The sequence below is a fragment of the Solanum lycopersicum genome, chromosome 10 (genome assembly GCF_036512215.1).
Source record: "Solanum lycopersicum chromosome 10, SLM_r2.1".
Lineage (NCBI taxonomy): Eukaryota > Viridiplantae > Streptophyta > Magnoliopsida > Solanales > Solanaceae > Solanum > Solanum lycopersicum.
This window is the reverse complement of record NC_090809.1, coordinates 61,009,858-61,071,083: the sequence shown is the minus strand read 5'-3', so window position 1 is coordinate 61,071,083 and position 61,226 is coordinate 61,009,858. Positions and strand designations below refer to the sequence as shown.

Genomic DNA, 61,226 nt, shown 5'->3' with positions numbered 1-61,226 from the left:
ACGCTTAAATAATCCATAAATAAATCGTGTTATGCACGAATCTAGATTTAATAAGACCTCAACTACTTTGAGCCCTAAAAAGAAAAACTCTCAATGAGAGTGTTGCCTTTAAAAAGGAATCGTGTTATACACAAATCTTGATTTGATAAAACCTTAATCGCTTTGAGGCTCTGAAAATGAAAAAATCCTACCTTGTCCTTAAAAATGAGTCGTGATATGCATTTAAATTTAATAAGACCTCAATCACGTCAAGTCCTCAAGAATGGAAAAATCACGTCGAAAGCGTTGCCCCCATCAATGAGTTACGCTACACGCTTATCTTTAATTAAATAAGACCTTAATCTCTTCGACCCAATCGAAAACAATCCCGTCGAGACTGCTGCCCCTAGAAATAAGTCATACAATGTTATAAATCCACATTTAGTAAGACCTCAATCACTTCAAGCCATCGAGAATTTTAAAAAATCCCATTGAGAAAGCATTGCCTCTAGAAAATGAACCCTACGATACACGAACTCAATTTAATCAAACGCTCGTGTAAATATCAAACATCGAATTATATAAAAGGAGATACAAAGACATTGAGACTAGTGTTGTGCAACAAGTAAATTAGACCTCAATCACTCTGAGCCACTAAGAATGGACCCTAATTGGAGCGTTACCTCTCAAAAAATGAACCCTACAACACATGAAGTCAATTTAATCGAACCTTAATATGAAAGGTCGGAACTCGGACATTAGGTTTAGAGTAAAGCCATGATAAGAGAAGGACAAACTAACATTAGATTACACAGTAATCAAGATTATCAGCACAGGTACCAAAGTGGTAATACAAAGAGGATACAATACATACAGCACAGCATACACAGAGTCCCCCACTCATTATTACTTATATTTTCCATTTCATTTCCATTCATTCAATCCAATTTTCCCAAAAATCCATTTTTTTTTTGCCTCACCGAATGTAACGTTACTTCATCCTTCATTCAAGCTCATGCCCTTATCGCCATATAAGCTATACACCAAACCAGTTTCTTCTTTTGCCGATAAGATTTCCCCTTTTTTCTTCTAACTATCCATGTGGGTATTTTTTTTTGATTTTTCTTTGAAAGATCTGAGATTGATCGCCGATTCTGTGAAAACCCATCTTTTTACTTAGATTTTGTTGATTTTTTTGGTTCCATTTCTCACCGATCCTTGTGGGGTTTGCTGTTTTTGAGGTAAGATTTGATTTTTGTACCATTTTGTATATGGGGTTCGTTTTATTCGGTTCTTGGGTTCTGTGAAATGTGTCAAAAATGATAATTTTTCGTTGGTTGTTTGATGATCGGTTGAGTTATATGGGATGGGATGAAGACGATCCATCTAGGGATTGTTTGTTTGATTGGCTTAGTTTATTCGACTGACGATTCTTGCTGTTGTAGCTTTTTATTGATTGCAAAAAGGTTATAGCTTTCATTTCTGTTGGAATCGAGCCCCTAAGATTGTTTACATACTTTTAGTGTTACTTGTTGTCTGGAAATAAAAGGGAAGTTTTTGAAAACTTCACACTTGTTTGTGGTCGTTTTTGATTGTTTTGATTGTAAAGATTTCCTTATCTGTATATCTGGTGCCTTTTTAGTATGTATGAAGTATGAACCTTCTTATGTTCGGCTTTTATGGGTAAAAAGTTTCGAACTTTACTTCGGAACTTTGGGAATTTATAATGTAAGATCATGTTTGATACATGGAAACTATGATTTTTCTTAGATGCTGTTGCCTTTCCTGGAATAAGTGCTTTGTATTTTGTTTATTGGTTTCTATTTGAAGTCTACATTGTTGATAATAGAGGATTCTTGCATTCATAGTTACACTGTTTCCGCCTTTCTTGGGGTCTTATGTTGTTTTGACTCCAGATTTTCAAGGCAAGGTGGGAGAACGGAGTTGAGTGTGATTTGCATGGGTGACGATGCCAGAGTTGCGTAGTGGAGCAAGGAGATCAAAACGGCTTGGTGATCTCCAGCCTGCCCCTCAACCTGTTGGCCAAGAGGAAAACTTGGTCTTGCCTACTCAGAACAGAACTAGAAGAAGAGGTGGTGGAGGAGGAAGAGGAAGGGGTAATGCAACAGCTATAGGAAAAGGGCCTTCAGGGACACGTGGAAGACCGAGTGGTGCTGGTAGGGGTAGGGGGATTAGATTGATAGATTTGGACCCAGAGCCGCCGTGTGAGGGTCTACCTCAAGTTGCTCCTGTTGGGGTTGCCGAACCAGCTTTTAATAGAGTTGACGGTGCTGCAGATAAAAGGATTGCTATGGATGGTGGTGGAAGTCCAGACAAAGTAATGGGAGTTGAAGAAGAAGCAGGCACAACTCCTGTTCCAGATAGGGTATCTTCTTGTTTGCTCTCAAGTCTTTTTCCATTTAGGTTCTTAACTGTTTACAGGACATGAATTGACAAACAACTTAAAGTTAACTCTTGCCTTGAAAGTGAAATACCTTCACATTTTTAATGATAACATGTAGGCTAAATTTGTATTGCAAGTAGAGTTCTTAGAAGAATGTTTGTGTATCTGGATGCAGGTGCAAGTGGGTAATTCTCCTGTATATAAAACGGAAAGGAAATTAGGTAAGGGTGGATTTGGGCAAGTATATGTTGGTCGAAGAACAAGTGGGGGAACTGAGAGAACAGGACCAGATGCTGTCGAGGTACTTCATATGACATTTTGGATCTTTTATGACCCTTTCTCACATTATTTGGATTATAATACAGTGATGATGATTCTAATAGGTTGCATTAAAGTTTGAGCATCGAAATAGTAAAGGTTGCAACTATGGCCCTCCTTATGAATGGCAGGTGTACAAGTAAGCAAGCATGAATTATATCTCAGAATCTGTGTTTTCTTTGTATTTTTCAGTCATCAGTTTTCTTACTTATTATCCCATTGTGAACATTTTTTTCTTGACAGCACCCTTAATGGATGCTACGGAATCCCATGGGTTCATTTTAAGGGCCGTCAGGGAGACTTTTACATCTTGGTAACTTTTGATTTTCATCATTTTATAAAAGAATTTCTTTATTTTATCACTTTCGTGTCACTGATATTTCCTGGAATTTTTTTCAGGTCATGGACATGCTGGGACCCAGTTTGTGGGATGTCTGGAATTCTTTAGGCCAATCGTAAGTTGCCAATTTGTTCTATTTACATTGATTTTCCTGCACATACATGGGAATGCAGAACATAACAACATATGACGTATAAATTTTCCTGGGCATGCATATGTTGCAGCCTGTATGTCTTTCTTATTGATTATCAATAATCTTGCAACAGGATGTCGCCGAACATGGTAGCATGCATTGCAGTGGAGGCAATATCGATTCTTGAAAAGCTGCACCTTAAGGGGTAACTATTATCTGTTCCAGCAATACATATGTTATTTGACCCTTTCACTTTCAACACTCTACTCTAGAGTCATGTAGTAATAATAATAGCCTATTTTTTCGCATCTAATTTTTTTGTTCTCATTTTTAAGGTTCGTGCATGGAGATGTGAAGCCAGAAAATTTCCTACTTGGTCTGCCAGGAAGTCAAGATGAGAAAAAGCTGTATCTTATTGATCTCGGTTTGGGTAAGATGCATTATCATGATCTTCTTTTCTGTTTAGCACTCATCCGTTTCTTGGAGTGTACATATTTTTTTGTTTGTAATCTAATGTAAACATTGTTGATCCTGTCAAACTGTTATGACACGTTGAGAAATACTATGTCAGATCAATTCTGCTTGTAGGTCCACTACACTTGCAGAATACCATTTCTTTTCATTCGATGTTAATCTTGAGTACTGTTCATAATATATCATTGTTTAATGCAGCATCCAGATGGAAAGATGCAGCATCTGGTATGCATGTTGAATATGACCAGAGGCCAGATATATTCAGGTTTGTTTTACATGTCAACTTGAATAATTTTGGGCATACAATTCAATACCCTATTAACTGTGGACTCATATATTTGCTTTGACAGGGGCACCATAAGATATGCAAGTGTGCATGCGCATTTGGGTCGAACTGGAAGTAGAAGGGATGACCTTGAGTCACTAGCATACACATTAATATTTCTTATAAAGGGAAGGTTACCGTGGCAAGGCTATCAGGTTGGTTGTTATGTGCTTCTGTAAGTTGTTGTAGTGGTTTAATTTTGTCTTTTGAAGCTTTATGATTTCTTTTTATTTGTTGTTTTTGGATTTAATAGGGTGACAACAAGAGTTTTCTTGTCTGTAAGAAGAAAATGGCCACTTCCCCAGAGTTGATGTGTTGTTTCTGTCCGGCACCATTCAAGCAGTTCCTTGAGGCTGTGACAAATATGAAATTTGACGAGGAACCAAATTATGCCAAGCTTATCTCTTTCTTTGAGAGTCTTATTGAGCCAGTCACGTCATTACGGCCAATAAGAATTGATGGAGCTCTCAAGGTTTCTATCCATATTCATGCATGTACGTGTTTGCATGACGATATTGGTTTGTCACTCACCTGTTGCCTCTTGTCTAATCAGGTTGGGCAGAAGCGGGGAAGGTTGCTTATAAACTTGGAGGAAGACGAGCAACCAAAGAAAAAAGTACGATTAGGTAGTCCGGCAACACAATGGATATCTGTTTATAATGCAAGACGTCCTATGAAGCAAAGGTAAGTTGCTAGAAATGAAAGTGTGATAATGAGTTTAGACATGTTTGGTCATTCATTTAATTCAAAACAAAAAACAGAAAACATGTCTGGTCATTATTATAATTCCTTAAAGAGGTGCCTCAGTGCTTGAATTCCCTTGTGTGCAACCTTTTTGGTGCACCTCTCTACCTTCCATTTCAATGAATCATATTATAGTATCTGGTAAGACAGGCTACATCTTGTATAAACTATTTGATTTGGTAGGTTTACATATGAGGACATAAAGTGTTGTCACACTTTCGGGATTATGTGAGCTATTCATGAATTGAATATTCATTACATATAACATGGATATTCAAGTTAAATTATCTTCTTAATGAATGTGACTCCATAAAAGTATGAGTTGCTGATAGAAAAGTATCACGATGATTTTATAGGTACCACTACAATGTTGCCGACACTAGGCTTAGGCAGCATGTAGACAAGGGAAATGAAGATGGTCTTTACATCAGCTGTGTGGCTTCAGCAGCCAATCTGTGGGCTTTAATCATGGATGCAGGAACCGGTTTCTCTTCTCAGGTTTACGAGCTTTCAGCTGCCTTCCTCCATAAGGTTAGCATCTCAATCACCTTGCACTTTCATATTCAGTGATTATCTCTGTCTCTTTTCTTTTCATAGGTCATATACTCAAAACAATTGTCCCAATTGGTTGTTGTTCTTATCAGGATTGGATTATGGAACAGTGGGAAAAGAACTACTACATCAGCTCAATAGCTGGTGCAGCTAATGGAAGTTCCTTGGTCGTTATGTCCAAAGGTTAGACATTAAAGGAAAAATTATCTGTTTTATTCACAGTTTGAGGTGTTTACAGACAGATCAACTGATGGACTTCATTTTGTGGAATGATATGGTTTCCATCTTTCTATTTTTGGTGGGAAATTTCTCTATTAGTGAGAGAAGTCTGTGCTTAACAAAACCATCATATAATAACTAGATTGAATATGGTATATACTACGCGACTTTGAGAATATGCCAAGTATTATTAATAGATTAAGTTCAAGTCTGTAACTTGTTTGAACTTCATGGTACCTGCCCTTCAATTGTTTCTTTACTTTGTTGCACACGTGCACTAGTCTTTCACAGATCTGGTAATTGGCAAATGATGGAACAGAAAATAATTCTGTTTGGAAAAAGGCTTCGATTTATTTTCGCTGTTTAAGTGTGGTCATACCTGTTTGTTGGTCGAAGTAGCTTTAGATAAGAGAGAAAGAAAGGTCGAAAGGGGGCCAAGTGATGTGGTTCTGATGAACAACAGGGATGTTGCGGTTCAGTCTACTTGATCTATAAAACTTAAAAACATAGAAGGTTTCTTGGTACAAGAGTGACTGGGAGGTGAAGTGGGATGTTCATGTGGTTTTAATACTGAACAATAGGCATCTTCATGTGGTTTGTTCTCTTGCTTATAAACATCGGTAAGTGTAGAATCATATGCCCCGTATAAGGGTAGACCTGATGATTAACTCATGTGTTTTGGACCTGTTCAATAATTCAAATTTCTATGAGATGTTTTCGGATGTGAGTTGCAGTCTTGTAGAATTAGAATACCAAATAGCAATTTACCACCACTTTCCATTGTTTAGCTGCTGAAAAAGCAGGGAAAGTTAAGACCACAGGCTAGCCTGGAGACATTGGTTCAGTGGTAAGGAACGTAGGTAAGGACACATCTTGGGATGCATGGATTGGGTTCATGTCATGAGTTCAAAACTCAAACCCTGTCGCTGACATGAAGCGTGGTATTTAAGTTGGAGATTGGTGCAAGGTGGGTGCATTCTCCCCCATGTTTTTAACCTACACTCGGGGTTGGACCAGCTAACTCGTATGGGATCTTGGTTACAAAGAAGAATAAAGTTGAGACCACAAGCTAATGGCTGGCCTGTATAATTAATTGTCATGGCTGCCTCGGAATATTATGGTTTGGTCAAGGAACTGTAGCTGATAAAAGGGTGTTAGAGCTACAATATATGGATGGTTTTATTTCTGGTTACCCATCTTTTTGTATTTTCGGTTGGTGAGCTGTATTTTGTTGCTAAGATTATCTGCTGCAGAGTTTTTACCGCGGATAGGCTTGCTGTGAATCAATTTGATTATGGTTATTGTTGATTGTTTTATAAGCAATCTATTAATTTCACTGTGCTTGATGAATCAGGAACTCCTTATACACAACAGTCTTACAAAGTGAGTGAATCTTTTCCCTTTAAATGGATAAACAAAAAATGGAAAGAAGGTTTCCATGTAACATCAATGACCACTGCTGGCAGTCGCTGGGGTGTGGTGATGTCCCGAAATGCTGGATACGCAGAACAGGTGAAGTTATTTTCATTCAGTTGTCACTTTACTGCATTTCTTGAATTCCTCAACAATAGTGGCTTAAAGAAGATGACTTTGTAGGTTGTTGAACTTGACTTCCTTTACCCAAGTGAAGGAATACATCGACGGTGGGAAGGTGGGTTTAGAATAACTTCTATGGCTGCCACCGCTGATCAGGCAGCTTTCATATTGAGCATACCAAGGCGTAAAATGATTGATGAGACTCAAGAGACTTTGCGGACATCTGCCTTCCCAAGTACCCATGTAAAGGTGATGATTCTTTTTCATACCGTTGCATGTTTTCCTGTTTGCGTTGATTTTCCTTAAATCTAACAAATTGATGGAATATAACTTACTCACTCTGTTCCATTTATAAGACGTTTCTTTGACTGGACCTGGAATTTAGGATGTTTGTTTGGCTTGTTTATTGTATAAGTCATGGGAGAAAATAATCACCATCGAAGTTTTGAATTTGAATAGTTGAAGGAATTTGATTTTTGAAAGCTGTGAAAATTGGCATCATATGTTTATAACAATTGAAGTTCCTTTCTTCCCATTTTTGCTCTCAAATTGCTTCCATTCATTTCTCAGGAAAAATGGTCCAAAAATCTTTACATTGCATCAATCTGCTATGGTCGAACTGTCTGCTGAGCTAGTGACGATCAACGATCGTAGTCACTTCATCTTTGAAGAGACCTGGAGGATGAATTCAGCTGGTCTTGTTGGAATTGCCTCCTAAATGAGTCCTCGTGATTCTTCATGTAAAATCCTTTTCTTTCTTTTTTTTGGTACTGTACTGTACAACTGTGTAATGGGAAAAGTTAAAACTAAAGTTTAGAAGTTGCTGAGCTAATGTAGCTGCTGCATGCTGGCTAGTTTATTCTAGTGTTGGCAATTATGGCTAAGAAATGGTTTATTGCTGAGAAATATTTGATACCTTTAAATTGAAAGGTGTATTTTAACCGTAATACATCGAATTGATCTATCGACTCGACTAACGATTTAGGCCTCTGCTTGCTGGTCAGTTCCCAGTATGGAATTGAAAAAGAAGACTGATGTGCCATCTTTTCATAAAGCATGCTTTGAAATCATGTATTGAACTATACAGAGGACAGATTGGTGCACTAAGCTCTCTTATTTGCCCGATATGTAGTTTGATGAGCTATTAGCGATCTCTTTGTGCTTGGGCGTTGAGGGCTCTCAACCACATGAATAGCTCATTGATAGCTTGCGCGACCTAGAAGGAGGAATTTTTCGTCTTTCACCTAAGATGCGTAGAAAGGTCCAACGCCATACCAAATTCGGTCTATTGTATAGTAGAGAGATTATTTCATGACTTGATTTCACAACTTAATAGTATATAAAGGTTTCACTTAAATCCCCAAGTAAATTGCTTGGTGTGATTAAATTTTTTACTAAAAAGTTGTAAGCTTTTTATATGGTAAAAAAAGAGTTAAAATTGACACAAAAATCATTTCACACAACTAGTGTTGATATAAACATACAAATTACTACCATCAAGTGCTTACCATTGCTCTTAATAAGCAATATATTCATAATATTAACAACAAAAATACACACACATTCATCAAGATTCATAATCTAAATATACATTTTACAATAAAATCAAACCTAAAATTTCAAAAAAAAAAAACAAAAACTTAAGCGCAAACTCGGATGTTTAAGATTATCATTCATCACGAGTGGCTTCAAACCCATGGATTAAAACGAGTTAAGTTAACTCGTCTTACTAATCTAACTTAAAATCGAGCTAATATATGATCATAATGCATCGTATTATTTTAATTTAACACGATGAAATAGTCGATAAGCTTGTTGCAGATGATGTTCTTGGAGATGATGATGATTGTTTCAAAACAACTGGAGATAATATACTATTTTTCCTCATTTCTTCTTCTTTGATTAATTCACCTGCAAATATTTCCAATTTCTCCAAATTTGTTTTTTCCATCAATTTTTTCCCTTGAAATAATATGGATTCCACATTTTTCTGCTTTAGCATTTCCTCAGCAATTGCAATTGATTTTCTCTTTTTTTCATCTTTTATCATATGCTTTTTCCCCACAATTATTTCATTTCCTTGTACTCTAACATAATTATTGTTTCTAAATTCTCCAAATGCCATTGATACTGCTTGATCTACCTGCATTTGTTACAAGTAACAATAAGTTTACGATATAAAAAATATTTATACAATCAAGTTACTTGAAGTGTTTGCGCGATTATTTCAGAAGAAATAAACAAAAGATATAATAGAGCCAGAACAATTGTTGTATTTGAGCATGATTAATCGATATGAACATTATAAGTGAGGAGTTAACTCTATTTAATACCAGCATCGATGATAATATTTAACAAACAATAACCTAAATAAAAAAAAAAAGACAGTTCGATACACTTGTTTTTCACGATGTTTATACTTAATACAAATACTTACCTAATATTCCAAATTAAAGTTCCTAATAAATTACTACTATATAGTTAGGGAAACTATTTAATCAAAAGATTTAGTTGGACAATTTAGTACGTAAATTAAGTAATTGAAGGTCCCATAATAATAAAAACTCATTAATTTTAAAGTACCAACTTTGTTTTTGGCCTCTCATTCAATGTCCATTGCTCGTATCGAGATTCGACTAATTGACAGTAACGACTAATTAACAAATAAATAATATTTATCATTTTATCACGATCGTGTTGGTGAAGTACGGGATAATTTGCATGAACCGAATAAATTTTTTTACGTACCATGTCGGCAGCTCCATCTCCGGCGATCTTAACAAGTGCCGCCGGTGATGACGTCATGTTTCCGGTGCCGGAATCTGATTCTCCGTTTCCCAATGAAATAACTAACAAATCTTCAACTGAATTAGCAAAGGGAAATTCTTGTTTATTGTTAAGAACATGAGTGATAGCAGCAGCCGTTGGATTATTCATGGTGACCCCACCACCAACGGCTGTGATCTTTCGTTTTCCATCAACTGATTTCACTTCTACCGTGCGATCAGCTATTGTGGCCCCACATACATCTGCCAGCTTAAAATCACAGCCGTCCATTTCTAAAGCATCAGCACGGGAGAAAAGAAACGGTGATCTTGTGGTGAGGTCGTAGCAGGGGATTAAAACTGCTTTTACAGTTTCTTTTAAAGTTAAATCGCCGAACACTTTTCCGAACACCTTCACCGGTGGACGGAAAACATGCCGGAAAACACCATTTGAAGAAGATCGAGAGATTTTCCGGTTATTCTCGATTAGGAATTTCAGAGCTTCCTCTGCTGTGAAAAGAGGAACCCCATCTTTCCCTCGAGTGAAGAGAAGAGTAGCGAGGATCCCGCCGGTACCGGACCCAGCGACTACATCGAAGAAATCAGCAATGTGGGTGTTTTTCTTTCCTGTTTTCCGACGAAGGGTTGTTTCCAAATGGGTTAAAGATTTAGCAGCGAGGATGCCATTAGTAGACCCACCTCCGTCGATAGAGAGAATCCTGATTTTTCCGGCGGGGACATTTTTGTTTCCGGCGAAAGGGGTTGAGAAATTGCGATTCTCTCTGCATGCAGGAGAAAGTTTTGGGTCACTATCGTAGCCAAAGAGGAACTTATTTTCGAGAATGGAGAAGATTTCGTAAGTTAATTTGTCAACTTCCATGTTGGAATCGATCATTGAGATTGTAGAAATTGCAGCTGCTGCCATTTTTGTGTTTGATTTTTAAACTTTTTGAAGAAATCAAAGGATTGAGAAGAGAAGAATGGTGAAAAAAACAGGTAGACAAGTGTATATATACATATAGATACACAGAGTCACAGAGTTGTAGAAGAATGAAAACCGCAGGCCGCAGGGCGTTTTTCTTCTTGTGTGGGGCTGGGGGTGGAGGGTGTGTGCTCTGTTTATGGTTACACTTCGATTTATTTGATTATATAATTCGTTAAATTGTTTATAATATTTTATTGATAATTTTTTTTATTTATTTATAGAATAATGATAAGATCTGAGTATACACATATATTATTGTTGTTGTTGAAAGTAGGGTTATTGTAATCTTTTTTTTTTTAATTTTATGTTGATCATTATATTTGAATGAGTGTGATTATACTCTCGTCATATAGACACATATTTTGAATTAGTTTTTAAGTTGAAATTAGTGTTTGTGTGCATTTTTATTAATTTTCTTAAAGAAAAAAGATAAATATATTGTTAAACTATTAAAATGGTATGTACATATTTTTTGTTATATTTTTGGATATTGGTGCTTCCGTTGTCCATAAACTAGAGTATGGATACTCTTCACTCTAACGAAAGACTAAATAGGGACACATGACACAATTTTATTCGTTAATAAATATCAAATCGGTGGATAAGATTATGACACGGGTATGTCTGTTGGTATATAGGGTATATATGCTCTAGTTTTTAGATGACAAGAGCATCAATGTCCCAAAAGTATCACGGAAAGTATTTTGCATATCATTTACGATAGTTCGAAAATATATTTGTCCTTTTTTCCTTCTATTAAATATCTGCTATAACTTTGAGTAATTACTCAAGATATGACAAGATGAAAAAAATCGCCTAATATTTTTTATTTTGTTAGAATTTGAACATAAACTTCATGTTTCGCATCATTTTATCTCACATTTTTTATACTTCGATTATCAAACATAGTCAATATATTCAAGTCGTATTTAAAATTATTATAAAAGATTATATTTTTAAAATAATTGGTTTACACTTCAAACTTTTTTTAGAGATTTTGTTTTTTTATAATAAATGATGTAATTATGTAAGAAAAAAATATTGTACATTTATTTGTACTATACATAAGAAGTTAAATTCTTCTGAATTTGCATAAATTGCTTTGTGTCCATGCATGGTACGTGACATCAATAAAGATCTCAAATGGTAGGGGGCAAGTATAATGATATTGTCGATTATTGGTGTTTTTTAAACTTACTTTTTGCTTACTTTACCTACTTTCATATATATATATATAATGCATGACAAAATTGGCTTGGTTAGTATCATTTGGTCGTTACAATATTGATGGCTCATGAAGGAGAGGTGCCGGTGCCGGCCGGGCCGATGAGGATCGATCAAAGAGAATGATTGATAGACTTGTAAATTTTGTAAGTTTTTAACGAAGGTGTAACTTGACGTTTTAGGTGAATGAAGATCCCACATATAAAATTTGCGATGATATTGATAATATTCTGGACAAATTTTATATCGTCGATCCGAGCTACACAGGAGAGTTATTGTGTCAACGTATTTTAAGTCATGGAAATTCGAATCTAACTAAAGATAGTGACAGAGCCAGAAATTTCACGAAGGATGTCCAAGTGCTAAAGTAGACATGCTCTTCTTAAAAAATAAAACAAAAAAATGCAATTAGTAAGATTCAAACACAAGATTATTTTAAATTTGCGTGTCTTTTCTCTTTCAAGATATCGTTACCGATTAAAACAGACAATATTACTAGTGAAACGAGTCTTTTAAACCAACCGTACCAATCAATGCAAAATCCGAAGGTAGGGACTTGTAAAGTTGTCGTGGACCGTAGTTAGTTACACTTACACCTACATATTCCTTGATATTTTACTTTTTTTACTTGTCAATATATTTTATCATTTTATTAAAAATAATAATAATAAAAGTATAAAAGGTAAAAAAAAATAAAATACTTTTCTCACTTGTAATATTTATAAGGGAAAAATTGCTCTTTCTTGATTGAAGCCTTTCTATTTCACGAATATCTATTAATGATTCATTTTTAAGTTTCGCTTTTACTTAGTCTAAACAGAGTTAATATCTCCTTTGTTTGATCGATATCATTAATAAAAGTGAATTGAACATATTATGTGTTACTTTATAAGTTTATCTGAAAATAGTATATTATATATATTAAAGATTTTACTTTTAAGTAATTTAGATTTCGAACTCATAATCATAACTCCATACTTTTTCTTTCCATAATCTATTTAATTAAGTTGAACAACTAGTTAAGTTAAAAAAAGAAAACTATTCAAGGTCAAAGGGTAAAAAAATATGAGTTCTTAAATGAATGGACCTTTTCTTACCAACATAATTATAAATGAATAAGACCCCATTAATTAATGAACATTGATATTCAAGATATTCCATAATTCTTGTTTCTTTCATTTTCATTATACTTTTATTTTTTCTTACCAAAAAAAAAATATGTTTTCTAGTTTGGTAGATTCAAAATTAATTGTACTTGTAGGGGTCCTCCAATTTACAGCTAAGAGTACTATATACTAACCAATTTTCACAACAAACATATATATTTCATGTACTCTAATTAAGTAGTATAGTTTTATGATATGTCCACTTCATGAAAAAAATATCAACTAATTCATGCACAAGTATTTGACTAAGATTTGTGACCCTCAAATATTTTTCGTGAGCGGTATGAGGCAAGAACTCGTCCCACACACGGTTTAAAGACCTGGTCCCTCCTCAAAAGTAAGGATACAACTTAGGTCGACTACAAAAACAAAAATCTAACAAACTATATCGAACAATAAGTTAATTAACCAGACAAGCTAAATTAATGGACCGACCTTAATGACTTGTGGTTATTAAGTTATACTTTTAACACTCCCTTTCAAGCTAGGTAGGGATCGGAAATATTGATTTGATCTTGAGTAAAAATATACTTGATGTTAATGAGATTTTATTAAAGCAAAATAATATTCAATTTTGTTTATATAATCGATTACGTCTAATTATATCTCATATATTTATTAAATAGTTAATTTAATTAATATTAATTGCTAATGCTTTCTTCGATTTAATTTGTTTTTCGTTAATTTAACTTGACACAAATTTTAAGATTTCTCAGTGTCATATTATTCACCGATATTACAAAAACATGTAAGAACTGGTAGGGGACCTCAGTTCTGATTTTTTTTTTTTTTAAAATAATTGCATCTGTATTTTGCATGCATATATGATCATGTGATATTTGTAGTCTGGTCTTTATAATATATATTTATAGAAAATTATAATGTATATATTAGTTAAACTAACTTTTTTACATATATATTAAATTTTAAAATATCCTCAATAAAAATTCATTTATTAACGATCATTATTTTACGTAATATAAATTAAAATTAATCAAAACTTGACTAAAACACCAGTTTGGGAGACCAATACTGGTAATTTTACATACCATAACTCAAAGGATTTTATTTAGAATTTATGTTACTCTACTATTAGTAGTTCTTTTAATTATTATTATAAAATATTGTCTAATTAACTATATATATATAGGTCATTAATTGACAAGACAAGTGGAATGCATATGCATTTACTCACGAACTTTAATTAAGTGTTAATATCTCACCTATTGTGTTATAATTAGATAGTCTACGTACAACTCGCATATATAATAAATAAATGTACTTAATGTCAATGAGACTTTGTTGTAATTTAATTTTCCCTCACAAAAATAACAACCAATTTCTCATCCCTTCTACCGATCAAAACCCTCGGTTCGGAGGTCTTCGTCAATATGTTATGAAACTTTAATCTATTTAGAAAGGCGAAAATCTGAGCAAGAGCATTAAAAGTGTAGGTATTTTAATCGACTATATTTAGTTGTATATGCCATATATTTATTAAGTAGTTTATAAAATTAATATCAATGTCTGAAAATGTCTTTTTTTTTTAATTTAATTTATTTGTCTTAGTTTAGCTCTGAATTTAATATTTCACCGACTAACTAGAATTTGCATATAGTACTTACCTAAATAGTACAATAACATGTAAGAATAGGTAGGGGACCTCACTTCTATTTTTTAAAATCTCATTTGTATTTTGTATGTATATTATAATGTCATATTTTTTGCGTTACAATTTAGTACGCGATAATAATAATTAAGATTTTTTTCTCTATAGTGAAAGTTTAAATACAAATAACTTGCATGTACATTGAATAATTAACCACTTTATCATCGTAATTTGTTTCACATAGAATAAGTAGAGTCTGAAGTTTAGAAATAAAAAAAATCTCGATACTCAATAGAGAGTTAAAGAGTATTTATCTCTTCAATATTGCGGCTTATGCATAGTGGCGGAGCCATATACATATTAATATACTAGTTAAATTTATTTTTTTCCACATATATATTGACGTTTAAAATATTTTTGTGACAAATTTTTAATTCTAATTATTATTTATCTTGATACGAATTTAAATTAATAAAAACTCCACGTAAAAATATTGTGTGGAAAAAAGAAAAAGATTACATGCCACTCTTGGTCGTTGAATAATTAACTACTAATTAACTTAATCAAGTACTGTTATAAATGTGTCTAACTACTGTTTTATAACAATAAATTTATAAGATAGTAATAAAGTAAATAAAATAAATAAATTTGATTTAAAGCGGTGAACAACTTTTTATTTCAATAATTTTCCATATCATAATTGAAAGGGATCTATTTATATTTAGAATTTATATTATTTGATAAGACAAGTAAAATGCTTATATATTTACTCATGAATTTCCACAATAAGCATTAAAATATCTTACCTACTATGTTATTAGATAGCCTAAGGTTATACTGTCGTTTGATACGTTGAATAAGTATAAATATACAATTTTAAATAATTATATGTATAAAAATAATTTACTTTAACGTCTGAATTTTTATTTAAAATTAACTTTCAATATTTTTGTTATTATAAAAATAAAGTAATGTACGAAAGAATAACATCATTTTAGAAGGAGATCAGTTTCGAAGTAATGATATAATTGTATTTTTATTGTAATGAAAGCAATTTTTAGTAGTATTATATATATACATTAACAAAGAGCAATAAAATATTTACCAACATTAGTTAATTATCATAAAATTCGATATTGACGTCGCTATAGACTTTCAAGACATTTATAAAAAAACGTCAATTGCCTCTAAAAAATACTTAACGGTAACTAAACTATTGTCGTTAAAAACCATCAATCAAATCGTGAAAATAACCACTACTACTTATACAAAAATAAATTATCTGAATCGCATCCTTTAAAGATACAACTCTCTTAAACTCGATACACATGCAGAATACTTTATACATCGAATTATGATGATAAAATTCGAAATGGTGATAAAGGTTAATTGGGATCACCGACAGTTCGTGGAATTGGAGACAAAAGATGAGTTAAAACATCGCAAAAAAATAAAAAAAAGAGCCACACATTATTGTGACTTGTGAGGGATCAAATAGAGCAAATCAAGGAAGATTTTTTATGTTGGCTCAAGTAGGGACACACCAATAAATTATTAATTAGTTGGTAAAGATTAGCTTAAAAGACCAAATAAATTATCAATCAAACAAATGAAAAAAAAGAGATTATAAAAAATTAAAGAGTAATTAAAATGAAAAATAAGCAATTCAATTATTTTTTTGCCATTCACATTTACTTGTTCGTTATAATAATAAAATATTTCGACAGATATAAAATTTCAACGTAATGTTTCTACAATTTAAATAAGTGATAAGCAAGTTACAATAATAATAATCCAAAGTTTGATTAAAATAAATAAATTCAATTCACTTCCGACAATAAAACTAAATTTAATCATAAATTTAGCTCTTCTACCAAACAATTTGGTGTGCTAATCATGTTTTTGTCACTTTAATTATGAGAGGTTGTTAGTTAATTCAATATTATTCATTCTGTTCTTTTCTTTTCTTTTCTTTTTTGGATTAAAAGGCTTTTAATATTCATATATTAAAATAGTCATTTTTGTCTGATATTGGTGTTAATTAATCAATTAATTAAACACTAATGGATAAAAGGGAATATTAATCTTCAAATACTACTCATTGCTTATATAACTTTTTCTTTTTCCCTCAATTATTAGGTTCATAGGCATGAGTTTTTTTTTAAAAAAATATCTATATATACTCCCTCCGTTTAAAAAAGATTGGCCTAGTTTGATTTGAAACGAAAAAAAAAAAAAGAAACTTTTTAATCTTGTGGTTCTAATTTAAAGTTATGTCAAATGTACCAAAATACCCTTTAATCTTGTGGTCTTAAACATGTCATGTGAAAAATTAAAGTTAAAGTATTGCCAAAAAAGGAAATAATCATTCTTTTTGAAACAGACTAAAAAATAAATAGGGTCTGTTTTTTAAGCAGACTAAAAAAGGAAATAAAGTTATTCTTTTTTAAACGGGGAAGTATATATATATATATATATATATATAGCTGGTTATGTTATATATGTATGAGCACTAGTGTAACAAGACTAAATAAAGTTGCGTTTGATACGAAGAAAAATTATTTACGAAAAATGTGTTTTTATAAAATCATGTTTTCTTAGAAAATAGATCGATTAAAATGTATTATTTCAAAAAGTATTTATATATTATTTAGCAAATACTATGAGAGTATCGGCCTATCGGATAAGTCGATGAGATGGGGAGTGAGGTTTGGGGCATGGATGGTCAAGAAGAGGCGGTGAAAATGTTGGGTTGGTTGAGAAGAGATAATGAACTTATAATATGTCACTCAAGTAAATTATTCTCTATTTTGATTTAAAAGGTTGTTTTCCTCATTTAAAAAATTATTTTTCTAAAAAAATAATTTAATCGACTAAACATGAAAATTAGAAAACATTATTAAGGAACTTGTTTTATACACATACACATAGAAGCTTAAATAATAGTATGCTAATTAATTCCCATTATGTGTAGGTTTAGAGAAGCATTCAGGAGTTTGGAGAATTATCTTGCGAGAAAATTTTGATTAAAAACTTATATTTTTCTATTTTTATCTATTTTTTAACTAAAAAAAGATATATACATTAAATTTTGATGTCTCACTTATTTGAATACAATAAAAGAAACATAAAAGTTTGTAAATCTCAAAAGTAATTCCTCATTATACTGATATTAATTATGACCTACATTAAAGAAAAATTTACCCAAATGGGTAGGGGTCTTCATAGCCTAAGTTTCCCCTCAATCGCTATTACATGACATATATCTGAATCGATCAATATCTTAAAATAAATATCAAATATTAAATAAAAGAAAAAAATAAAATAAAATATTATACATAATAAAAAGGAAACGAAAGAGTATTTCTATCGCCCTAAGCACATCCAACATTTAAAATTTATGATTATAAATTCTTACATCAACCTCATTCTAATATCATAAAATTGTAATTGAATTAATAATATGGTCTTCTAATATAAATGCAACCAAAATTTATACATTTTTTAAAATTAAAAACATATATGTTAAAAACAAGAACAACTAAGCAAATATACTGAATTATATCATAGTCTGTCCCCTATAGACAGAAAGAAATAAGGTAGAAAAAGGACAAGAAAACTCCATTACATGTATGAATAAATTCATATATTATTAATTAATTATTGGATATCTATCAATCTTTGTAATATTGAAAAAAATATATATCATAGACAAAATTTGGTATCTATATATATCTAGTTATTATTATATATTAACTTGAGGTGTAAGATTGAACGACCTTCAAATTTTGAACTCGTCTTAACCCGACTGATTCTTAATGATGAAGATATTAGGAAACTTACATAAATTTCACTAGTTTAGGGAAAAAATTACTTAGATACATTCTACTTTGTAATATCACGTATCTTATCAAATTTTAGTGCCTTCAAATACGTTCTGATAAATGTATTTCGGGATGATGGGTCAAAATTTGGTGTAATTTTTTCTAGATACTCCCTCGCTTTTCTCCCATCTCGCTTGCCACTCTTTCTATAAGTCTGGCAGCTAGATACATGTGAATCACACCAAATACATACAAATACATGTAGTGTGATCCGCCTGTACTTGTGATACCTAACGAATCTCGCTCGTCTCCCGACTCATATTGCTCGTCTCTCTCCCTGATAACTGATACAAAAACACATGTATCTAAGTATATCTTCCTCAATATATGGTAGGAAACTCTTAAATTTAGAATCACAAGATTAAAAAGTCTTCTTTCTTTTCTTAAATTTCGTTCCAAGTCAAACTAGGTCATCCTTTTTAAAACGGAGGAAGTAATAAAATATGTCTAATTACGTAGGTTTTTCAAAATATTACTACTAAAATTCTAGATTAAATGGCACACCATGATAACCTATAGACTAAATCGGCACAAAATAGCCCATTTTTAATTTATTGGCAAAAAAAAGGACTTGGCATTCAATAGTTATTTTGCTTTTTCATAAAAAATGTATTTTTGTTCCCCTTATTTTTCTCTAAAAACGTTTGATTGGTCCTTTTTTTTTTTCTTGAATTGCTTTTTCTTAAAAATTTGTATTTTCAATCCCTTTATTTTTCTCTAAACACATTTGATTGCTCCTTCTTTTTTTTCTTGAAAGGTAAAGTATTTTTCTTCCCTTATTTTTCTCTGTTTTTTCATGAAAAGATAAAATTTATTGTTTTATTATTCTTCTTTTATCTCTCCTTTTTATTTGTCAATCATTTTGTAAGAGACTTGTTCTCTTTTTTTGTCTCCTTTATTTTCTTTAATTCTTTTCTACGTATATTTGTTTCTCTTCAAAATTATTTATTCTTCTTTTTGATTCACTTTGTTTATGAAAATCATATATAACAATATGTTTATTAATAGATACTCCTAATAATAATCTTTTATATATAATTTTGTTTTTGTCCAATTAATTATTGAATTTCATTGTTTGCCTTCAAGAGAGGCACACGTTGATTGTATGTAATTTCTCTTATTTACAACTACATTAGTTTCTGATAAAATTGTCATAATACTTTACTTTAAACAATTAATAATACAAAATTGGTAGAATTTGTAAGAAAACTCATTGAATTACTATTTTTATATGTCATGACTCACCTAATTTATTACGTACTAAAATATATGATAGTATATATTGTTTGCCTTCAAGAGGGCACACATTGATTACATGTAGTTTTTTGACAAAAAAATTTGTGGGTGTTTGTGATGATTTAATAAATTATGTGTGTTAGTTCGAATGGATAATTATAGGTATTTATAAGTTCAAATGAGGTATGAAACATGAAATAGAGTTTCTCTATATCCGAAAGTAATATCTAAAGCCAAAATTATGAAGATTCAAAATTTCTCTTGTTTGCAACTACACTAGTTTCTGGTAAAACGATCATAATATTCTTCTTGAAACATTAAATGATATAAAATTTGGTGGCATTTGAAAGAAAACTCATTGACCTACAATTTTCATATGTCATGGCTCACCTAATTTATTACGTACTAAAATATATGGTAGTATACATTGTTTGCCTTCAAGAGAGGCACACATTGAATGCATGTAGTTTTTTGACAAACAAATTTGTGGGTGTTTATAATGATTTAATAAATTATGTGGGTTAGTTTGAATGATTAATTATAGATATTTACAAGTACAAATGAGGTATGGAACATGAAATAGAGTTTTGTTAACCATCTAAAGCCAAAGTTATGAACGTTCAAAGTTTCTCTTATTTACAATTACACTAGTCTATGATAAAATGATCATGATGCTTCATTTTGTACATTAAATTACAAAAAATTGGTGGTATTTGAAAGAAAGCTCATTGACCTACAATTTTCATATGTAATGGCGCACCTAATTCATTACATATAAAAAGATATAGTAATATAGTTTGTTTACCTTTTAGAGAGACGCACATTGATTGCATATTTTTTGACGAAATTTTTTTATGGAAAATTGTGATGATTTAATAAATTATTTGTGATAGTTCGAATGAGTAACTATACGTATATATAAGTTCAAAGGGGGTATCAACCATAAAATAAATATTTTCTATATCCAAAATTAACTTATAAAGTCAAACTTATAAACATTCAAAATTTCTCTTATTTACACTAGTCTCATGTAAAATGGTCATAATGATTTATTTTGAACATTACATGATACAAGTGACTTCAAGTTATCTAGTTTACAAAATATACAAACAATGTATATACACATATACACAACATATACAATAGAATGTATATGTAGTATATATACTTCAGTTGTGTTGATAAATTAAATGTCCAAAAGATATGTCTACGTAAGTTTCATTTATTTATTCCTATCTTACTTAATTTTTTTTCATCCTAATTAATATTTCAACAATTATATAAAAGTTAAAATTTTAGATTTTGTAACTAATTAGTAGTATTACACTAGTATAATTACTTATCATTAAGATATCTCGTGTCACAAATATAAGTATTGAGTCTCCGAATTGAAAATTTTATTCAAATTCTTTAATTAACTAATTTAATAAAAAATTAAAAATAATCAAATACAAAAAATATTTAAGCTCCGTGACTAATTAAACAGAAAAAAAAAATATTCACATACAAAAATATAATAAGGAAGGACATGTTAAATTTGTGGCTTTCACGTTGAGTCACACATATTCCTCTTTTTTTTTTCAATTAAGAAGTTGAACTTTTTGGAAAATAAATTATTGTTCATACACAATATTACAAAATTAAAACTTATCCTAACTTCAGTTTCTCCTAAGAGTATTTTATTTGTACCAAACATACAATTATTAAATCGTGACAAAATAAATAAATTGAATTTAAGATGATTAGTGGAGTCAATAAATAAGTGAATTAATAATTATTAAAAATTACATGAATCGATATAAATTGACTTAAAATGATTTAACAATTGATTCAAAATTTAACCCGTCTAATTTTTATATATTTTATAATTTTATCATGTAATACTTAACAAAATTAATATTTTTTTTATTATCTAATTATCTATATAACACAATAAATATATGATTTTTAAAATATATTTTAATAAGAGTTGTTACGATACAAATCAATTTGAGTTATATATTTGTATATAAATTTTATTCCCTCTGTTTCATTTTACGTGGTACTTTTCATTTTTTAAGAGTCAGACAGTTTAATTTTAACCAGACATTTGCATATGGAATTTTCAATTTTTTTGAAATGAAATTACATATTTATGAAAAATTTATTGTTAAAAGATAGATTTGTTTGAATTTCAAAAAATAAAAAGTGACATAAAATGAGACGAAAATAGTAAAATTTAATAATTTATCATATTAATAATTCATTTCATGAAACTGGGGAATTATGATTTTATGAACTAATTAGGACATGTGTCTAAATATAATAGAGTGAGTAACGGCTTAGAGTTTTCAATCTGTATCATAAATGTTGAAGAAAACAACAAATTCATATTTTTGCTCTTTTATAGCTCAAAATTTTCCTGTAATTTCAGCCTATTGGGTTCTTCTTTAACAGGTAAAAAAAAATCATATTTTGTGGCCATATGCTTTGTTTTTCTTTTAGATCTTTTAGATTGTTTGATTTCTTAATGAGGGGTGATATAAATTTGCATTCTTGTTTTACTTGTGTATTAGGTTTCTCCAAATTGTGTTAAAAAAAGTGGTTTCTTGGGAAATTTTGGATTTTGGTTATGATGGGTATTTTTTGTTTTGTGGAAAGGTTTGATCTTTGATGGAAATACCAAGAGAATGAGAGTTTAATTTTCACTAGAGATCTTAAGATCCCATTTGCTTGTTTGGGTGGGGGGGAGCTTTTTGTGCTTTTAATGGGGAATTGAGATTTAGCAACTAAAAGTTAGCTACATTTGATTAAAACATGTACCTTTTGTTTGTGAGTTGTGAAAATGCAATAGAGAAGAGCTTTGATATTCTTTATTCAACTTAGATAGCTTGCTTAATACTTACCTTAAGTCACTTGGTGTTGGAGAACACACTGGGTATGTTGTTGTTATTGTTGTATCTCGTCTTTGAAATTGAATGTACAACAGCATATCCATTGGAATCGTACAAGTGAGGTCTAAGAAGGGTAGAATGTATTCAGACCTTACCATTATCTTGTGGAAGGTTTTTGAAATTGAATGTAACATATGTAAATTGGAAAATGTATACAAACTGAAAATATTGAGAGTGTTTCTCAAATCCTTTGATATGTGTTACCTGAGTGAGGGGTCTTTAAGAAACAACTTCTCTACTTCCGCGTAGTAGGGGTAAGGTCTGGGTACTCGGTAAACTCCCCAGAGCTCACCTTGTGGGACTATACTGTGTATATTGCTGTTGTTGTTACTTTATACCTTGAAATGACCTTTCATCAGATACATGGTAGAAATTGGTCTGAAGAATAAATGGGCAATAGCTTTTGGAATTTGGAATTGGTGGTACCTATCTATCTCGCTATTTACTCGATTTTTGGGTTTTATCATGATGTTGCACGACTTGTTTATGTGGCTTAAAGCATAGCATTGGTATTTCCATGTAGGCTTTCGTGTACTGACGGTGTAAACAAATACAAATCTCTTCAATCTATTAAATGTCTGTCTTCCCTTTGGAGGCCATAATCACTAGATCCAACAAGGTCCTGCCTTCTTTTATGATCAAAGTACTTTTACACCCTAATTTAACAAGGATGAGAAAATTTTTTAGACTATCTTGCAATGTTAGTTCTTGCACCTTCGTGATTCCCTTCTCTTATGCCCCTTTAACTTGATTTGTCAACACGTTTTTATAGAAAGGACTATCTTACTCCTTGTTGTATCATAACATGCTTAGGTCAATGTTAAGTGGTACTTCTTCATCTGTGAATTAGATTTCAAAGATCAGAAGAGAAAAGGGTGTTCTGAACCATAAAAATCCCTACATTCTCCAAAATCTTCATTCTTTTCATCTGTGCTGAAGTAATCGGCGTACGAGAATCCTGTTCCAACACATCAACTGATTAACTGCCCATAGGACCTAGCATGGTGCTCTTAATAACTTCTGGTGTTTTCATGTGTCATTAGGAAAGTCAAAGGTTACTATTTCTTGATGTCTACTGTGGGCAATCCGGCAAACATATTCTGGCATGAAAATCCAGTTGGGAAGGCGGAAAGGGAAAAGCTGCTTAACCAACAGGGATGTGTTGTATGGATCACGGGTCTCAGTGGATCAGGTTGATATTAACGTTCAGTTACTTATTATTTGCCTATTGTATTAGCTGCAGCGAACTGGTATATTTGTACTTTTGTTTAGAGGAATATGAGAAAATGGTGTTTAGAGACGGGGAAGAAAATGCCTGCCACAAGGGGTTCAAAGGTTTTAGATGCTTACTTTTTCAACATGCATTTGCCATTGTTTTTCAAGATTTTATCTGAATTTGTGCAGGAAAAAGCACACTTGCATGTTCCCTAGGTAGAGAGTTGCAGTCAAAGGGTAAGCTTTCATACGTTCTTGATGGTGACAACCTTCGGCATGGTCTGAACAAGAATCTTGGGTTCTCACCAGAAAGCCGAACTGAGAATATACGTAGGACTGGTAAGTATATTCATAAATTGTCTATTGGTGAGATTTTGAGATGCATGTGGTAGATATTTGGAGACAACTTCAGCAAATAGTATGTTGCATATCTTTGTCTCTGTAGATGAACTTAAGAATAGTCTTCAACCTCTCTGGGGTTTCTTATTTCAATTTCTTAAGTTCACAAACGACTTGTAAACACTAAGAGAAGAGGAGGGAGGTTTGGAACAACGAAACAAACAAAAGATGAAAAAAGGTGATGGTTATTTCCACCCTTCCATTCATGTCCACTCCCCATTTTGGCTTACATGGAAATGGTGTATAAATGTAGTAATGGAGAGGGAATAAGTGGGGGAGCTAAAGGTAAGGAACGAAGTTCCCAATTGAACCCTTTCATCTGGAAATTACACTCATGTAGAGTAAAAATAATTTTTCTCTACATATATAAACTGTTCAATCTCCGTAACACTAGGGAAGCTACTAGATGTAACAATTTTGCATTTCTTTGAATCCCCTTGTTGGAATTCCTTGTTGTTCCCCGACTGGTGGGAATAGCTTTGGCCTTACGGGAATTGCGTGTCTGGATAACTTCAATACTACCTGATTGAGCAGAACCTTTTAGTTTCTTGTGGATAAAATTTTGAATTGTACTAGATATTTCTCAGTTTTGGTAGGGAGACGTATTGGTAAATATTTTGTAGTTCCTGATTCTGTACTACCCGTGAATTTGTTCAGGGGAAGTTGCAAATCTCTTTGCAGATGCTGGATTAATTTGCATTGCAAGTTTGATATCTCCTTACAGAAAGGATCGTGATGCTTGCCGTGCATTATTGCCAGATAAAAAGTTCATTGAGGCAAGTCTCGTGTTCATTGATATGTTGTAGTAATCTATCTTTTGCATTATTAACATTCCTTTTCTTGTGACTTTCAGGTTTTTATGAATATGCCTCTACAACTGTGTGAAGATAGAGATCCAAAAGGCCTCTACAAGCTAGCTCGTGAGGGTAAAATCAAAGGTGTGTTGTAGCCTATATTGCTTCCACATCTGTATAAAATTTGTATTCCTACAAATGATGATTAACTCGAGTAATCCGGAGTTACTCTGCTCAGTTAATAGATACACAGCTGTTCTGCTTAAAATAATAAATTGCATCTGTCAACAGCTATTCTGCTTAAAATTTTGCATTCTAAACTGTTTGAGTAATTTATGTTGCCATGCTTCATGGCGCTATTAGTTGATAGTCGTTGTAAGTCACCAATTTGAAAGATGTTTATCAGAAGAGGACTGACAATTTGAGTCGAACTTTTGTCTTTTATTAGTATTCGTACATCAAATTTTATTGAATTTTTAGCACCTCATTTTGTAGGTTTTACTGGAATAGATGATCCTTATGAACCACCTTTGAATTGTGAGGTATGTATTAATATTACTTCTGCTGCTGCTAAGCTTTCAAAATATTGTTAATTCCCTTTTGTTTTCTCGTAATAACTTTTGTTCAAAACTTTTACTTCTCTGGTTAGATTGAAATACAACTAAAAGACGGAGTAGTTCCTACACCACATGAGATGGCGGGGCAAGTAGTTTCTTATATGGAGAATGAAGGCTTTTTGGAAGCTTAGACCGTGCTTGCTGCAGATAACAAGAAAAGACTCAGCAGAGGGAATTGCCGAAAATGTATAGTTCCCTCCTTCTGTTTCAACCATTATATGTGCTTTCTTGATATGATCAATTTTAGATGGTAAACATATGTTCGTTCATCTAGTGTCTAGGTCCATAGTATGTCAAAGGTTAAACAACTATATGCTGCAGAGTTAGTTATGCACCATCGACATCTCGAATTCTCATCTGTTTACTGTAACATTTGTATGACATATAATCACCATTGTTACTTTTTCGCGCAAACTTCTGAGGAGATCATCTAATTGCTCTTTAATGATGTGTTTTTTCATCCATCTTGGAAGTGAATTGATGTCAAGGTGCTTCTGTGAACAGTCTTCATGCTAGTGACCATCTTGATGCTAGACGATCTCGATCGTTACCTTGTCACAGAGAAGCTGAGACAGTTAACTTTGATTAACTGGTGATTTTGATACGGACCTGAATCTGCTAACTAGGATTAACGGACACACTATGGATATGATGCTGGAAATAGACTGATTTCAAAATGGAAGTAGACTACTTCATAGTAATTCTTTAGTTTCTTTTAGCACCTAAGGATGACCTAATGGTTAATGAAGTGGTCTCGAGAATCATGAAGTCTCAAGTTCAAATTAGCAAAGATAAAAATATTACTCGTATGTATCCTTCGGGGTGGCCCAGTGGTTTGGGCTTGAGACTTCCATAATTGAGGTCTCAAGTTTGAAACCCCTTACCAGCGAAAGCAAGGGCTGAGTTCGTCGCAATGCTTGCCTAGTGCGGGTTACCTCTCCGATGTGATTTGCGAGCTGTTGCACATAAGCGGAAGTTTTACCCAGTGCGCAGCAAAGGGTAGCCGCTACAGATTTCCTTTGTCATAAAATTTTTTTACTCATATATTCAAGTCTAGACGCCAATAAGCGAGTCTGCATACCAGGATTGTTAAAATAAATTCCTTAGTTTTTTTTTAATGATGTGAAATAGTAACAACTTCTGGGATTAGTCACACATTTACTGGCTCTTACTACTTTATTAGCAGATTCAATCATAAAAATTATAAAGAATTGCATGCTAAACGTTATCATTTTTTTTTTAAAAAAAGTTATTCGCCAATAGTAAATAGCACTAACCGTCCACTTGGCCTCCAAACTCCAAATAATTAAATTGATAAATAAATCTGTGTTGTTTTCAATAATTTTTAATATAATAAAACCTGTCTAAGTTTAAGAATCCCACTCACAGAATAGAAGTAGAAATATGAATAGTAAATACTAAATAGTATTCTATTTGGTAAACGATTGTATTTGCAGTGTCTATTTATAAGTTTCAATAATATTTAAATTTTTGCAGTCAAAGCAAGAATGGTATTTAACAGTCAACTGATTGTGGCTATGGCAAATTTATCTGCAGAATTTTGTCAATATTGCAATGGTAACACAGAAAGATTGAGCAGTGATGATGTTCTTTATCTTCTCTTCTGTTTTCCTTTTCAAGGATTTCGTCGATTTACTCTCTGTGTTCGAACTTTCTTTTGTGTCCCTTTGCCTAATCCTTTGCTTTCTGATTCTGAATTAGATGATCAATATTCAGACTTGTGGCTACCTGAATGAGTCCCAGTCCGAGTCAGGATTTGAAGTCTATCAGTTTTGTAGATTTGTTACTGAATTCATAGCTCGTTTTAGTTACTATGTTTGTATTTAAATACAGAATCTAATCAAAGGTTAGAATATTTTTGTTTTGTATTAAGAAATTCGAATTATTTTGTAGTTTTTTTGTTTTGATATATATCTTAACAACAATTGTTGTTTGTTGTGTTTTGGTTATCGCACTACTTTATTGTTGTTATTGTTGTTTTTTCTAAATGCTATGTACTACTTATACCTATTAGTTTGTTGTGTTTTCTTAACTGCTATATTTCCTTTTTCATTTCGAAAATAATTTGCCGGGTAGTAGGGTAAGTAAAGGTTTGCATACACTATATTCTTCCAAAACGAGTGTACGTCAGACTTTACTATCAATGACACTCGACTCAAGTAACACGTATATAGCATTGTGAAAGGTAGAAAGATTATTTTTGAAAAACCTCGACTCAAGTAATGCACATCAAAGAAGTTTGAAAAAGAAATCGAGCGACATGGAAATTAAAGTACACACAGAAGCACCTATTGTATCAAATAGTACAAACTCATGAGAAATTTGGAATAAGATATATATACGACATGTATAGTGATGATGTGCTTAGATACTAGGATCTACAATTTAGACGTTGTGAATTCTAAGTTGAGATCTAAATTCACCTACACTTGCTATAACTTTTTACATATATATAAGGCTAAATATCGAGTTCTGTTGAACCTGCAAACCTGTTGTTTGATCCACTAACGATTCAAGAAACTGATAAACAGTCTTGAATTTGCTCTAAGGAGCGTAAAAGTAATCCTTCAACGTCTGTGATGTGTTTCTTCATCACAGGAACTGATCCTTTAACTCCACAGATTGCTTCATTCAGTTTTGTTGCAGGCTGCTGAACCACTTGCTTCATTTTCTGCAGTTGAACATGAACAATTTGTTAGATAAGTGAGGTGAAATTCATTCGAAGAGGCATATTAAAATGAACGATGATTGGAGGTTTTTCCAATGACAGTAGTTTTTCATCTATATGTATTGATTTTCGGACTAAAGATGTTCAACTGACCATAGTTCACTATATGTGGCTACGCTACTGAAGGGTGAATACCACCAAGGCTTGTTGGTAAGGTGAGAGCTTCAAGCCCGATTTCTGGTAACACACCCTCAAACATAATCACTGCCTGATGAAGGGGGACGGGGAAAGATACATGCCAAAAATCTTCACCCCCTCTTTCTAAACGGGGTACCTGAGTCACCTCATCGTCTCATTTCCTCTTTGCTCATTTTTGTTAGGCCGAAGTGTTTGCCTTTTCAGGCTTTGCTAACTTATAGCATAACAAAAAGAAGGTAAACGAAGCATATCGCAGAAAGATTTTAACTCTGAGAAGTCCCCTCAGGTTCAAGAAAAATACACTTTTCCCCTCCCCTGATCACTTTATGCACAAGTGGAGTCAGAGAACGGTAGGATGTACACAGACCTTATCCTACTTCTGTGAGGTAGAAAGACATTACAAGTGGAGCTGGGAACGGTGGGATGTACACAGACCTTACCCTACTTCTGTGAGGTAGAAAGACTGTTTCTGATAGGAGTCTTGGGAACGGTAGGATGTACACAGACTAAACTATACATTTGTGAGGTAGAAAGACTGTTTCTAACAGACTCTCGGCTCGATAAAACAATTATGGAAACATAACTTGCAAGAATAACATGACAACATAACTACACAAACCTTGTCATCAGAAAATTGGAATTTAAGCTTCTGATTCTGCTTATGCTGTTTCTGTTTTTGATGATTTCCAATAAAGATACAAATCGTAACAGCAGCAGCTGCAACCCCAAATGAACAAATTGCACCAATTCCAGTCAATCTCCAGTTCCACAGATTAACTCCACCATTATTTTTCTCTTCATTACTATCCCTTTTCTTGATCAAACTCTCATTTTCAACTTCCAAGACTTCAGCTTTAACCTCAAAGGGGAAACTCATTGAATCAATTTGAGACACAGTACTAGTCTTGTTACTAAACTTGGGTGAATCCAACTTCATGTTTTCAAATTCACTTTCCTTCATTTTCTTGAAGAAAACTTGAGACTTTTTATCCTCCTCATCCTGTTGAGATACAATACAATTTAAACTTTCGGATGAGACGATCGCACTATTTAACTCATGAAAGATGACTTACAATGAAAATATAACCATCTTTAAGCTTTTAGATGAGACGATCGCGATCTAAAGTTTGAAACTTTTATATTAGGTGGTAACATGTTTACCTCAAGTGGAACCTTGGTGATAACTTCTTTAATGACTTCTTCATCTTCTTGGGGCTTTTGTATACTTGGTTCTTGTTGAATTAGTAATGGAATTACTACTTGATTTGGCACTTTTTTGGAACTAGAAGTATACTCCATAGACAAAAATTTGTCTCTATCATCATGGAGTACTTCAAGAAGTCCATTATCAGAAAGAAGTTCCCATTCTTGAAGATCCATTTTTTTTTTCTCAATGAATGAAAGCAGGGGAGTTAAAGAGTAGTAGAGGTTAAATAGTTTGAAATTTAGAGGAGTCCTAATTCCTTTTTACCACTCTAGACGTGTACATCTCGACTAATTCCATGGTTATTTATGTTAGAGGGGTTAGAGTTTTGAGAATGGACCAGTGGTCTCTCTTACGTGAACTTGAGCATATTCTATATCATGAGCTAAATTCTGGGGTTGAGTTAGATTCACATGTCATATTTTATAAATTACCAGCTAATTTTTTCCATTAAAATATCGATAAATATGTAAAATTCACCTAATATTTTTATTTCTACTGAAATTTAAACATGAAATCTCATAACTTTCAATTACTTAATTAACCACTAAAACATGAGATCTCATTATTGTCAATCACTTCATCGGCTACGGAGTTTTGATTGTTTTGGGAATTGAAAAGTCAAAAAGAGTGGCTTTGATGGTAATTAATGTGGGATTTTTATTGAATGAAGGCACTCAATATGAAAAATGTCTTCTTGCACCTTGGAGAGTGAATATTTGAAACTTCTTGTTTGGTTATGATGGCGATATAGTAGATAGGTGGAAGCTTATCACTATGTGAAAAATATCAGCCCTACATATGAGGAGGCTAATCTAAACTTTGATATTTATCTCAATTATTAATTGGATTAGTACATAGTCATTTTCATTAGTTCAATATTTAGTTAGGATAAAACTGAAATATAATTTGCATCACTTTATATATATATATATATATATATATATATATATATATATATATATATATATATATATATATATTTATACACTTTGATTTGAAATTCGAATTATTTCTGTGTTAATTTTCAATTATTTCATTAATAGCTGGTTGAGCTATACTCTTGGATGCAACTTTAGATCAAACTCTCTCAACTTCCATGTATTCAAATGTTCAATCAGAATAAACTATAATGTAAATATCTATATAAAATTTATTGACAAATTTAAAAAACTTAAAATATATTTATCTCATTAATTAAATTTTTTTTACGATCACACAACAATGACTATTATGTATGGAATTGGACCATTTAGTTGAATAGTAGAAAACAAAATTCAAAATATAATAAAGCAAAAGATTTAAGTAATGTGTACTTATATTCTAACAACTTTTATTATTATAAAATCGAAGTTATTTATATAGCAGAAAATCTTTTTTTTTAATCGATTTAAATCAGATAAAAGTTATTTATAATTATTTTTAAGTAAATGGGTTGGATTTTCAACAATTTAATTCAGTACCGGGTTGACCCGATTGTTGAAATGGGTCTGGAATAACCCGATTCGTTTGTAGAAGAAGGGGAGCCGCAGTCATATACAATCCCTCTTCGTTTTCATTCTGGAAAAATCCTCTTCTCGAAAAAAATCAGATACAAGAGTTGTCGCCTGAGATTCGCCGGAACTAAATGGAAGTGACATCGGAGAAGAAAGAATTGGATAACAAGAACACGAACAGCACTCAATCCCTAATTATCGATCCCTCAATAGCCGCCGAGGATCGTGAACGCATCGCTGTTGACCTAAAAGCCGGCTTGCATCCTCTCAAGGTTTCATTTTTGTTTTATTTTTCGACTATTTCAGCAAACTTTATTTTATTTTTAGGTTCATCAAGTTCAAACCTAGGTTGTTTGATGCGATTTGCAGCTATTTTGTTATATTTAGTTTTTAGGCTTGGTGGAGTTCAAATTTTTATGCTTTCTACTCATACTTGTTGTTTGTTTGGGGTTTTTATGCAATTTGTGACTATTTCTAGAAAAATGTTTACTATTTTATTTTGCACAATTTATAGGTTAGTTCAAATTTGTATGCTTTTGTTCATAATCATTCCTCTGTTAGGCTGTTGATGCAAGGGAGCTGAATATGTGACTGCTTTATTGAAAGTTCTACTTTTTATTGAACAAATATTATTAAGTTGGTATATTAGTGGAATAGTTGTGGTGTACATAAGTTGGCTCGGACACCATTGTCATGAAAAATATAGTTTGCTTAAGCTACGGAGTAATAAACTGGTTGTAGGACCTCACATTCAGGCAAAAACATCAATTTATCCAGAGACTTGTTTTGAACTAAATACATAACATTGAAACTACTATTAAAGCACTTCCTACTAGAGAAAGGAAATACAACATGTGGACAAATAAGTATGATCTTAGGTGATAAAGATTGGACATAGTGCTTCTGAGAGAATTCTGCATCAAGATCTTACCTTTATACATAATATACTCCAGAAATTTGGGAAATACAGTAGATTCAGGAATTGAAACTAGGCTCATGAGTATGAAGTGACAAATTTTGAGCATCATATTTCCCATACTAGTGATGCTTACTTCCTGAAAGCCCATTGTAGAGTCTCATGATCTTGTAGGATCCTGTATTTAATATGCTTGCATTTCTTCTCTGTTTTACTAGTAGCTACTATTTTTTAACAATCAATACCATATTGGTGGTCAAATGTGTGGCGTGCATGCAATTATCTGCATTTCTTCTTTGGAGATGGCCAAAACAAACATGCTCACTGTGCCAGTCAGGCCAGGAGGATTGTAGAATTGAAGATATATCTAGGAGCATGTGCATATGATGACTACCATATGCTTGTAGCATATTACCATGCTATGTTTTCCCACTATTCATAAAAAAAAATATATGGTAGGGACACAACTTCGTATTTCTATAAGCACAGTATTCCAACCATGTTTACTTTCCATCTTTTGCTTTCTTTTTCGTTTGAGTTGTGCTTCTGGTATTCACTTAGCTTCATTGTCATGATCAGAACAAGTTTGTTTTCTGGTACACTCGCCGGACACCTGGGGTTCGAACACAAACATCATACGAGGACAATATAAAGAAAATTGTTGATTTTAGTACTGTAAGTCAATTTGTTTCTGGTCTTTTGGCTTTATGTGAATTTAACTGCCTCTTTAATCCCTTATGTGTTCTCCATCCATAGGTTGAAGGGTTTTGGGTTTGCTACTGCCACTTGGCTCGCCCATCAGCATTGCCCAGCCCAACTGATTTGCATCTTTTCAGAGAGGGTATTCGTCCTTTATGGGAGGTTAGTTTTGGTGCTCATCCTAACTATTTCTTTTCTGCGTCTTCAATTTTGTTGAAGTCCTTAACTATGTATACCTCTTACCTGAGTTAATTTCTTGATTATATTTGTCTGTGAAGGATGCTGCTAATTGCCATGGTGGGAAGTGGATAATTCGTTTTAAAAAGGCTGTCTCAGGACGTTTTTGGGAGGACCTGGTAAGCCAGCTGCCCTGCGATTTTTGTTTTCTGTCAACTTAACTGGACTTTTTTGGCTAATAAACATTAAGTGCAGAAATAAATTTTTAAGTCAATCTATAGTAGCCACGACAAAATTTAGATTTTGACAATATAAAGCACGAATATCCAAACAGAGGAAATTTCTAACTCCATTTTATGCAAGGGCTGAGATGCCCCTTAGCAAACAATCTCACATAGGTTTCCATAGGTAAGCAGTAGAAGCTGACAAAAGAGGACAGTCTAGTGAAATGGATTCTCTATCTCCAACCATGATGGGGACCTCATCAAGGGGGGAGTTGGAAAAGATGCTGCTTATCAAGTGGGGACTATGTGGGGTTTAAGGAGCAGGGTCTACCACTTAAATGAAAAGAGAAGAAGAAGAAAAGAAAGGGCACTAGAAGCTGAAGTGATTTCTGTGACCAGACTTTTACATCAGTATCCTGTAATCTGTTCTCCTAAAGGATGTGTTGTTACATTGATGTTCTCCTCATTTTTGTCAGTAGCTGAATTTTTCATGCTGCCTTAGATTCCCAATATCTAACCAAAAAGTTGAGTCTGTTTGAAGTATTCTCATCTTGGAGTACATGCATTTGCTTATTGTGAATTTACTCAAATAGATGTTTAGGTAGGATTGATGTTATTGTTTCCACATATATCATGGTCAAAAGATAATTAATCTATCAACTCCTCAATCGTACATCAGTTGGGGTCCGCATTAATTTGGTTTGGTTAGTTTCTCTAGACTAGTTAAGCATTAATTTCGTGAACTCGTATCAAATGATTTGTCAGGCTACCCTCATTAGTCATGATAATGTTTGTTTACCAAGCTTTGCCAGTGGGAGTTAAGATACTTTCTGTATTGCCTTTTGGAAAATGAGAGGATGATATATATTATGCACACATTCATCAATACATCACATCTGAATGTTGTAAATTAAATTGTTCCATCATCCTCAAAAAGGTAAAATTGCTAATCTGGCATCATCCAAATAAGGGCAACGTGACTTCAGATGTAAATTTTCACAATCGTAGGTAACTTTATTCTGTTTGTCCAAGCCTTGGTGGACAGAGTTACCGGGTGCGTTCAAGCTGGTCTGGATATCCCAGTTATTTAAGAAAAAAGAAAGATAGGAACAGAACTGTAGTGGAACACCTAGGCAACACTTGAAGGCCCGGTGTAGTAAACCACTTTTGATGGGCTTTTCCCCTAATAAATGGAGTTAATATCATATGGACCGACAGTCCACGTATCTATAATTGCCTCCTCCTGCTGTGTATGTTTGTGTCCCTGGTTGTTTGGTAATGTTTGTGTTCCTTTATACTTATTAACTGTGACGGATTTCTTGTCTAGGTTCTTGCTTTGGTAGGTGACCAACTCGATTATGGTGACAACATATGTGGTGCTGTTCTAAGCATTCGTTTCAATGAAGACATCTTGAGTGTATGGAATCGTAATGCGTCAGATCAGCAGGTATGCTAATTGTAATCCTTAATACGTCATCCATATTAGTCTAAACAACACGCTCACATCGTCTTGGTTTTGCTAGGCTGTGATGGCATTGAGAGACTCAATCAAGCGACACTTGAAGCTTCCTGGTGGCTATATCATGGAATACAAAGCCCATGATGCTTCCTTGCGTGACAACTCATCTTACCGCAATACTTGGATAAGATCATAAACTCTTATTTCGCTGTCATACTTTGAGAAAAGAGATTTGCATAGTTCGGTCGGTATTTGGTCAAAGAGATTTTCATGGCAAAAATGGTTGATGTTGATCATGTAATATGAGCTAACAATTAGATTTTACCGGCACTCGAAATCTCTTGATTGCCTGTAGTTCTTCTGATGTGTATGCATAACTCTATTGTCAAGTGGATTATCCCCAGTACTGGCTCAAGTATAATTGACAATTGAGTCATTCCCAGTAATATTAGTTACCATCACCTTTAAAGTAGCAGTATTAGCTGCATACTGCTAGTAATGATTCATATGTTGATGGACACTGACGAAAACCGACATCGAAACTGCTTTCTGTGATCTAGTTTCCAGATTTAGCAGTTGCTTTTCTTCAAAACATTTGATGATAAGTTCAAAACCATCTTATATGCCATTTATGAATTTGAATTGAACAAAGAAAACCCTACAAAGATCTAGTATGTTATTTCTTATTGATATCAGGTTACATCATTATAACAATTGCTGTAATGCAATGAAATTATAGTCCTGTTTCAATCAAAACCACAAGGAAACTATAAAAATAAATTTGGAAAAAAGAGTATATAACATCGCTTTTGTATCAAAAGATCTTTAAAATCCTTTAAAACGTGAGTTTAGTTATCATTTTCTCTATATTTAAAGAAAAAGGAAGTGTGCACGGGTCATTTACTATTTTTATGGGATAATATATCCGATATATGATTGGTTGATAACGATTCTCATCATCTATAAATATCGAGGCTTACTAGGTGAAATTCGACTATACTTTGAATAATTCATTTCATTGTGTAAAATAAATTAAATATCAGAAACAGTATCAACAAATCAGAGTGGCGCAGCGGAAGCGTGGTGGGCCCATAACCCACAGGTCCCAGGATCGAAACCTGGCTCTGATATTATCGTTTTTTTTTAATCTTATAATTTGGACCATGATAATAATCAAGAGAAAAAATGTATTATTATTATAGCATATTTTACTAGAGGTAATAGTAAAATAAATACACCTTAAAAAATATTACCAATAATAAGAAAAGGGATGATGATGTACAATTTGCATGTAATCTTGAACACCATTCACTGCATAAAGTGATGCTGATATCTGTCTTTCCACTTTCATTACCTCAAATTCTGTTAAAGGAATATCTAACAATTCTTCCAAATCCCATGATAATAATGATGATGTGCTTATTATGTCTAAATCAGCCTTAAAATCATCAAAAACTCTACTTTCTTGATCCTGTGGGATTACACCGAGTATGTTGTTGTAACAAGTTTCGTAAAGATTGCATCTTTTTGAATTTTCAATAGAAATTGGATCATCACAATTGTTGATGTTGTTACTGTTGAAAATTGGTTGATTTTCTCGATCACAAGAAAGTACTGTATCTCTATTATTGGAAACAATCTCTCTGCCTCCCAACATAGGGGTAGTATCTGTGTACGCACTATCCTCCCCAGACCCCACTTGTGGGATTATACTGTTGTCGTAAGAAAGGAGTGTTTCATAAGTATAGCTATTTTTTGCATTTTCACTTGACATTGGATCAGAAAAGTTGCTGGTGTTTAAACTAGTCACACTAGTAGTGTTACTTTGAACAGAGTTGCTGTCGAAAAATTGACTTTCGTGATCATGAGAAAGTAATTTTTCATAAAGATTGCTCTTTTCTGCATTTTCACTTGAAATTGGATTAGTACTACTACTACTTGTGGAATCAGGTAAGCAGTCCAGGCTTTTCTCATTCGCGGTTTTCTTGATGTTGAGAAGATTTCTAATGCGTGAAGCAAGAGGAGAATCATGAGAAACACGAGTTGTAAGAAAGTTTGTTCGTGTGTTTGATCCACGAAGAAGAACAGCAGCTTGATCGTAAGCACGAGCAGCTTCTTCAGCAGTTTCATAAGTTCCAAGCCACATTCTTATCTTTTGTGTTGTGTCTTTAATCTCAGCTATCCATTTTCCTGATGGCCTTTGTCTTACACCAACAAAACTATTAGGCCCTTTGCTTCGTTTTCGCCCTTTGAATTTTGTTGAAATTGCTTCTTTTTGTTGATGTTTTTGGAAGTTAATTTCCATTTGTGAGAACAAGAAGCAGAACAATGTAATTGTTTACATGTCTTTGTTCTTATCGTTTGCTTCTTTATATATAAGTTGTGAGATATGTATCTATGATGTTTAAAAGTTTGCTTATGTCTTAGGTAATGTTGTTTTGTTGTGTTTGTTTTGTAGTAGATGATATATTCTGATTCTCTCTTCCTTTTTATGTTCAAATGGAAAAAAGATGACTCATTCTTTTTCTATGTTGTAGACTTTTTCCTTCTAAAATTCTATACTCCGCCTTCGTTTCGATTTACGTGACGTAGTTTGACTTGATACGAAGTTTAGGAAAAAAAAGATGTTTGAAACTTGTGATCTAAACATGTCAGTGTGAGCATGACTATAAATCTTCTCATTAAGTTATTCTTTTTTTAACTGAATAAAAGAAAAGTGTGTCACGTAAATTGAGACGGAGACGTATTTAGTTTTGTGATTGTTTTTCTCCAAGACTTTTTGACTTTGTAATACTTGACAATGTTCTTTACTGTTTCCATGTGGTTGGTTTGACTTTTCATCCAAAAGTTTTGAGTCAATTTCTTGTTTACATGAATACATTCTTAAAAACATTGAAAATTTCTTAGTCTATAGTAGATTTTGTTAGCTAATGTTTTTTTTTTAAAATCGGTCTTAGGTTTGAAATCTTCCGCATATTTTTTTAATTAAGCTCATTCGTAGGGTTTGTAGATTTTCACGTGTGATTTTTTAATTTTATTTTATGCGTATTCAAAGTGTTGAGAGTTTTTTGTTATGGAAAAGAATAAAAATTGATGAGTTTTATGATTTATGATAAATATTCGTTTATTTACATGATTCTTTTTATAAGAAATTGATAAAATATAATACGAGATCGTTATAAAATTATTTTCTTTTATTCGAATGGTAAAATCCATCACCAATGAGTCCTTCATTTGTTACATTCAAAGATGCCATTTTGATCCTTTTGCCACAAAACGCCAAATTTGAACTTTTGCTGGAATTATAATATATTACAATTTCAAATTCTAATGATTAAAAGTGGAATATTCTCATAGGATTATTCGTAAATCTTGTTTAGCTTAATTATTAAAGGAAAATATAATTTATAACATAAGATAAAACATCGTTTTCAAGTGTTGTCATCCATAGATTTCAAATTTGTTTAGCCTAATAATGCCAAATTTTCACTTTTGCTGAGCAATTAATTTCTATTACTACTATAATTTTTTAAAAATTAAAGATTTTAGGCAATTAGTTATATAATGGACTAACCGCTTTCTAATAAATTACGATTATCAGTATTTAAATATGTAATTTAATAATCAATGAGATAGGTCAAAAATCATGAAATTGGAAATCAAAATCTTTTTGGAATAAAAAATATTAGGTAATTTCTTCATTTTCTTCATGTTTATCTAAAATATGACAGACTGATTTATTCATACATGTGCTCGTGAAAGACAACAACATAACAGATACCTTGTAAAATTAATTGAGATGCACACAATCAAATTAAATATCAATAACTTGATTAAGAGATTAAAGAAAGTTTCAAAATTAAGTGGAGTTATAGATTTTATTTGTGGTGTGGGTTGGAAGGGGGTCGGATTAGAATTAACTAATTATTTGTTAACTAACAAATAATTAAGAGATAATGATGGAACTAAATTAATTAGACAATATAATCAAAGCTCTTGTTTCATCACCCAAAAAAAAATTCTCTTTTTTGTTACATTCAAAGATTCCATCAATCCTTTTACCAAAAAACTCCAAATTTGCACTTTTGCAAAATCATTAAAATGATTATATTATAAAAATTTTTTAAAAAAAAGATAATATTAATTATAACATAAGATTAAACATCTTTTTCAAATGCTGTCATACCTTAGACTTAATAATTTTTTAATTTTGTTGAACCATAATTGTACATAATGGAAATATGCTCCTTTGGTATTGCACTTTTGATCCTTCGATTATTGATAAATTTTAATTTCGATCCATCAAGTAATTGCTTAAGCATATATAACATTCATTAACTAAAACATGTATTTTTGGTCCCTTTTTTTTTATAGAGAATATATGATTTTTAGATTATATTGTACCAACAATATCCTCAAAAATAGAATAGCAATACAACTTTTCTCAAGGATAAATGATTCTTTTTTGCTTGTACATATTAGAAGTAACTGTTGATAAAACGTGTGATCATTTCATCTAAAAGTTTAACCCGTTAAAAAGAGTGTACTTTTATCATTTAATTAGACTCTCAACAAGCCCACTCACATGAGGTCTGCTCTCATACCATGATGAAGTGTGCGATCATCCCATAAAAACTTTAAGTTGTTAGAGAAAACACAATTTTATTCTCAACACGTCCCCTGACGTGAGGTCTGCTCTGATACCATGATGAAGTATGTGATGAATGATAATCTCATCTAAAAGTTTAAACTGTTTGAGAGAATACACTTTTATAAGGGATGAAGGAAGGAACGCGCAAAGTACGTCGTGCACTTGTCGTGTGACCTGCTGGTCCTAAGCAATGTCTTGCGCGAAACGATCATTTAACTGTATTCTCAACAACTCACTCACTCTACAGTCAAGTGCCTTTCAGCTTCAGGAAAACATTTGCTCCGGGTTGCTAAACACTAGCTTCACTGCATCACAATGTTTGCAATTTCCCACACTTGTGCACATAAACAGTATTTGGATCAAGAATTCATAAAACTGAAACTAAACAACAAATAGATGAACAATTCTCACTGATAAAGACCTTTAACAGACTTCATTTGATCTTTTTTTTCTATGTATATAATATCTACAAAAGAATGAATGTGTCCTGATTTACAAATCTATGGGAGTTTGTCAACAACGATCAAGAATAAAAGATGATGATAAAATCTTTGTGAACAAAAATTGCAAGAATCATTTACTTTATCCTAACTACTAACCACAATACTTTTGCATTTCTTCTACTAGTGGAGTTGATTGAAAGAATACCGATGATTCAGAACCAGTACGTCTTCTTCCTTCAGTTGTTTCGATAGAAAAGATGCTAGGAGGTCTAGCATATTTTGGTGGAGTTTGAAATGTAGTAGTTCTTGGAGACAAACACACGTCCTCCATAACACGAAATTGGAGTTCAGCTGGATAGTCCCTCATACATCCGATTCGAGGTCCAGCTCCTGTTGTCCATCTACAAGATAATTGATGAGCTAACTGGAATGACTTTGTTCTTCTATGTGTATCTATTCTCTTCATTATCTTTTCTGGAGGGATAGTATCTTCGTAGTCTTCTTCATCTTCATCGTCGAATAAATTCAGCTTTGAAACTGATAGTTCTGTATCTGATAAATACTCTTCTGCTGTTTCATATCCATCTACTGGAGTATCCAAAGGCTGTGTGTTGTCTGTTGATCCAGCCTTAGTGAATAACTCGAACGTGTCTTCTCTTGGTGGTATTTCAACTACCATTTTGGGTTTTGATACTTGGGATGGTCTTGACAACGGAATTGGATTTTCTGTATCCTTGCAATATTTTGTAGTAGGATTTGTCTTCTCCCGGTCTGAGCATTTGGCGTTGCTCTCTTCAGTGGCTTGGCTAAAATCTGGTGCGGATAAGCTGTTACGAAGGCCTAAACCACCTTCCTTCCTACAAAAGTTTGATTCCTCCCCGTCACACGGGAATTTCTGCATAACAAGGAGTAGAGTTAACAAGTTAAGCCATGACTATTAATTGATAGCTGTTGCAATAAGTGTTACAACCGAGTTGTTATTTTACATGAAGACTTTCCTAACTAGCCGAGTGTGTCTTTGTTTATACCTAAGTTTTGATCATTCAAGAGAAACACAGTATCCTGTATGGGGGGACGGGAAGTAGAGAAATGACGTATCCTACCTGAATAATAGTGACATCAATGTTGTGTTGTTCAAGAAATGTCATAAATTCTTCGAAATTCTCCTTCGTTGGAAGATAATGTCCACTGTGTGGCCAGACAGCCTAGATTATGCAAGAAGGTTTCGAGTCATTAAAACGAAACTTAAGAAAAAAAACTGCTGCAGGTTCGGAAGAATTATGACGTTTTACTAGATATATACCTTTAGAGTACCGTCTTCTATCACTAATCTGCCTGCAGATAATGTAGCTCCACCAGCTAAGAAACTTGAATGCTGAAATGTGCCTTTTTGCTTCATCCCAATGTATAAGTCCTTCGATACGCTTAGCACAAAGATCCACTTGGCTTCTTCCGGTCCTCCCCTCGTATCAAGAACCCTCCCGCTCTGCTTGTAGATGAATTTTCCATCCACAATTACAACTTCATATGCCTCCCTCTCTACCTGAAATCATACATAAACTGGTGAGTTGCATTATACATGTATTCTTGACTTCTCGTCTTAACTCATGCAGCTAAAGAATCTCCTTAGAAATGCAAGTATCGTTACCTATATCGAACAATTTACTCTCAGAAATGAACCAAAAAAAGCATTTATCGAACTACACGAGTATCTAATATCCATTATGCACAACTTATGTTTTTGGTTACAATTCTCAAAAATGGATCTAAAATCCATTTGCAGATCCTTGCATACATATCATAAACGGATAAACAACTGTCGATTTGAACACCACCTAACCTTTGTGCCTGACAGAAAGAAGACAAAACTCACCGGACCGAGATACTTAATGCATTGTTGATGAAGTTTTGATCTAGGGCACTTCTCAAGATTCACTTCTTTACCTTCACCTATGTCCAACCTGCAATATTCGAGAGAAACACGTCTAGTTTAGTGACGTTGAAACTGAAATGAAAGTTGTTTGTTTGAATTACTTGTTGATCCAACAAAATCTCACCAATAGAAGAAGGGTTGTCTACTGTCAACTTGGAGCCACTTGGTGTAATAGAAATGAAGATTATGACCATAACGATGTCGAGGATCGATCTGTTTCGCAGTCAAGAAAGTAAACCAATGAAAATCTCACAAAAATGAGGATTCATGACATTTTAAGTAAACTTAAAGGGAAAAGAGTGCTTACTGCTTCAAGCCAATGCTGTAAAGCAAGCTTACAGGCTTTTTCATCTTTCGACAGACCCTTACCGACCTACCAACACCGACAATGTCCTAAGTATACCACAGCTTAAATAAAGATCCAGAAATGGAGTTTGTAATCACTTGATACCTTAGCAGCTCTTGTTAAAGCTCTTGACCAACGAGAAAAAGCGGTTTGGGGTTTCTCAATGTCAAAGAATGATATAGAACTATGCTTGAGTTCAACGGAATCTAATAACTTCCACCTGTAAATTACAACCAGAATATGCATTCAGCTACGAAATATCATGACACGGCTCCGTCTTAAAACATTGCTATTCGTAAATGTTTAAACTACTATACCATCTCTGCTCAACCAGAATAGCACAATCTGCTAGTCGTCTTCTAGTACGAAAACTTTTGTATGTTTTCTGCAACTTCACTGCAGCCTCATCTCTTTGTTTCTCACATACAAATGGTATCATTTTAGTGTTTTCATCAGGCATGTTATGCTTTTCTTCACTGCTCATAAGGCTGTCTGATCGACTCATCGTCTTCTCATCATTATCAAATGAAGTCAGTCCAATCCTGGCCTCTAATTCCCGTCTTTTATAGCTAAGAGTTCCCTCGAGAATCATCTTTCCAGAACTGTAAGACTTGTGCATTTTTGGTTGTTGAGGATTTTGGTCTTTGAAATTGATAGGCGGTAAAGCATTCTTTGTAGCATCAGTTCCAAAACTCAGTGTTCTCACTAAATAAGACTCGAATTTAGTATCTGAATCGTCAAAATTTGCGAAAGGACATGAATATGTTATTCCCATATCCCTGTCAAAAAAAATTTATAGGATGTCCTAGATTCTGATTGAAGTTCCCCGAAAACAAGAAAAACAAATTACCTCTGCAGAAGTAAAGACAATGCATCAGACACTAATTTCATCAATGCTTTTCAGGCGACGACACTCTTATGATGGTACTAAATAAACTTACAATACACGTATCAATACTCGAAAGAAAACAACATTACCAAAGAAACATACAGTTTGCATAACCTCGAACGAGAGAGAGTATAAGAGGAATCCATAAAGCATATAACATTATAATTTGCAAGAGATGCAAAGGTATAAGCTAATCACCGCCAAGACAGAAGAAGTTTATGAATTTTAGCTAACAAGAAACGCGATAAAACAGTATTTGTTCCCCAAACAAAAGACTCATCTCAAGCAACTACAACGTCCGAAAAGCTACATTTTGAGATCCATTTCAACAGATACACACCAAAATACCTTGTCCCCAAACAAAAATTTCATATCAAAACTACAACGTCCGATAACCACTTTCTTTATACAATGCTGATGGTTTAATCCAATGCATACACAGAAAAGCTACATAGACACAATCAAATTGAAGAATTCCATGTCTGACACAACGAGTACCCGATATAATAGTACAGGCGTGCAAGTTGGCCCAAGCACCACAATCGTTAATGATGGAAAAAATGTGTTTTTTTCTCAAGGAATATAACATAACATCCACTACAGGAATAGAAGATTGAATAAGATGATAAAACCATGAAAACAGAAAGAAGTTTGCAAAAATGGATAGAATGATACTATTCCATCAAATGATCAAAACAACAAAATGCAATCTTTTTATAATAAATCAAGAAAGAAAGGGAAAGGGTACACATATTTACCAACCAATAACAATGAAAATGACAAATTGAGTTACACACCTCAAATTCATAATAAAACAAGAAATGCATTAAAAGGGTATTCTAACATTTCGGCAAACACTATACCGAAGGTTGCTCAGATGGTAAGCACCGAAAAAAAAAAGATGGGAGCTTGTATATCGAGGGTAAAAACAAAAAAAGCTAGCAACACCTATTAAAAACAGCAACAAATTAACTAACACACATCGTAACATAACAAAAACATGAAAAGGGTACAAAATTTTTTAAAGAAAATTGAAATGCCATTAAGAGAGTATAACAACATTTTACCTAGCAATAATACATCATAATAAAACAAGAAATGAAAAAGGGTATAAAAATTTCACCTTTATTAGTACAAAAATGTACACCATGAAAGAAAAAGCTTGAATCTTGTGAAGCAAAATGTGAATGAATGGAACAAGAAAGTGAAAGATTAAAAAAAAAAAGAAAGGCTAATCAAATGGAAAATAATTTGAGAGAGAAAGCGCAAAATATGGGGATTTGAAGAAGAGAAAAATTTTTGCTCATAGACACAAATTTTGTATATTTAGATCTCAAAATGTACATTGACTGTCCTTTTTGCTTATTCAGTCCAAAAATTAAAACAATATTTATAGGCATAGTGAGTGTACTTTACAACCATGCATGTGTCATTTTTCTTGACCACATAAAAGGAAGTTTCCGACCAAGTGTGATTCCGCAGCCGAACAACCGCTGGGGTTTCCAGCAGTGATAGCTGAACTAATCAGATGGGCCGCCCCAAACCTGGAGCTGACATTTAAATCGGGAATCAACATCGGGTCCCGGCTATCCGAAAAACGCAGACTGCAGCGGAAGATCACAAAATGCAACACAACAAGTTGAGTTTGCGAAGGATAGAATATACGTAAATTTTAAATAAAGATTATTTTTAATTGATACTCGATAAATTTTGATCAAATATATAACCTATTAATCAAAAGAAAGAGAAATTGTGTACATTGATAGTGTAAATGTGAATTTTTATAGTAGTAAAAACATTTTACAAGATCAGTTAATCGAGATTATTGTCATTATATAGAACTTAAACTAAAAAGTTATTTGAATTTATTTAAAAGTTGATTAAATTTATTTTTCGGGTAAAAATAAATTAAAAAGTAAAAAGTAGAAGGGATAATTTCGGATACCTCCTTCCAGGTTTCGCTCTATAGCACTCACCTCTCCTATGGTTTACAATATTACGTCTTTCTCCCTTATTTCAATTTTCTTGTAACCATTCTTTAAATTTATTTAAAATAAATATAAATTAATTTAAATTTGACAATTTTACCCTTCTTTATATTAATTTGTTGATATAAATAAATATTATATAAAAAAACAACTCATTTAAAAAATACTTTAAAAATAAATCAACACAAATACATTTTTTTTTATTCAACAAAGATTAAAATGTTCATTCAAGCTGAACCACCACTTTCACCAAATATTAACTCTTCATCTTCATTTCACCTTTATCAATTCACGTAGATTTTTTCTTGACAATGACCCATCATTTTTCGGCAACAATTTCTTCAAATAGAAAATAAAAATGAACTTTCCAAGAGAGAAATTAGATAAGAACAATCAAATTTTGTTCTAGTTAAAGATTTTCACGAGCGAAGAAGAAACATGATCCAACGAATATAGATAAATTATTGAAAATTAGATCTAATTTTTCATATATAAGGATAAGATTGTAAATCTAATTTTTTTTATATATTTATTTTAAATAGATTTAAAGAATAGTTACAAGAAAATTAAAATAAGAGAGATAGACGTAATGTCATAAACCACATAATAGATGAGTGTTATAGAGCGAAACCTCAAGAAAGTTCTCTGAAATTATCCCAAAATAAAACTCTCCCTATCTTATTAATTTTTCAACTTAAAAATCATATAATTTTGACTTTAAAAGTTATTTTCTAAAAATATTATTTTTTTAAGTCAATTCAATTAACACGCCTTTAAGCCTCTCTAACCGTGATATAATTAACTTAATACTCTTTTTTTTCATTTAATTTTTGCTTCTTAAAATACACTAAGATGAAGAAAAAAAGATTAATTATTGTTTTCTATAATTTTAATTATCATATTATTTTACTTTCACTTTTATTTTCTTCATTATTTTATCATAATTTCCTCGCTATTATATTTAGCGGATAATTTTATATCAGAAATAATTTGTCAAATCTTATATAAAAATAAGATTATTTCAGTACCATTAGTAAGTCACCGGCTTCTCCATAGTGATGAGATGAGCTTTATTATAAAAATGGACTGACAGTGTACAGCTAGCTGACTTACTTTTTTATATATATATATATATCTACATATATATAATTGAGAGAAGTTTTTTGAAATACTTTTGACTGAAATTATTATAAAAAATTTATAGTTTGGATAGAACCTTTTATTTTTGTATTATAGTATAGTTTAAAGGTAATATTATAAATTGTAATTTTTCATATAGATATATATAAATTTTTAAATTACATTAATAAATAATACGAAATAATAAATTTTAAACTTTTTAAAATTTAAATATATTTCAAACTAATTTTCCTCGATAATAATACTACGGTCGTTCGGTGCAATTTCCACCGACTTATGGAATATTATTTTTTGTTTTTTTTATTTATCTAAAAGTCATCGAAAAAGGCAAAATACACAGTTGTTGTCTCTGAATTTTCTCATAGAAAATTAAAAAAAAAAAGATCTAACATATTGCATACTATAGGTAGTACTTTTTCCGTACGTAAAACTTTTGAAGTATACTTTTTCGATGAGAAGGTTTGACACCTTGACGTCGGTTATTTGTCACTCGGGGTTGTAGTATGTTTTAAAGATTGAATTGTTCATTCATTAAAGTAATATATTTACGTTAGTCGAGTTCTAAAATTGTTCATGTTATAGGTGTTAAAATAGTGAGAGGATATTTTTCTAGTATGAGAGGATCGGGGAGAATGCGTTTTTAATGTATCAGCTATTGTATCTTTGATATACATAAGGTGGTCAAATTTAAAGAAGATAACAGTCGAAAATATTTAAGTAGGAAGTTCACTCGAAAATGAGTGCGTAAACTACTTCAACAAGCTTCTATCTAAAACTCATACATTACAAACATCATAAATGAGAAGTAATTAGCATAGTATGACTTATTTATGTACATGTTATTTTCTTCCGATCTCATATATAAAATTATACTGATATATTATTGTATGACCTTTTTATTAGATCTAGTTTGCCCTCAAACCTAAATCTCATGCCTAGACCTTTTTTTCCATTTACAAGTTCATTAAAGGGACAATTCTTAAAATGGGGAAATAAACTCTTCCTATTAAATGAAGCAAACTTCTTTTTAATAAACTTTTTTTTACTTATATTATATTATAGCAAAAACGACATATAAATTAAGATTTAAGAGTAAAGTATTATAAAAACATCATAAAATCACTCTTATTTAAATAATGTTAGAACCTAATGTTTACGAAGTACATATTGTGTTTAAGTTCTTTCTACATTTAGCATCTCCTCATTTATAAATATTTCAATTATATTCCATGCCTAGAAATTATTAAGAACTATACATTAAATGGGGCAATTATTATTTCTTGATAAGATGCTGCGACTTAATCAAAAATTCCAAAAAGGAAATTTCAACCTTTACATTAAATTATAATTATTGTTATAAGTGATAGATTTGTGTAGGTAAGATATATGTGTCCCATTTATTAATTTGGGGTAGACATTAAGTGGGGCAAGTTTTTAATATCAAATTATAGTTTGTAAATTAAATATACTTACGTATAACTTCAAGCATATCTCTTAATAATTGAAAATGTCCAATTATATTCTTGAATAATTGTACATGATTCAATAAATACAATATTTTTTCAAAAATGAAAATCAATAATGATGAGATATATCTAAAACGAAAGATACTTCTTTTAAATGAAGGTTTTTTACGTGATTTTATTTGATTTAATATAAAATTCAAGAAATAATTATTTTTTAAATAAAAGATCTTATGATCTAAAACATGTCGGCGATATTTGTATAAATATGCTTCATTTTCATTAAGGGAAAATTAAGTATTATAAAATTAAATTATTACTAATTATAAAAATATATAATTCTTTTTATAAATGGACGAAAAAGAAAAATAAATCATGTAACTTCAAATAGAAAAAGTAGGAAAATGTATCTTTGACCAATTAATTAATAATAAGCACAATTTTGGACTAATCAATTATGGGCAAGGGGTATTCTCAAACCAAATTATCAAAAGGGAAAATTGTATATATTAGCAAACTAATAACCTAAAATGAATGTAGTAGTTAGGGTTTGATTTAATTGTGCTCCGTAGCAAATGTTTATAAAAAGATGTCAGGCGTCTCTCTCCCAAATATTTTGCTCGCCACTCTCCTCCAATCTCTCACTCGCTTCCTCACTTTTTATACAAACACAAGTGTATAAAAATTGTTTCTAATTGTATAAAGCAGAGAAAATTATATAAATACATATATTTTTGTTCTTCTCTCTCCCCTCTTCTAGATCTCGCTCGCCACTCTCCCAAATCTCGCTTGCCACCCTCGTCTTTCTCACTTGTACAAACAGAAGCAAAATGTATAAATTGGATTTTATGTTTGTATGAAGCGTGAGAAAATTATATATACACATGCAAGTACATGTATTTTCGTCCTATACTCTTATAATTATACAATAAAAATACTCCCCTGCCCAATTTTTTTGCCTTTCTCTCTTTCTCGTTTTATATAATTTTCAAATTGTATCTGATTTCTCTCTTTCTCGTTTTATAGAATTTGATTTAATTGTATATTCCTTGTTACGTCTCTTTTGTCTTTCTCTCTTTCTCATTTTATACAAATTCAAATTGTACATAATCGTTCTATACACTAATAATAATACAATTCCTTTTATACACTTCGTTTTTATACAGTTCTCTGCCCAAGTGTCTTTCTCTTTTGTGTTTTATACACTTCGTTTTATACAAATTGCTTCAACTGTGTATGTATAGCGAATTATAAAGTTTCTATGTTTGCTATGGAACACAATTATACCAACTTTACTATAGCATACAAATATAAATTTTTTATTTGCTATATGTGAAAGTTGCCCAACTATTAATTGAGGATAATTCTGCTTATTTCACACAATGTAAGAATGTTATTTACCTATTTGATATATCGAATGATAATACTATGATCAAATATAATGATTAATTGACGAAGATAACTAGGAATTAATTAAATTATTAAGAACCACCAATAAAAATGATGCAATACATGTGAGACTCTTTATTTAACAAGAATTCACAATTTTTAGCTCGAATAAGAATTCTTAGTTGGGTTTTTTTTAATGTATTCTACACAATGTGAATTTGGAATAATTAAAAGACAACATCAAATTTAAATTAATCAAATTTCAATATGAGAATTTTTTCTCAAATGAACTTTATATCGTATAAATTTAAATTAGACAAGTTACAATATGAATATCAAAAAATAAAAAATAAAAAACATTAGATGATCACTCCTTCCTTCTCAAATGGACATCAAACAAAAATTCTTTATCAAATTTTAAATCTTTATCATTTCAGCCCAGCTAATAACACCGTGTTAAGAAGTTTAAATAAATTTTAAAGATATACAAATTTCTAAATAAGTAATTAATATAAATTTAAAATAAAATACTATAGTTAATCGTTGTATAAATATTTTTCTTAATTATCGCATAAAATATAATTCGATACTTATTGTAACATAGCCTAAAATTTCTCCATTTTGTCCCTCCGGCAAAGGCCACATGGAAATGTGAAATGGATGACTGACTGATAAGTATATAAGTAGTTATACTTCTCTTCTTTTTTCCCCAAAATGAAAACTTCTACTGGAACAAACTCAATGCAATAAACCCTAAATTACCTGATTTTATCTCTTCAATTTCGAGTAAGAATCGGAGAAACTGAATCGAATCGTGATCGTCGATGGCGGTTTCAGAGGAAGAATCACCGTCTTCATCCTCTGCCGGTAGCAGCAAGTCCCGATCATCTGCTTCTCATGGTGCTAGTTATTTGGCTAAGACTGTTCTTAGAGGAAGTGTTGTTCTTCAAGTGGTTTATGGCCGTATACGCTCTCCAACTTCATACGATGTCGTTTTTGGCAAGGTAACAAGGTTTCCTCAACTTCATTTTGTAGATTAGTTGTGAATTTTTTATGTGTGTGATTTTTTTAATGTTTTTTGGAATTGTTGGATTGAAATTGGCCTGTGCAAAGCAAAATTGATGTGTATATAAGAACACATGTCCGGTTTGTGTTTCTGATTAAGGTAAGCTAATAAAGATGATTCATTGACTAGATATGATCCCATTACTCTCGTAACTTGTTATTATATTATTTGTTGTTGCTACTGATCTCGTTAGCATTTTTTGTTTTTTTGTTTACTGCTGTATTTGCTTTGTGCACTTGTTTTTTTTCTTTTTTAGATATTCTTTACTTGAACTGAGGGTGTATCAGAGATTGCTTCTTTGCCTTTATAAGGTAGGGGTAGGGGTAGGGGTAGGGGTATAGCTGCATATACTCCACCTAGACCCAACCGCGGGGTTACGCTGCGTATACTCCACCTAGACCCAACCGCGGGGTTACGCTGGGTGTGTTGATGTTGTTGTTTGATTAGCTACGATAGGGAATTAGTCATGTATTATTGAAAACTTTAGCAGACTTGAAAGCTGTTACTCTGAATTGCTTAATCTAGATAGGGGTTCTTATCAATTATTTAGATTTAGAGCATGTCTAAATATAATTTGAATGATGACTAGTGTATTTGAAAGTTTTGTGTAATGAAATGAGGATGATTGTCCCAAAGAGGAGGTTAGGCTTCTAGTTACCATTATCAAGAAAAAAGAGAGGAGGTTAGGCTTCCACGTACGTCCTGTCTTTAAAAATGGATTGACTTAGTAAAAGAACGACTATTCTGTGATTGATCATAGTCGATTGATCTATTTTTATCTTGAAAATAGACCCTTCTGTTTTTTTGCTCATGCAACTGTTTTTGGGGTTCCGTGGTCTTTTCATAGTCTTTTCCCCGTTCTGTTCTAGTGAAAGCAAGTAGGTTCCACCAGTTTCCTAAATCAGGAATGCTGCTGCATTACTATTCCCGTTTTAGGAGTGCTACAAATCTCCTTGTGAGACTCTCTTATGGTGTCCCTTTTGATGTTTGAAAGGATTGATGTCTTATGAGCAGATTTGTATCTATTAGAGGGAAGTGTCATGATTTAAACTCTTATGTTATAGCAGTTCAACCATAATCCAGTTATTTGGTGGCATAATTTGGAGGGGAGAAGTAGAATAGCTGTATTTCCACAGTTTCAAGTCAAAGAAATACAATTTAAGTTTGTCTACAAAGTTTTTAAGTAATCTTGTAATAACATGCTGTGACTTTCTTTTTTTCCACAAACATCTCCAATCTCTCTTTTTATTTTCAATTGCGGAAACGATCTCTTGTAGAAATGCAAATTAACACTGTACACTAGACCAATGTGGTCTGGTCCTTCCCCAAACCCCGGACATGGGAGGAGCTTGGTGCACTACGTGTCCTTTTATTCTGTTTAATGTAACGTAGTGCTGCCAGTCTGTCAGAATTTCTATTACAGAGACCTACTCAGAGGGTTTTGACAATCTCACTGAGCTCCCCTAATTTTCAATAATAATGAGATCTTCCTATTTGGGATTTGTCTCCTTCACATGCTGAAAGAGTTTGTCGATCAAGTGTTTTTGTCCAAAGATAAAACTGTTCACTCCCACTATGGTTTTTGGCCTGTGACACCTATTAGAAATTGGCGTTTCCCAAAATATAGAACTATTTAAAACTACTTAATGCTAAGAAAGTTTATGTACCTTCCTCAACAGACAAATCACTTTAGTAACTAGGGGAGTTTCCAGTTCGGTATCTGCATACTGAATTCCCGGATTCTCCGGCCACCACCAGCGAATTTCAGTAATAGGACAAGAAATCTACAAGAACAAGGTCATATTGAAGTTATCTAATCCCTGGCTTTAACTTGACCTCACTGCATATTGGTGGCTTAAGTTCTCCTAGAGCATACATCATATGCAAATTGAACTTTCTGTTTTTTAGAAATTAGTACCAGCGGAAGGAGATCTGATATCAAATTGTCTGAATTGTATACCAACCAAATAATGTCTTTATCAGCAGCAGAGTATAAACAGGCTATATTTCTTGAGATACGGAAATTATGCTTACATATTCCTATCAGGTAGGACCAGTTAATTGCCTGATGGTTATATAAACTGTTTTCACTCTTGGCAAATGGGGAGGGAGAATGCAAATTATCTATTGGTTGAGCTTGCAAGCAAAACCTTGTATGAAGTGTGAGATCTTTTTACTCTATCAATAGCTAAGCTGGAGTTGGTCCATAGGGATTAAAAAACTGAACGTTGTTGTCACAATAATTGCAAAACCTTATGGAAACAATAATATTCGTTTAAGATTTATAGTTGGCGAACTAAATAATAGAGTTTGTGATAAGAATTGGGTTACTTGAATAAACAAGAAAATAATTCGGAAGCGAAAATTCGAAGATTAAAGAAGGGAATTGAAAGACACGTGAAATTTAATAATAAAGTCTCCAAATTTCAAGATTAAGTTCTAGGAACCCTAATTGATCTTAGTATTCAAAATTAGTGGATTAGAACTAATTGTGATACTAATAGAGTCAATTCAAGAACTTAGATCAAAAGTGATCTAGACTCCTATTTCGAAGAAATGAGAGACAACAATTAGCATAATACTAATTACAACCTTCTTTAATTTTCTTTAATAGAAACCAAATATACGACATTAAGAATTAATCTTACCTCTTAAAGAATTGTTCTTATGAGGTTCTTATAAGGTTGTAAGATAAATCCATATCCACCACGTGAAAGGGGTTCAAAGAATAAAGAAGCAAACACGTGAAAATTATAAGATAAATGGAGCGAGATGGGGAAGAAAAATATTAATCTTAGCCCGCTAAATTGAACATTCCTACTTTTACCCTGCTCCACTGTGCCTTCTTAAAATGCTTGTGCTAGCTATAGCACATCTATTTTCTCAAGATGTGGCCCAAGTGCATACACTATGAGTTCTTACAAGAACTGTTTGTTACTACTCCAGAGAACCCAATAACTCCGGATCAACTTGATTCAGAAGTACCAATCTCTATATTCTTTTACTTGAAGACCTAATTTTTCTTATATTGAAGGATTGTCTGTCCTGGTCAAATTTGGTGCTGATAATTACTGTATGATGAAACATTAATGCCTATAGCTTGTTGTGGATACTGGGAATGGCTTGTTCATATTCACGACAAGTCAATCCTACATGCAGCTGTTTTGTACTTTTCCTAATATTACTGTCTATTTTCTGCCTAAAGGGGACAACTATGCTTTATATATTGTTCACTGTTTTTATTTTATTAAGATATGTTTTTAGTAGCACTTGTTTGTTCTCTTGATTTCTAGATGCTTGTATTATAGTATGTATGCTTATATAGGACAGTGTGCTGTGTGCTGAATTGTTTATCTGATTGGATTCCTCACATATGTTCTTCAACATGCTGTTGAATGTTAGCTACTTAATTGAAGTTTTATTTAGCAAGTTTCAGTGTGTGATATGACAACGGATTATGATGCAGGAAACATCTATAGAATTGGTGATTATAGATGAAGATGGAGTTGTGCAATCTATTTGTGAGCAGCCTGTATTTGGCATAATAAAAGATATAGCTGTCCTTCCCTGGAATGAGAAGTTTTGTGTTGGAAGCCCACAGGTGTCTTAGATTGTTTTTCCAACAAATCTTTTATTTCTAATTTTTGTACTTACAGCATTTTCCTTTCACTTTTTATTTTAAATAGCTTCTGGGCAGGGACCTCTTGGTTGTTCTTTCAGATTCAGGGAAGCTGTCAGTTCTCAGATTTTGCAATGAAATGCATAGGTTGAATTATGTTTCAACTGTATCTTTTTTCTTTTATTTTTGTTACACAAAAATTGAACAGTTTTTTTAAAATCTTAATCTTAATTCAACCAAGGCACTCATCTTTTTTGTTAACGGCTTAACTTTGCACCATTCACATAGGTTTTTCGCAGTAACACATGTTCAACTTTCGTCTCCTGGAAATCCTACGGATCAAATTGGAAGAATGTTAGCCGTTGATTCCAAGTAAGTTGTATTGTAGATGGACAGATGAAACTAATTAGATTGTTGGCAACAATTGAAATTAGTCACCTTGGCTACTACCTAGAGATTCTAGATGTCCTTGTCGGTAATTTCTCTCTCTGCTCTTTGCAGTGGTTGTTTTATTGCAGCTAGTGCATATGAAGACAGTTTGGCGCTTTTCTCCCGCTCTGCTTCAGTTGGCAGTGATATATTTGATAAGGTTAATATTGTGCTTACATTTCCTTCTTGTCTAGATATATCTGCTACTTAATCACTTGAATAGCTTTGTTTCATACTGATACTCCTTAAATAATGATACTAGAGAATCTTTTGTCCCACTGACAAGCAAGGGAAGATCAAGACTGCGAATGGTTTCACTAGTATCTGCGGTACCATATGGAGCATGTGCTTTATCTCGAAAGATGTTCAACCAAATAAGGATTACAATCCTATATTGGCCATTCTTCTCAATAGGTATGAATGATGAAGTTTGAAACCCTAAGTAATTGTCAGAGTGGCTATGTGATGCAAAGTGGATTTTCTTCTTTTATAGTTGCATATATAACAAATCGTCATCTTATAATTTCTGGTTTGCTATTATTGGTATGATGTTTCAAATTGGCCCTGCAGGAGGAGGTCATATAGGAGCGAGATCGTGTTGATAGAGTGGAATACGAAGGAGCATTCGCTCTATGTAGTATATCAGTGTTCTGAACTTGGACCACTTGCACATCATATCGTAGATATCCCTCATTCTTATGGACTTGTGTTAGTACTTCGTGCTGGTGATGCCATAGTGATGGACTTTAAAGTTCCTCATAGCCCTTGCATTCTTTATCGAATAAGTTTAAATTTTACACCTCCTTCAGTTGAGGAGCCAAATTTTGTACGAGAGACTATTAGAATTCCCGATATTATAGACGAAGAAGGTATCTACAGTGTTGCGGCATCTGCATTGCTTGAGCTCAGCGATTTGAATAAAAATGACCCAATGAATATTGATGATGATAGCAATGTAAAGCCGGGTTCGAATTTCGTGTGCTCATGGAGTTGGAATCCTGGAAATGAGAACAGTCCTAGAATGATATTTTGTGCAGACTCTGGAGAGCTTTTCTTGATTGATTTTTTATTTGATTCTGATGGCCTGAAAGTATCTCTGTCTGATTCTCTTTACAAGACTTTACCAGCCAAGGCACTTTTGTGGGTGAGAGGTGGATTTTTGGCAGTTATTATTGAAATGGGTGATGGGATGGTGCTAAAAGTTGAAGACGGAAGACTTGATTATAGAAGTCCAATCCAAAATATCGCACCAATATTGGATATGTCGGTTGTGGATTACCATGATGAGAAACATGATCAAATGTTTGCCTGCTGCGGGATGGCACCTGAAGGATCTTTACGAGTTATACGTAGTGGCATCAGTGTAGAGAAATTGTTGAAAACTTCTCCCATTTATCAGGGTATTACTGGAACTTGGACAGTTAAAATGAAACTTGCTGATTCTTATCATTCTTTCCTTGTACTGTCTTTTGTTGAAGAGACCAGGGTGCTATCTGTTGGTGTGAGCTTTTCTGATGTAACTGACTTCATGGGTTTCCAACCTGATGTTTGCACGTTGGCATGTGGTCTTGTGGGTGATGGTCTGCTGGTGCAAATCCACCAGACTGCTGTGAGACTGTGTGTACCTATTGCTGCTGCACATCCAGATGGTATTGATTCAGCATCACCAACTTTCACGTCGTGGTCCCCTGATAATATGACAATAAGCCTGGGAGCTGTTGGGCCTAATTTGATAGTTGTTGCAACTTCCAGTCCATGTTACCTATTCATTCTTGGCATCAGGACAGTATCAGCCCGTCATTATGAAATATACCAGTTGCAACATGTGAAATTGCAAGATGAACTTTCCTGCATTGCAATCCCCCAAAGACTGCTTGAGCAGACATCTTTTATCTCTAGAACTAGTAATAGAAGTGGAGTTCGTCTGGATTCTCTTCCGGTCGGATTGGACATCAGTAACACCTTCGTTATTGGTACACATAAGCCTTCTGTAGAAGTTTTATCATTTACTTCCGATAAGGGCCTGAGTGTTCTTGCTGTAGGGTCTATAACCTTAACAAACACTCTTGGGACAACTGTAAGTGGCTGCATCCCTCAAGACATAAGACTTGTACTCGTCGATCGGCTGTATGTTCTTTCAGGATTGAGGAATGGTATGCTACTCAGATTTGAGTGGCCTTCTATCTCGGCAATTTACTCACTAGTCTCACCTGGCCTTCAGACTTTTGACAATTCTTGTATGGCTAATTGCATTAGTTCCTCAACTTCTGCATCTCAGAATTTTAGAAGTCAACCTACACAAGTGACCAGTTTATTGGATAAGACGAAGGATTTTCCTGTTTATCTGCAGTTAGTTGCAGTTCGTCGGATTGGCATCACTCCTGTTTTTCTGATTCCATTAAATGATTCTCTTGATGCTGATGTGATCGCTCTAAGTGATAGGCCCTGGCTATTGCAAACTGCAAGGCATAGCCTCTCGTATACTTCAATATCTTTTCCACCTTCCACACATGTTACTCCAGTCTGTTCAACTGAATGTCCCAAGGGAATTATCTTTGTTGCTGAAAACAGTCTTCATTTGGTAAGAAAAAAGTCCACGATATACTGATAACAAAGCTCAAAATTGACATCTCACCTCCCGCAACATGTCATTTTGATGGCATGGCTTCCCTATCCCCCACCCACCCAAAAAATAAAAAAAAAGAGAGAGAGGGAGAAAGAAAATTAAAAGAAACGGAGGTCGAGTGTGTTTAGTTGTGTATATTGATCTTGGGTTTTGTACACCTTTAATAGACAGACATAATGGCCATCTTTTTTGTTTCAGGTGGAAATGGTGCCTAGTAAACGGCTTAATGTGCAGAAATTTCATTTTGGCGGCACTCCTCGAAAGGTTCTATATCATAGCGATAGTAGGTTGTTGCTTGTATTAAGAACTGATCTCAGTGATGATTTATGTTCATCTGATGTCTGCTGCATAGATCCTCTCAGTGGATCAGTGTTGTCATCCTTTAAGTTTGAGCTTGGTGAGATAGGAAAATGCATGGAGTTGGTAAAAGCCGGAAATGAACAAGTTCTTGTTGTTGGAACTGGTCTCTCTTCTGGTCCAGCTATAATGCCTAGTGGTGAAGCTGAAAGGTTAGTGCCATCTCTAAAAGAAAAGGGTATTGCATTATACCTCCTTAAATCCAGAATGCGTTTATTGTAATTGATTTTATTTTCTTCCCCAGTAAAATAATCTTTTCTAGGTAAATCTTTCTTTGTCTGAAATGTATACGATTTGATAATGTACACATGAATTGCATGTTTATTTTTTGTTTTAATGAAGATAACTTTTGATAGTACAAAGGGCCGTTTAATAGTACTTTGCGTCGAGCAAATGCAAAACTCAGATAGTGGATCAATTGCATTTTCTTCGAGGGCTGGATCATCTTCTCAACGGACTTCACCTTTCCGTGAGGTTGGTGGATATGCTGCCGAACAGCTGTCTAGCAGTAGTATCTGTAGCAGTCCTGATGATAACAGTTGTGACGGGATTAAGCTTGAGGAGAGTGAAGCATGGCACTTAAGATTAGGTTATTCAACCACTTGGCCTGGAATGGTGCTTGCAGTCTGCCCTTATCTTGATCGTTTTTTCTTGGCCTCTGCGGCTAATTGTGTAAGTTGAAATAAATCTCACCTGTGGACTTTCTTGCAAAGTTAGTATTACCTCTTACTATAAATATGTTGCTTCTTTTTTTATTCTCCCGGCAGTTCTATGTTTGTGGTTTTCCAAATGACAATGCCCAAAGAGTCAGACGCTTAGCAGTAGGAAGAACACGGTTCATGATCATGACTCTTACGGCACACTTCACTAGAATTGCTGTTGGTGATTGTCGTGATGGCATCCTTTTCTACTCGTATCAAGAGGTCAGTAGCTAGAGTTGATTTTACTTTAAAAACCTCAGTTTCCTTGGGTTGTTTGTGTGTCGTTGGGCATTGATTTTTGTACTCCTTTAGGTGGATGGAGTCTGGAATTCCTTTTTCTAGGTTGTAGTTTGGGGGGACATAATACTTGTATTAGATATCACCTCCTTGCATTGGTAGATTTGAAAACTTGTTGCCTTACAAGCTATCTTCTTCTGTCTTGTGGTCAGGATTCAAGAAAACTAGATCAAATTTACTGTGACCCTGTCCAGAGGTTAGTTTCTGATTGCACTCTTATGGATGGAGACACAGCTGCCGTTTCAGATCGAAAGGGGAGTTTTGCAATTTTATCATGTCTGAATTACATGGAAGGTAAATTCAATTTACAATATCTATGTAAGATCCAATTTTTAATACATCGGAAAAGAAAGATCAGGATCTCTGTACATATTTACAGGTTTATGCTACCTTTTTTGTTATTTTTATTAGCTGGGATTCTTATGCACATGCGCATCATCTTGTTTCTCATACTTCCCTTCATCTTCAAACAACAACATACCCGTATTTCCAAAAGTGAGGTTTGGAGAGGATAGAATGTAAGACTATGTGTGAAAAGACCCTCTGCTCAAGCAACACATAACAAACCGTACATAGCAGAATTACGTGATATACTAAAGCACAAGAAACAACAGGTAGTAGCAACAATTGGAGAACAAGAAACTACACGAATGATGTTAATATTATCTGCCCACCAAGCCTCACCACAGGGAAGTGAGACAATCTTCAGCTACCTTCTACCCTAATTCACGACCTTGTTATTCTCCTATCTAAGGTCATGTCCTCGGCAGGCGTGCCTCTCTTATAAGAGAATATGATACCATTCCCCACTTTTGGCGCACTTGTTTGATGAGCTAAGCCTAAGCGCCATATAAGTTAAAAGCTAGCCTGAGATTAAAAAAAGCCAGGTCGAAATCCATCCCTCCTTTTCCTGTATTTTACTAGTAGGGCTAATGAACGACCCTTTGATCTATGTGATGTTCAGCCAGGTCTGATTAGAAGTTCCAAAATGAGTGGAGCGAGGGGCTTTAGAGGAAAAAAATGGGGGGGGGGGGAGCTTTAATTGAAGTAGGGGCGGAGTTCCTCTCCTTACAGTCAAGTGGCTTTGACTCCTCATAGAGAGTTAGAAAGCGTCAGTTCTCATAGCGAGGCTTGGGCCGACGGGGTAGGGCCGACCTACACAAGTGTTTTTTTAACCCAAATTATGGAAACTTCAATCTTGAAGCATGGGAGCTTCTTAAGATGTGCATGAACAACTGCAGGCACGACTTGTCGTCAAAACTCTTGCCCCAAATTAAGGGATTCGACGACTTGTGCACTTAGCTCACGATGTGGATTCGAACCACTGCTTCTTATTGTCGTGAGCGGGTTTGTTGTCCTCCTCATTATAGTCCTCCTTGAATCCAGAACATTTCGTCGAAATACATCCTGTGTTTTCACCTTAGTAGTCCTATCCATAGTCAGTACTATAGCCCCAATCATGACTACTAATAAAATAAGACTAGAAACCAAAAACCAGACGAAATAGTAGGTATAAAGTAAATTGCCCAATGTTTCCAAATTAGTCCAACTTCGTACCTTTCCAGCATGAACCGTATATCTCAGCGAGGTTGTATTTCTTTGGGTGGTAGTAATGGAATGCTTTCATCGGAGTTGCGTCATGCCTTGTCTTGTCATCTCTCCCCTAAACTTCTTTGTCCTGTCTCTGTCTCGTGCCAAACTCCCCCATGTTAACCTCTCACACCTCCTTACCAGGGCATATGTGCATCTCCTTTTCATATGTCCAAACCATCTCAGTCTCGCCTTCCTCATCTTGTCCACCATAAGGCCGCTCCTATCTTATCCTGAATAACTTCATTCCTAATCTTATCTCTACTGTTATGCCTACACATCCACCACATCATCCTCATCCCTGTGACTCTCATCTATCTGAAGTGAGAGTTCTTGACGGCCCAACACTCCGCCCCATACAGCAGTGGGCCCAACCTTTTCTTCATCGACTAACTATTTTTTTATGTAACTGCAATGCTTGTTCTAATTTTTTATTTTTTTTAATTTGACTTTGTTTTGCAGATAATTTCAACAGTCCAGAACGCAATCTAGCTCAAACTTGTTCATTCTACATGGGCGAGATAGCTATAAGAATTCGAAAGGTAAGCATTTGGCTGGAGTTGTTCTGTTTTGAATTATGGGTTTAGCCCATACTTGTCAAAGATGATAATTTTTAAGCCCTATAATGCACCTTCCAATGAGTCTTCTTCTTGTTTTCCCTTATGAAGTAGTAAAAATGATATAAGCAAATCATATACAATACTCGTCGTTGGGAAGCAGAACTTTCCTATAGGAGTTAATAGTTGGATGCCAATATGGACATTTATAGTCCAGAAATTTGATAGAACGAATATGATAGGATATGCAGAAGATGACTAATCCAACACAGGTGCGAACTCATACGGGATTTATGGTAGACCAGTAAAGTCGATGTTAGCTGATATTTCAATGTCATAGAATCTGAAAGGTCAAAAGTCGCCTTTTACTGAACCAGTTAATAATCCTCTATTTTAACATTTATGTGTTCTCTTAGATGATGCCCCTAGCTGACAAAGAATCAATATGGTGCCCAGTGGTGTTGTGGGTGAGGTTCTGCTTAGAAAAACATGAACGATTTCCGGTTTCCGACTTTGATGCTCGAGGGAGATGGAGAGGAAAAAATATTTTCTACGCTGTCCATCTATAGCAAATTGTCTAATTTTATTGTTTATTGACTTTTTCTTAGCTTTAAAACTTGTATTTTGTATTTTATATTTATTTAACTTAAACAGTATTACTTTAATTCAGATAATTTTATACTTTGTCTTGGTCGTAATTAATTTAATTGTTTACATATGAATTCCTAAGTTAAGATTAAATCAATACTCAAGCACCTTTGCTTGAAAAAAAGGGGAGAATATTTAGTGATATTGGCTTAGCAATTTGCAAATGATTTAATGGTTATTC

General features: G+C 33.2%; 8 protein-coding genes and 1 non-coding gene across 18 annotated transcripts in view; 5 read left to right on the top strand and 4 right to left on the bottom strand.

Moving 5' to 3' along the window:
- The first annotated feature begins 750 nt into the window (after nt 1-750).
- On the top strand, nt 751-7,988 carry LOC101268442 (casein kinase 1-like protein HD16). Of its 2 annotated transcripts, XM_004249256.4 has the most exons (17): nt 751-1,220; nt 1,896-2,365; nt 2,559-2,684; nt 2,767-2,840; nt 2,945-3,014; nt 3,101-3,156; nt 3,308-3,379; nt 3,510-3,604; nt 3,847-3,913; nt 3,999-4,128; nt 4,227-4,445; nt 4,527-4,657; nt 5,074-5,248; nt 5,362-5,452; nt 6,843-7,000; nt 7,085-7,273; nt 7,595-7,988. In XM_004249256.4, exons 2-17 carry the CDS (start codon nt 1,949-1,951, stop codon nt 7,652-7,654), a joined length of 2,130 nt encoding a protein of 709 aa, XP_004249304.1. In that variant the 5' UTR covers nt 751-1,220; nt 1,896-1,948; the 3' UTR covers nt 7,655-7,988. The 2 variants fall into 2 exon arrangements, with proteins under 2 accessions (XP_004249304.1, XP_025883617.1); XM_026027832.2 differs by having other exon boundaries at nt 778-1,220; nt 4,227-4,657.
- A 489-nt stretch (nt 7,989-8,477) lies between these two features.
- LOC101268154 (patatin-like protein 3) lies at nt 8,478-10,959 on the bottom strand. The gene is made up of 2 exons (XM_004249255.5): nt 9,773-10,959; nt 8,478-9,167 (listed from the first exon to the last, which is right to left on the bottom strand). The coding sequence occupies exons 1-2, from the start codon at nt 10,712-10,714 to the stop codon at nt 8,811-8,813; spliced, it is 1,299 nt and encodes a 432-aa protein (XP_004249303.1). The 5' UTR covers nt 10,715-10,959; the 3' UTR covers nt 8,478-8,810.
- Nucleotides 10,960-22,150: 11,191 nt separating this feature from the next.
- LOC101267663 (adenylyl-sulfate kinase 3) lies at nt 22,151-27,812 on the top strand. 7 transcript variants are annotated; one of them, XR_011212181.1, is made up of 9 exons: nt 22,151-22,329; nt 23,870-24,018; nt 24,231-24,380; nt 25,098-25,216; nt 25,294-25,378; nt 25,730-25,776; nt 25,884-26,037; nt 27,409-27,429; nt 27,574-27,812. XR_011212181.1 is itself a non-coding variant. In XM_004249254.5 (7 exons), the coding sequence occupies exons 2-7, from the start codon at nt 23,895-23,897 to the stop codon at nt 25,980-25,982; spliced, it is 624 nt and encodes a 207-aa protein (XP_004249302.1). In that variant the 5' UTR covers nt 22,151-22,329; nt 23,870-23,894; the 3' UTR covers nt 25,983-26,265. The 7 variants fall into 7 exon arrangements, 2 of the variants coding, with proteins under 2 accessions (XP_004249302.1, XP_069146561.1); XR_011212180.1 differs by having other exon boundaries at nt 27,349-27,429; XR_011212178.1 differs by lacking the exon at nt 27,409-27,429.
- A 298-nt stretch (nt 27,813-28,110) lies between these two features.
- Nucleotides 28,111-30,686, bottom strand: LOC101267365 (uncharacterized). Its single transcript, XM_004249252.5, has 3 exons — nt 29,900-30,686; nt 29,358-29,738; nt 28,111-28,543 (listed from the first exon to the last, which is right to left on the bottom strand). The coding sequence occupies exons 1-3, from the start codon at nt 30,116-30,118 to the stop codon at nt 28,385-28,387; spliced, it is 759 nt and encodes a 252-aa protein (XP_004249300.1). The 5' UTR covers nt 30,119-30,686; the 3' UTR covers nt 28,111-28,384.
- A 167-nt stretch (nt 30,687-30,853) lies between these two features.
- On the top strand, nt 30,854-35,359 carry LOC101267073 (eukaryotic translation initiation factor NCBP). Its single transcript, XM_004249251.5, has 6 exons — nt 30,854-31,710; nt 32,934-33,029; nt 33,111-33,215; nt 33,332-33,409; nt 34,782-34,901; nt 34,978-35,359. The coding sequence occupies exons 1-6, from the start codon at nt 31,570-31,572 to the stop codon at nt 35,107-35,109; spliced, it is 672 nt and encodes a 223-aa protein (XP_004249299.1). The 5' UTR covers nt 30,854-31,569; the 3' UTR covers nt 35,110-35,359.
- Nucleotides 35,360-35,971: 612 nt separating this feature from the next.
- TRNAM-CAU (transfer RNA methionine (anticodon CAU)) lies at nt 35,972-36,043 on the top strand. Its single transcript has one exon. It is a non-coding gene; the product is annotated as a tRNA-Met (tRNA).
- Nucleotides 36,044-36,162: 119 nt separating this feature from the next.
- LOC101261769 (ethylene-responsive transcription factor ERN1-like) lies at nt 36,163-37,218 on the bottom strand. The gene has a single exon (XM_004249714.1). The coding sequence runs from the start codon at nt 37,216-37,218 to the stop codon at nt 36,163-36,165; it is 1,056 nt and encodes a 351-aa protein (XP_004249762.1).
- Nucleotides 37,219-39,968: 2,750 nt separating this feature from the next.
- LOC101261476 (IQ domain-containing protein IQM6-like) lies at nt 39,969-44,539 on the bottom strand. Of its 2 annotated transcripts, none has more exons than XM_010313854.4 (9): nt 44,299-44,539; nt 42,604-43,138; nt 42,392-42,506; nt 42,248-42,313; nt 42,065-42,153; nt 41,881-41,968; nt 41,311-41,550; nt 41,111-41,212; nt 39,969-40,902 (listed from the first exon to the last, which is right to left on the bottom strand). In XM_010313854.4, the coding sequence occupies exons 2-9, from the start codon at nt 43,059-43,061 to the stop codon at nt 40,159-40,161; spliced, it is 1,902 nt and encodes a 633-aa protein (XP_010312156.1). In that variant the 5' UTR covers nt 43,062-43,138; nt 44,299-44,539; the 3' UTR covers nt 39,969-40,158. The 2 variants fall into 2 exon arrangements, with proteins under 2 accessions (XP_010312156.1, XP_019071406.1); XM_019215861.3 differs by having other exon boundaries at nt 42,604-43,065; nt 44,299-44,368.
- Nucleotides 44,540-49,780: 5,241 nt separating this feature from the next.
- The window catches only part of LOC101261183 (uncharacterized), a 13,693-nt gene continuing 2,247 nt past the window's right edge, over nt 49,781-61,226 (top strand). The window contains exons 1-12 of one of the 2 annotated variants that reach the window (XM_010313853.4): nt 49,781-50,159; nt 53,688-53,822; nt 53,908-53,987; nt 54,129-54,212; nt 54,342-54,429; nt 54,532-54,683; nt 54,840-56,850; nt 57,094-57,404; nt 57,609-57,924; nt 58,020-58,175; nt 58,403-58,544; nt 60,303-60,382. In XM_010313853.4, the coding sequence (XP_010312155.1) occupies nt 49,980-50,159; nt 53,688-53,822; nt 53,908-53,987; nt 54,129-54,212; nt 54,342-54,429; nt 54,532-54,683; nt 54,840-56,850; nt 57,094-57,404; nt 57,609-57,924; nt 58,020-58,175; nt 58,403-58,544; nt 60,303-60,382 (3,735 nt within the window). In that variant the 5' untranslated portion in view covers nt 49,781-49,979. The remainder of the gene's footprint in view (nt 50,160-53,687; nt 53,823-53,907; nt 53,988-54,128; nt 54,213-54,341; nt 54,430-54,531; nt 54,684-54,839; nt 56,851-57,093; nt 57,405-57,608; nt 57,925-58,019; nt 58,176-58,402; nt 58,545-60,302; nt 60,383-61,226) is intronic. The other variant, XR_738241.4, reaches the window with a different exon arrangement.

Excerpts from the sequence above, each read along its gene's own strand:
- LOC101267073 (XM_004249251.5), top strand. The coding sequence starts at position 31,570 with ATGGAAGTGACATCGGAGAAGAAAGAATTGGATAACAAGAACACGAAC. Across the intron at positions 33,216-33,331 it reads GTATTCGTCCTTTATGGGAG|GATGCTGCTAATTGCCATGG; the intron begins GTTAGTTTTGGT and ends TTGTCTGTGAAG. Across the intron at positions 33,410-34,781 it reads GACGTTTTTGGGAGGACCTG|GTTCTTGCTTTGGTAGGTGA; the intron begins GTAAGCCAGCTG and ends TTTCTTGTCTAG.
- LOC101267663 (XM_004249254.5), top strand. The coding sequence starts at position 23,895 with ATGTCTACTGTGGGCAATCCGGCAAACATATTCTGGCATGAAAATCCA. Across the intron at positions 24,019-24,230 it reads CACGGGTCTCAGTGGATCAG|GAAAAAGCACACTTGCATGT; the intron begins GTTGATATTAAC and ends GAATTTGTGCAG. Across the intron at positions 24,381-25,097 it reads TGAGAATATACGTAGGACTG|GGGAAGTTGCAAATCTCTTT; the intron begins GTAAGTATATTC and ends GAATTTGTTCAG.
- LOC101261476 (XM_010313854.4), bottom strand. The coding sequence starts at position 43,061 with ATGGGAATAACATATTCATGTCCTTTCGCAAATTTTGACGATTCAGAT. Across the intron at positions 42,314-42,391 it reads CTTTAACAAGAGCTGCTAAG|GTCGGTAAGGGTCTGTCGAA; the intron begins GTATCAAGTGAT and ends CGGTGTTGGTAG. Across the intron at positions 41,551-41,880 it reads GCATTAAGTATCTCGGTCCG|GTAGAGAGGGAGGCATATGA; the intron begins GTGAGTTTTGTC and ends GTATGATTTCAG.
- LOC101267365 (XM_004249252.5), bottom strand. The coding sequence starts at position 30,118 with ATGGATCTTCAAGAATGGGAACTTCTTTCTGATAATGGACTTCTTGAA. Across the intron at positions 29,739-29,899 it reads TCACCAAGGTTCCACTTGAG|GATGAGGAGGATAAAAAGTC; the intron begins GTAAACATGTTA and ends GTATCTCAACAG. Across the intron at positions 28,544-29,357 it reads TCCAATTTTCTGATGACAAG|AAAATGAAGCAAGTGGTTCA; the intron begins GTTTGTGTAGTT and ends GTTCAACTGCAG.
- LOC101261769 (XM_004249714.1), bottom strand. The coding sequence starts at position 37,218 with ATGGAAATTAACTTCCAAAAACATCAACAAAAAGAAGCAATTTCAACA.
- LOC101268154 (XM_004249255.5), bottom strand. The coding sequence starts at position 10,714 with ATGGCAGCAGCTGCAATTTCTACAATCTCAATGATCGATTCCAACATG. Across the intron at positions 9,168-9,772 it reads GAGATGGAGCTGCCGACATG|GTAGATCAAGCAGTATCAAT; the intron begins GTACGTAAAAAA and ends TAACAAATGCAG.
- LOC101268442 (XM_026027832.2), top strand. The coding sequence starts at position 1,949 with ATGCCAGAGTTGCGTAGTGGAGCAAGGAGATCAAAACGGCTTGGTGAT. Across the intron at positions 3,380-3,509 it reads GAAAAGCTGCACCTTAAGGG|GTTCGTGCATGGAGATGTGA; the intron begins GTAACTATTATC and ends CTCATTTTTAAG. Across the intron at positions 7,001-7,084 it reads ATGCTGGATACGCAGAACAG|GTTGTTGAACTTGACTTCCT; the intron begins GTGAAGTTATTT and ends ATGACTTTGTAG.